This window comes from Talpa europaea, assembly GCF_964194135.1.
Source record: "Talpa europaea genome assembly, chromosome: 2".
NCBI classification, from domain to species: Eukaryota; Metazoa; Chordata; class Mammalia; order Eulipotyphla; family Talpidae; genus Talpa; species Talpa europaea.
In genome coordinates this window covers 94,451,532-94,503,840 of record NC_140068.1, presented here as the reverse complement: position 1 = coordinate 94,503,840, position 52,309 = coordinate 94,451,532, and the positions used below count along the sequence as shown (strand labels likewise).

Genomic DNA, 52,309 nt, shown 5'->3' with positions numbered 1-52,309 from the left:
CTCCTGACGGGCAAGTGGAGCGGCCAATGAGTGCTCGCCTCTTCCCCGCTCGTTCTCTGGCGCTCGCTTTCTCTGTCTGAGGAGCGGACTCCGCGTCAGTCGGTCTCTGGCTCGCTCGCCCCCTCCCCTCTGGGGAGGAGATGTTATTTCCTTCATTTCTCCTTCGAAGGGTCGAGATTCTTCTGGAAGAGGCGCCCCTTTAAAAGGGCAGGAGCCTTGCCTGGGGGCCTCCCTTATCTCCTGAGTATCTGGGGTGCGGTGCAGGGCCGGGTATAGTCAAATTGCAGAAGCCCCTCGTTCTTCGGGGACCTAGGTGGGGTGGCGAGTGGGGGGGCCACGGAGTGCTAGAAGACCTCATGGGGTGTTGGAGATATTTGGAGGTGTGTATGTGGGAAGAGCTGCGTGGGGAGGCAAACTCCCGCCAAAAAACTAGACTGTAAGCTCCTTGTGGGCGAAACTCATTTCATTTTCCACTGAAACAGCCCTTTACCCTCTGGAGATTGCGAGTGGGGTGGGGGGTGGGTGGGAAAGGTGTGGGGGGGCATCTCCACCCCCATCTCTGCTGCGGCTTCTGGAGGGTAGGCCTGAAGGAGTGCTTAGTTGGAGAGCTACCTGAGCAGGTGGCAGGTGGGAGAAAATACTGTGGTGCTTCTAACCAGAGGAGGAGGCACACTCAAAACGGTTTCAAGTCAGTTTCCAGGTAAATGTTCACACGTGGCTAGGGGGTCTCCATGCCCTTGAGGAGGCAGGGATAATAAAGCAGGTTGGTTGGCCTGCGCTGCCCCCAGGGAGTTGGCAATTGTGAGCCCTTGTGGGGTTCAGGAGCCTCTGCTTCCTGGACTTTTTGGCGGGAGGAGTCTGTTTTCTTCAGCCTCCGATGGGTTGTGTGCGCCTCTTTTGTTGCTTTCAGTCACACTTTGGGAAACTTAGGTTGTTAATAACACCTTGTTAACAGATAGCAACACTTAAAAAGTAGACTCACTTCACCTTACCGGTGGAATATGGAGGTACAGAGATGAAATGACTTCTTCCAGGTCACTAGGAATCAAGATAAGAACCTAGATTGCCCCAGAGCCTGTTTTTTTGTACCAGACCACGGAATCTCTGCTGTTCGTACCTCTTAGTGAAATGAGTTGAGCGATTTAGAAGCTCTGGGTTTGAATTGTAGCTTTATCACTCACTAACTTTGCATTGAGGGATACCTTTCTGAATTGTTTCTTTGTCTGAAAAATGGAGCTGGTAATATCTGTTCTTCCCAACAAGTTGTGAGAAGTATTAAAAGTAAAAGAGATTGGGCCTCCCCGGTGGCGCAGCGGTTGAGCGCTGGGTTATGAAGCTACCCGCGGCCTCTGCGGCGCCAGTTCGATCCCCGGCTGCTCCCCGGCCACCTGAGGCGGGTCCCACATGGCGCGCAGACCTCTCCTGCCGCCCGCTGCTCCCCTCAGCAGTGTACTTCGGTCCTTCTGCCTGCTCTGCTCCCCGCTCTGGCTCTGGTGAATTCTCTCACCCTCCCATGCTTCTGACTGTACCCAGTGCATGTATAAACAAAACAAACAAACAAACAAATAAATAAACATGCCTCTATTAAAAAAAAAAAAGTAAAAGAGATTTGTAGTTTGTAAAAAATATATTACATTGTTGCCCTCTGCACTTTATAAGGACGGTAGATCCTGTAACCAGAATGTCAAACTCTGTTTTTCTGGTTGAGATCTTCCCTCTGCTCATAACCTTCCAAGTCCCTGCCCACAACTGAGGACACCATATGCCCAAAAGTTTTTCCTGGCCATGGTGACCCCAGTGACTGTTTCCATTATTCCTTATGAGCTTGTCATTGTTCCCTCCATCCAGAGAATGGTGTAAGAAATTTTAGAATTTTCTCTTTGCTATGCAAGATTAGACTGGATGTAAGTATTTGTGGAGTGAGGGACTCAAGGTAACAGTGAACTGAGAGTTTATCAGGCATATTGCCCCAGTCACTTTGGCCTTGCATCCTCTGAGAATCTCAGCTAGTCTACCTGGCCCACTCCCAGAGTTTCCAGGGTTTCTGCTCGAAATGAGCTAGCTAGTGTGTCTTGAATGCTGCCTTTTGCAGAGAAAACCCTGCTGTACTGTAGATTGAAGTCCTTAGACTGCTTATCATAGACATTTCTAGGTATGGTTAGGGCGTGGGGGCTGGGGATTCAGATCCTGGTGATATGGGTGGGGAAAAGGTGCTAGACCTGTGAATTTTTGATCCTCTGATAGGGGCCGCTGTTCATGAACAGAGCTTAAGAGTGGATGCTGTTCTTGTTTCCTTTTCTGAAGCCTTAGTCACCTCCTTTTCCATAGTTAGCTGCCCCCCAGCTTTATGTACATCATTAGAATATTAACTCTCCCCATGTCAAGTTATAATCATCTTTTTCCCTTCAGTCAGCTCCTTGAGGGCAGGGCTCATGCGAGTCTGATTTCTCTTCTCATTCAACTGATACTACTGAGCGCTTACTGAGGAGCCAAGCACCAGGTGCTGGGGATACATCAGTGAATCGAACTGGCAGAAATTCCTGTCCTCATGGAACTTACATTCTAGTGAAAGGAAGCAAACAACACACAGTCTTGTACCACATACTGATACTCCTGTCAGCAAAGAGCTGTGTGTACATACACTGTTGTCCCAAAGTTCTAATTGTCTAGTGACACTGTAGTTACCCGGAGTCATAGTTTTTTATGCTGGTAGCAGCTTCATACATGTTTACTGTGTCTCTTGAATAACATCATTTGTCACATTTCTCAGAATGTGTCCCCATGGCTAAGCCATGCATGACTGTACATGATAATGAGATAAATTATATAGCACAGTAAAAGATGGTGAGTGTATAGTGAAAAACAAAGCAAAATGAAAGATTACTGGTGGGGGGAAGGGATTTGCAATTTTAGGTAGAGTGGTCAAGAATCTCGAGAAGATTTGTGGGAAGACTTGAAAGAAGATGAAGGAGCAAGGCACGTGGTATCTGAGGGGCAAATGTTCAGGCAGGGGGAGCAGCCAGTGCTCTCAGTCAGGGAAGGGTGAATGAATGCATGCATGCCTGAACATGTAGCTCATGGTCTCTTGGCCTTCTCTCCTTAGGCCTGTCCCCTTGGTTCCCAGGTGCCATGAGGAAGCCGCGCCAGAAGTCGCGGCAGAATGCCGAGAGCCGGCGTTCCCCGTCCCCGTACAGTCTGAAGTGCTCACCTACCCGGGAGACCCTGACATACGCCCAGGCCCAGCGGATTGTGGAGGTAGACATTGATGGACGTCTGCATCGTATCAGCATCTATGACCCACTGAAGATCATCACAGAGGATGAGCTCATGGCACAGGATATCACCGAATGCAATAGTAACAAGGAAAACAGTGAGCAGCCTCAGTTCCCTGGCAAGTCCAAAAAGTCTTCCTCCAAGGGCAAGAAGAAGGACTCCTGCTCCAAGCATGCATCCGGCACTTCCTTCCACCTCCCACAGCCCAGCTTCCGCATGGTGGACTCAGGCAGCCAGCCAGAAGCACCTCCACTGCCTGCTGCCTACTACCGCTACATTGAGAAGCCACCTGAAGACCTGGATGCAGAGGTAGAGTATGACATGGATGAGGAGGACTTAGCCTGGCTGGATATGGTTAATGAGAAGCGGCGAGTGGATGGGCACAGTTTGGTGTCGGCAGACACCTTTGAGCTGCTGGTGGACAGACTTGAGAAGGAGTCATACTTGGAGAGCCGTAGCAGTGGGGCCCAGCAGTCACTCATTGATGAAGATGCCTTCTGTTGTGTGTGTCTGGACGATGAATGCCACAATAGCAATGTCATTCTTTTCTGTGACATCTGCAACCTGGCTGTACACCAGGAGTGCTACGGTGTCCCCTACATCCCCGAGGGCCAGTGGCTGTGCCGCTGCTGCCTGCAGTCTCCCTCCCGGCCTGTGGATTGCGTCCTTTGTCCCAACAAGGGTGGTGCATTCAAACAGACCAGCGATGGACACTGGGCCCATGTGGTGTGTGCCATCTGGATCCCTGAAGTTTGCTTCGCTAACACCGTGTTCCTGGAGCCCATTGAGGGCATTGACAACATCCCACCTGCCCGCTGGAAACTAACCTGCTATATCTGCAAGCAGAAGGGACTGGGCGCTGCCATCCAGTGCCATAAGGTGAACTGCTACACCGCTTTCCATGTAACATGTGCACAGCGGGCCGGCCTCTTCATGAAAATTGAGCCCATGCGTGAGACCAGCCTCAATGGCACTATCTTCACAGTGCGCAAGACTGCCTATTGCGAGGCCCACTCGCCACCAGGTGCTGCCACTGCTAGGAGGAAGGGTGACTCCCCCAGAAGCCTGAGTGAGGCTGGAGATGAGGAAGGACTGAAGGAAGGTTGTGGGGAGGAGGAAGAGAAGGAAGAGGTGCAAGAGGAGGAAGAAGATGAAGGCCAAGGTGGGCCCCTTAAGGGAGTACCCAAGAAGAGCAAGATGACTTTGAAGCAAAAGATCAAGAAGGAACCAGAGGAACTGGGCCGAGATACACCCTCCACTGTCCCTATGGTCACTGTCCCACAGATACCTTCTTACAGGTGAGCCTGACGAGAAGGGCTCCCCAGGGACGCATAGTTTCTTGGGCTGGTGTTGGCCCAGAGCCAGGCCTCCTTCCCCAATCATGGTTAGTCAATGTCTGTTGTCTTCTGTGCCCTCAAATTTAGACTTCTCCTTTGGACTCTGGGCGTGCCTGGCCTGGTTTATGGTTTTGATTGTGCCCTCAGTGCAATGTATTTCATTTGGTTCAAGGTGAGACAAATACTTAAGTGGCTTAGAAATGTTTAGCATCCCTGGTCTTTGTAAGAGCCAGTTGTATATCCTTTCCCTTACTGACTGGTCTTTGCGACAACCTCGTATGGTCCCACACATCTCCTTACTACTTCAATTGAGAATCACAGTATCAAAGAGTTGGTGTCCCCTGTCCAAACCCCTGTCCAAAAAGCACTGTTCTGGGAATAATGGGAATTTCATGTGAAGGTTTTGTGGTATGGGAAAGACATGCTATTCCTCCTCTTGAGAAGCTTTTAGACTTGGGAAAGAGGCTCACTCAGTCAGCTGTATAATTAGTCAGCCACTCTGACTCCCACTGAGACAAAGAGGAATCATTGTACCTGTTTTAAGCCATCCGAGAGGTAGCTGGATCTGTTGGAGGGATGGAAGTTGGCAGAGAAGCAGGAGACAGGGAAAATTGTTCAGCAGAGGTTTATCTCAAGGGTTATGTTCATTAAAAAGCACACAGTGTTAGAGCAAGAAGGAATCTTGGCGATTATTCATCTAATGTAGTCCTTGCACCTTCTCCCACACCCCCAGATGAAGAAACCGCGACCACGGGAGGTAAAGTTTTTCACTCCTTTACTTATTAAACAAAATGTTTATTGAGCACTTACTATATGCCACGTCCTGTTCTAAGGGCTAGGACCAGGTCAAAAGTGACAGACCTTGGACCACATCTGGGGCTTGTAATGCCTCTAGGTCCTGTTCCTGCTGTCTGTTTCCCTTTATGAGAAGGATAGAGGGAAAAGAGTACTGGAAACTAGTGGGCAGTGAGTTTTGTGAGGGGAGTAGGTAACTAGATGTCTCAGGTTGCGAAGAAGACACTGAGCAGAGAAGATCAGGAGGGAGAGGTTCTTATTGTGAGCCATGGTCCTGAGTTATAATTCAGCCTACTGGAAATATGTCTTCTAGTCACAGAGTTGTTCTAGGCTACCTTCTTCCCTGAGGTGAGTGCATTGATGCTGTGTAGGCTGTTTATTCCCCATCTGTAGGCCATTTATTCCCCAAGGGGAGACTTTTTGGTGGTTACATCTGCCCTTGTAGATGCCTTTTGCAGGGGCTGGCTTAACATGCTCTTAGAGAGCCAGACAGATCTGTCACTGGATCCTGCTTCTGTCTTTACTACCTGTGTGACCTTTGGCAAGTCACTTCACTTCTTTAAGCTTTACCTTATTGTGGATGAACCTACCAGACAGTGCTGTTGTGGGAAATAAATGAGATAACGTAAGTAAAGCACTTAGCACAGCGCCTGGTAAATAGTAAGCGCTCAATAAATGGTGGCTACTGCTGCTGCTGCTATTTTATTATTATTCTTTTCCCTACCTGCATAAATGCTGTTGGGCCCTCCGTGGTCACACAGTTCTAGAGGGAGGGGGCTGCCTGCGTCTGGGCAGGAATGCTTGGCATGGGCATTGGTGGGGGATCTGTCCTTTGGGGAAAGGCCTAGGCTTTGATTTTGTAAGCTTGGCTTTGGGGCAGGAATGTCTGACTATGGGAAGGAGCAGGGCCTAGGTGAGCAATGTCGAGCTCAACATGCCCATTCTTCTTAGGTTCCACTTTCTTGTTCAGCTATGTTTATCTTGCTCTCATTGGAGTGAGGTGAAGAGAAAAAATGGAGGAAACACCGCAGGAGCACTGGGGCCTTGCTTACCTGGTGGATAACCAATTTGAGGACACAGCATGGTATAGCTGAGAGATCATGGATTCAAATCCCACCCAGCTCCACCATCTTCTTAGCTGTGACTTTGACAGTTTATTCAACCTCTATTCCTAAACTGCCTTTCCATCTTTTGTAACTTGGGAATAATGTTTGTTACTTACAGTGTGGGCATTAGGATAGAGATTGTAGACTTTTATTAATTCTCTTCTTATCCCTTTCTTTCCCCTGCCCCCCATGTTATTGGCTTAACCCCTGAGATTAATAAGACTACTTATCAGCTGATTTTCCATTCTCCTACATCTTTAGAGATTTTTTTTTTTGTCAAATATAGACATTGTAGGCTGTTGAGATTTCTAATGAAAAATAAGCAAAGTGATTCCAAGGGGTTGCATTTGAACTCAAAGTAGTAACCTGTGGTATTCCTGCTGGCTTTCCTTCCAGTTTGGCTGTGGACTACTCCCTGCTCTTGCAGTACCTTCATCCTTAGGGGGGCAGGAAGTTAGGCCATATTGCCTATAGCTTACTCAAGTTCCTGTTCCTTTTTTTTTTTTTTTGCTGTCTTTATCAAGATAAGGGTAGGGTGTTGGAGCGCAGGCCTATTTCTCAGGAGTCCAAAATCACAGGATACGGGGTTTCTGGGAGAGGATTCTTTCGGAGGATCAGGAATACAAGGCAGGAGATGGAAAATCAAATAAAATATCTCATGCTGAATCTGAGTCTGAGCTGCTTAACTTTGCTATCCTTTCCCAGCCTTTCTCTGAGGTGAGGCATTTAGCCACTTTGTTCTTTGCTCTTCTATTAGGTTCAGAAATGAACCAGGGTCTGGATAGGATGCACAGGCTATAATCTGTGCTGCCCACTGACCCTGTCTTTCAATCCCCTGTGCCTCTACTCAAGGTTGAACAAGATCTGTAGTGGTCTCTCCTTTCAGAGGAAAAACCAGTTCATGCAACGGCTTCACAACTACTGGCTGTTGAAGCGGCAGGCACGGAATGGTGTCCCCCTCATCCGGCGCCTGCACTCCCACCTGCAGTCCCAAAGAAATGCCGAGCAGGTAGGTGAAGTGGTGATTTGAAGGCATGCTGGCTAAGAACCAGGCAGACCAGTGGAGGGAGGTGGAGAGTGATGGTTGGGGTACCCTCCCTGAGCCCTCCTTGGAGTCTTTGCCTACAGACAGTCACCATCTTTTTACCAGACCATCTTTATACCAGACCATCTCTGGTGGGAGAGACTTGGCTTCGGAGCAGATTTGAGGGGAGTGTGGAGAGCTAGCCCAACTCCATATATGTGGGAAAAACCCTTTAGACATGGGAGAGAGGAAGAAGTGAGCTGAATAAGAGCCAGGGCAGCCACGTTGTATGAATTAGGAAAAAACGTACTTTCCTCAACACACTACACTATCCTCTGCCAAAAATTGTTTCATAGTAAATGTACATATTTGCCATCTAAGTTGTAGCATGCGGCCTGCCCAGTTGGGGTGATCTTTAGCCATTAGCAACTGGAGTTGCTTCACACTTAGTGTTTTCTGAAATGGTAGAGACCTCCTGAGAGACCTTCTTGCAAACATTTTCAATTCTCTCTCCCTCTTTACTTGTTCTGTTACTTCCCTCTTTAAATAGTCCCACATCACTACTCCAGAGATGAAGCAAGCCGTTATATCACTCTGGTGCCTCTGTGTTCTGTCTGATTTCAGTTTTGCATTCTGTAACACAAGTCTCTGAAGTGCAAATCAATATCTAGTCCTCCTCAAAATGAGCCACCTGCTCCCCCAAAGACTCCCCTAAAACATTCGTGACCTTTGCATAGCCCAGCAAATCTTTCCTCAGATTCTCACCATACTGACTTGGGCTGCATTTGACATCACAAATCACCTTGTCTGAGAGAGCCTCTCTTTGACATAATTTCCAATTCTTTCACCCTGTTTGTATCCCATACACATCCTGCTTCTTATTCCTTAATTTTAACATTCCCAGGGTCTTGACTGCCTGATGCTTGGCTTGGAGAGCTTGTCTACTTGTAGTTGCAAGTAACTGTGGCAGTAGCTCCAGGTTTCTCTTCTTGTCCTTGTCTGGGGCAGAGGAAATGTAGACAGCCACGTAGGTGTTCTCTTTCTTCCCCTCAGTAAACTTACTTGCCCATTATTTGCATGGAACCTTTTCCCTCCTGACCTCAGATGGGCCCCACCTTGATTTTTCCCTCTATAATGAACCACAGTTAATAGTAAGCTGTTTGGGGTTTCATCGGTATACTGCCCCCCATTTCCATTCTGCAGCTACCCTGCTCATCCATGCCCCCTTAACTTCAATAATAGCTTTCTAGATGGTCTCTGGATTCTTGTTTTGTCTTTGCTCTACAACAGGCAGTGTCTTATTCATACACCATTTTCTATCCTGTCACTTCTTTCCCAGAATTTGTTCCCCATTGGGAAGGCCATTTCCAGGCTCTTTTGCCTGATGTTTGAGGCCTCTTAGCAACTGAATCCTGGGTCTTGGCTTCTCTGCTTTGGTGAGCCCATTTTTCTCATCAACATCATTAACTTCTACACTTCTGCTTTGTGGGCCTTTTGGTTCTAAAAGAGGCCTTACTGCCTGTTCATCCATGCCCACCACTACATGTGAAACCCTAGTAAGATTGCTTCCCCCAGGACACCTTTCTTGGTCTAACTCTGACCCATTCAGATCCTCTCTATTTTATACTCTCAGCATTTTATATTCAGTTTATACAATCAGCTTTTGTTGTCTTTATACTCCTATGCCTTTGCATATCAAACCCTAGGCCTTTTCCCTCCCTTAACTATACTGTAGCCTGCTCTAGACATAGAGATCACATTTTTGATGATGGTAGCGGTGTTTTACCAAAGTTTTTTCAAGTCAGTTAGTACAAGCTTGTAAAAACTCCATTTTGTCTTCTGGCCAAGTTGAAATTCGAGGGTGAAATTCTTTCCACCCCTGAGGTGTCTATTAGTTTCCTTCTGAAATTCTTTCCAGCCCTGAGGGGCACAGCTGCTCTCTGGTGTCCCCAGGGGCAGGAGAAGCAGTTCCAGATCTCACTACAGCAGTGGTTACTATGCTGCAGTGAAGAAACATTATCATAAAGCTGGGGGAGCCTGGGAGGGAGACAAAGGGTGGTGAGCGGTGGAAGGGCCCCTGGGGACTTGGGTCAAGAAAGGGGACAGGCCCTTACCTGCCAAGGTCCTGTTAGGCTTGAACAGGGAGACAACAGGGAGAGAAGCAGGAGACTCCCTGCTTCTCTTTCCTTTCCTTTCCCTTCTGCAGCGAGAACAGGATGAAAAGACAAGTGCAGTGAAGGAAGAGCTGAAATACTGGCAGAAGCTCCGACATGACCTGGAGCGGGCACGGCTGCTGATTGAGCTGATTCGGAAGAGAGAGAAACTCAAGAGGGAACAGGTAAGATGGGCCCCAGCCCCAGGGCTCTTATTTAAGATCTTTTTCTCCCACTATCAGTGTGATATCATGAGACCTGGGCGCCCCTACCTGGGTGTCAGCTTTCTTTCTCGCATTCCTGCCCATGCTGTGGTCTCAAGGTCTGCCTGCTCTACATGAGTGTCATGTAGAGAACCCTTTGGGGCTCTAGTGTCCTCAACATAAGTTTAATGTCATCTGAGCGGATCCATCTCTGGAGTTTCTGATTGAGGAAATCTCAGGGGGAGTGTCTGACCTTGAATATTTCACAAAACTCACGCCATTTTGAAAACCTGTCTTGGGAGCGTTTGAGGATTCTCACTTGGCTTTTAAATACTTTGGGTCTTGAATCATTTAAATTTTCTAATCTCTGTTCAAGAAGATTTTAAACTTCCAAACATAGGGAATGTTGAGTTAGTTTAGCATAGGGGTTAGAAATACGAGCTCTGATACTAGATTGCCTGGGTTTAAATTCTCACTCTGTCACTTACTGTTTATGTGACCTTGAATAAGTTGCTTAATTGCTCTATACCACAGGTTCCGCAATTGTGAAAGGGGGTAATTAGAACCTACCTCATGTTGTGAAGAGTAGATGAGTTAGTACATAGAAAGAACTTAGAACAATGCCTGACACATAGTAGGGCTTATAGAAGTATCAGTTATTATTATCATTATTATTTTATTTTTGTTGATAATTACCTAGAATATTTGCTGTAGCACTCTGCACATGGCAGAGAGCAAATGCTATTAATTGAATGGATGATAAGCCAAAACTGTTCTCTCTAGTCGAGGAATGGCAGCTATTACTCGCATCCTTCAGAGGCCTGGTTAAAGATTTTCCTTTCTTTTTCCGAACTCCACATGACTGTTCACCTCCAGCACAGACTCTTCTTAGCTAGCAGGCCTCAAGCATGAGTTTCCACTTTTGAGCCTGGCAACTCTTCCTATACTTAGCTTGGGTGACCATGGAGGACATCTCAGGATCTCCATGCGTATAAATTGTGTGTCATCCCAGGCCTGGTCCCACAGTTGGACCTTTCTGCCTGCCTTTGATTCAGAGAAATGAAAGGGAAAAGAAAGCAGGCACATCTGTTTTGATGTAACCAAGGGACAGAAACTTTCCATAGTCTAATCCATGTCTTCTTAGCCTTTTCACATTAGGGTACACATAGAAAATAACATTTGTGTAGCAAACTACTGTAAATATATGAGCCTACCTCCTGGTTACATCACAGTAGGCCTGCCTGCTTCTTTTGAGAGGGTGAGCCTGGAGCCCTTGGCCATGCCAGGCTGACCCAGGCACCCCATGTGCCAATATCTCACCCCATGCGTCAATATCTCAGCACACTAGTAGGAATTCTAGCCAAGGCACATTGTATCATCATTGTGTTCCTTGGGCTAACCCTTGACGTGGCTTTGAATCCTGTCTCTCTTCTTTTCTAATCAGGTGACCTTGGGCTAGTGATTTCAAGATTTCTCTTGAAATATCAGATTCCATATTTCTCAAATGGGGATAATAACATTTTCTCTTTCTGGGTTATTGTAATGATTGAGGTAATATAGAGAATCAGTGTGGCAAGGTAGTCAGGAGCACATACTATATAACCAGAATCTCTGGGATTGAATCCCAGCTCTGCCCTTTATTAGCTGTATTATCTTGGGTCAGTTATTTAGTTTCTCTTTGCCTCAGTTTCCACTTTATAAAATCTCTTGTCTGTATCAAACTCACATACTCATCCCTATTAGATAAAATGCTTGGTATTTAGTAAGGGCTAAAAAGCTTTAACTCTTTGTGGGGAATGTTCTGATCTCTCCTGGGTCCTCCACAGGTCAAGGTCCAGCAGGCTGCCATGGAGCTGGAACTGATGCCATTCAATGTTCTGCTGAGGACAACATTGGACTTGCTGCAGGAAAAGGACCCCGCACACATCTTTGCTGAACCTGTCAACCTGAGTGAGGCAAGTCCCCCCACCCCCCACTTCCTGATCAGTGAGCCCTTCCCAGACTGAAAACAGGGCTGAGTGGGCCAGGATGGGGTTGAGCCACAGGATATACAAACCAGGGAATGTCTGATAAGACGGGCCCATCTGAGGAGTCTGCAGGCCAGGGTGGGCTAAGGCCCTGGGATTCTTGAGTGAACCCACTGTGGCCAAACCAGACACTGGGGAGGCAAGAGTACCAGTGAAGGGTGTACCTGTTTGGCTAGTAAATGGTTATTGTAATTGTACAGGTTTTATATGTTTAGGTTCCAGATTACCTGGAATTCATATCCAAGCCAATGGATTTTTCTACTATGAGGCGGAAGCTGGAATCCCACCTGTACCGCACCCTGGAGGAGTTTGAGGAGGACTTTAACCTTATAGTTACCAACTGCATGAAGTATAATGCTAAAGACACAATTTTCCACCGAGCAGCTGTCCGCCTGCGGGACCTCGGGGGCGCCATTCTTCGGCACGCCCGGCGGCAGGCAGAGAACATCGGCTATGACACTGAGAGGGGCACCCACCTGCCCGAGTCTCCCAAATTGGAGGACTTTTACCGTTTCTCCTGGGAAGACGGTGAGAAGCTTGGATGGGTGGGGAGGAGAGGGACCAGGCCGAGGTACAGGAACAGAGCCCAGAGAACCAGGGATCAGGGTGGGTCTTGGGGCAATAGAGTAGACTTAGGAGCAAAGCTGGGTGTGGGCACAGGCTGGGACATACCTGCTTGTGGCTGGAATAGTTCCAAGAGTTGAAGTTTAACTATTTTATTGAGTACTTCTTAAATGGTAGGAATTGGTAATCAGGCATTCGGTGTTTGTTTTAAAAGCCAGAGTCTTACCAAGGGTCTTCCTCTCTTGGATTCCCTGTTCTGTGACATTTGAGCACAGGGTCAGGGGAGTGTTAAGCTAGTATATGACCGGCTCATTCAGAAGAGTGCAGATAGAGTACCAGAAAAAAACAGAATTGCCTCTGAGCCCTGTATTCTGACTGCCTCTGCTTTCTGCTTCTCGATGGCAGCAGCCAAACAGTCACTGAGGCCAGGGGATTGCCAAGCTGCCTCGTGCCTTCTCCACAGAGCCAGTAATCATGACTGTGAACTGCTTCCTGCAGATGTTTCCCAGGTTCTGACCATGTCCCTGTGGCTGCCCTCCAGGCAGTGGTGTTGCCAGGGTCAAGGCCCCACAGTGATGCTGCTGGAAGCCACTGGCCCAGGCATTCCAGGAAAATATTTTGCATCCGAAGGATTTGGCCCCTTTCCCTTGTCCTGGGCTGGAAAGTTCCTTCAGCCCCTTCTGTCCTCCCTTCTCCCTGGCAGTGGACAACATCCTCATCCCAGAGAACCGGGCCCATTTGTCCCCAGAGGTGCAGCTGAAGGAGCTGCTGGAGAAACTGGACCTGGTGAGTGCCATGCGGTCTAGCGGGGCCCGGACCCGCCGTGTCCGCCTGCTGCGCCGGGAGATCAATGCCCTGCGACAGAAGCTGGCACAGCCACCACCACCACAGCTTCCATCACTGAACAAGACTGTGTACAACGGGGACCTGCCAGCAGGGCCCCAGGGGGACGTGGCTGTGCTGGAGCAGGCCCCACAGGAGGAGCCAGAAGACGAAGGGGACAGAGGTGAGATTCCCTGGCGGGCAGGGGCGGGGTGGGTGGGAGTAGGGTAAGGGTGTCAGGTTAAGCTGAGCTCCCATAATGGGAGCATCCTTCCCTGAGTTTCTGTCTGACCCCTGTAGATAAGTAAAGTCTTCAAGCACGTAACACTTCCATGTATATCTAGAGATGATTTTCAAAATATTTGACAGTCTGTAGAGACCAGAATTTATCAGAGTAGATGTTCACTATAGCAGGGGCCCTTTCAGAGGCACATGTAGACTGTCTGGTCATCCCAGGTGTGGGCTGGCGCCTAGCAGCTAGCGATTTCTTAACCAGTGTGAAAGTATTTAAATATTTTTACCTCATGTAACCGTTTTGCACATACCAGTTACACATTAGCTTGCTTTACTCCATCATGTAGAGAGAGTTGTGGTATGGGGGGATAGAAGAGAAAGACTAAAGATGGTCTTGGCTCCTGAGCTGGCCAAGTCCGCAGATCCATTCTAAACAGAAAAGCAGATTGCCTTCTCTGAGAAAGTGATTCTCGACACCCGGGAGCCTCATAACATGAGCTGCTTCCCATCTCCCCTCCTTCATTGAGGATAGAATTCTCTCTCATACCTGCCCTTGTGTCTGAGTTATGGCTTGCAAGGACCTGTCACTTACATAGTTCAGAAGCTTGGAAGTATTTCTGTAGGTTAGGGGGCCAAACTGCAGGGAATGGCCCATTTTCTTTTAGGACAGCAGGGAATGGGGATGGGGTAAGAAGTCACATTTGGCATTTGGAGACTTTGTGTGTGGCAGTATCTCACTCTGGAGTGGTGGCAGTGCACTGTCTGTAGCAGTTTCACTTGGAGGGTTTCAAACCAAATTCCCAGGCCTGACCCCTCAGAGATTCAGGTTAGGCAAATTTTGGATGGTGGCTTGGAAGTCTCAGTATTTAAATTCAAGACCATAGTGAACATTTTTGAGAACCAATGATTTAATTTACTTGGTTCCTCCCCTTTCGCCCCTCCCCACCCCCCCATTTCCACATTTGTAAACTTGCTCTTTGTTTGTCCTGCTTGCTTTACTTGGGTGATAAGAAACAAAATACACTGATAGATGGGAAAACACTTGCATCCATTGAGAGTTGTAGACCTAATCTGCAGAACTGAGACTTAACCTAATTATTGATTAAGCAGGTGGTTTTGACTTTTTTGAGTGTAGGGTAATGGTTTGAAACCCTTACTTTATCAGACTTATCTGGTAAATTTTTTTTTTTTTTTAATATCTTTAGAGATTTGATTTTACTTGGCCTGGGATGGGACCTTGGCATTCGAATTTTTAAGAAACTTCCTAAGTGATACTGATACATAGCTAAGGGTGAGAAAATCAGCGTTGATAAAACTAAGCACTATGTTCTCTTTGCCTCAGACCTAATACCTAGGGTGCATCTGAACTTCTCCTCTTTAGTTCTTGGTATTAGGGTCAATATCTGACTGACAGGGGAAGACTTTTTCTAAAATGTTGAAGCAGGTTCTCTTTTTCTTTAACAGATGACTCCAAACTGCCTGCCCCACCCACCCTTGAGCCCACTGGACCTGCACCTTCCTTGTCTGAGCAAGAATCCCCTCCAGAGCCCCCCACTCTGAAACCCATCGATGACAGCAAACCTCCAAGCCGATTCCTAAAGCCCAGAAAGGTGGAAGAAGATGACCTTTTGGAAAAATCACCAATGCAGCTAGGGAGCGAGCCCTTGCAACGCCTGCTGAGTGATAATGGCATCAACAGACTGTCCCTCATGGCCTCCGATTCCCCTCCTGGTGCCCCGCTCAGTGGTGTGGGCCGCCGCACATCAGTCCTCTTCAAGAAGGCCAAGAATGGGGTTAAGCTACAGAGGAGCCCAGATGGGGCCCTGGAGAACGGCGAGGACCATGGTGCAGTGGGCTCTCCTGCCTCACCCGCCAGCATTGAGGATGAGCAGCATTCCAGGAAGCGGCCGAGGAGCAGGAGCTGTAGTGAGAGTGAAGGGGAGAGGTCCCCCGAGCAAGAGGAAGAGACAGGTGACCCTGCCTGTGACTTCTCTCACTACATCTCATCTGCTTTCTTGCTTTGCTGTACCAGCTGGCATCTCCCCCAGTTGGCCACCTCCCCAATGGACCCTGTGGTTACCAATAGTAGCATTAAGAGCTCCATAGCTCATAGTTGGGTCTGGCACACTGAGTGGTGTGGCCTGGGGAAAATAGGCTTTGAACAAGTGCTTTGAGATGACGAGTTGTATCTAGGGCTCTCTTTGGTCCTGAGGGGAATATAAAGCGGTATATGAGAAAATGGTCCCTGCCTTCATTTTAGTTCATTTATTCATCTCATATATATATAATGTGTGTATATATATATATATAAAATGTATATATATACACGTGTGTGTGTGTGTGTGTGTGTGTGGCATTTATTTTAGGCACCGGGGGAGCAAAATCAATGAACAAAACAGACACAAGCCTCCTTCTCCCTTATAGGGGAGATATACTAAAAGCAAATGAGTATGAGTAAAATGTTTCTTGTATTAGAGGCTGTGGAAAAAAATCCAGCAGAGAAGGGGTGAGGGTATACTGAAGTGTTAATGAAGAAGGATGGCCAGGAAAGGCCTCTGAGGAGGTGATATTTTGAGTAAAGATCTGAAGGAGTTGGAGATAGGAACTATTTGTGTGTTTGGAGGAGGAACTTTTCCTAAAGGATAGACAAAGACTTGCAAGTGCACAGGCCTTGGAGGCGGGAGCGTGCTAGCATGTCTGAGGGACAGTGAGGGATGCCGTGTAATTGCAGCAGTGTGAACCAGGAGGTGATAAATAACTGAGCTAGGTAGTTGGGGCTTGATCACTAAGGAATCCTTACTATTATCCAGCACCAGCTAGTCACTGTTAGGTGATAAAATAAATCCGATTCAGTTCCAACTAGGGAAGAGCTCACAGTGCAGTGGAAGACTAGGTGGTCTCCCAAGGTGCAGAGATGTCACAGTGCTACACAGCATGTGGCTCTGTCTCAGGTGACAGCACTACTGGAGGTGTTCAGGGACTGTGAGCTGGAGTTGGGAAGGCCCTTTGGAGGAGACTATGCCTAAGCTGGCTTTAGGGAATGAAGGCAGACTAGAAAGGAGCAGATGGAGTGAAGAGCTCAGGGCCAGGTATGGGAACAAGGAGGACAGAGTTCCTGTAAGGGACAGTGTGACCGGGCACTTCCTGGAGTGTCAGGAGCCAAGGCTGGATGGAGAAGATGGGCTTGGCTGTGTAGGGCCTTCATTGGCAGACATAATAGTTTAATCTTGGTGAGATAAGGAAGGCCAGCTTGCTTGGCAGGGAGGGGGCCTCCTGGCTTTTGCTCCTCATTTTCCTCTCATGTCCTTTCATATGGGGACTTTGGGCGCTGTGTCCAGCACATGCTCTTCTGTCTTTCTTCCTGACACTTTGTTTACAGCAATACCTTCCCTTCCCATCTGTCCAAGCTTCACTGTATTTGGGCAGTAGGTTGGTATATAGAATCAAAAGACCTAGTCAGGCAAACCTGAGTTCAGATCCTATCTTCTACCAGCTATGTATCCTGAGCAAATTAATTAATCTTTCTGACTCTGTTACCTATTTCTAATATGGGCCTAGTGATACCTACCTGGTCGGGCTCCAAGTATTGGAAACAACCCATATAAAGCATTTGGCACATAGCAGTAGATGGCAGTGGTTCTTGTCATCCTTGCATCTGTATCAGGCACAGCCAAGCAGTACTGAGAATACTGCACTAAAACTGAAAAATCCTGATATCAGGAAATAGATCTGGAATCAGCCTCATCCAACCTGAGAGGGCCTACTGCTTGAAAATACTGCTGGAATCTGTTTCTCCCCCCAGTGTCCCAGCTGCTTGGCACCCAGGAACACTTAATGAGGCTCACAAAAACAGCTGTTGATACTTTACAGATGAGGCACCTGAGGCACAGCTGGCTCTGGCAATTAAAATTGAGGTCATGTTAGAGGCACAGCCAGGTCAGAGTCAGGTATCTTGTCTTGGATCAGTGTTCTTACACGTGTGACTTGCCTCATCGTTTTCCGGCTAAGGTGTCTATGACTTAAAGCTTTTGAGCTCTTGGCTTAATTCTCAGGCTTCTATGACTCTGGATTGTAGTAAAGGATTGGATTGATGGAAAGGAGAGTTGAAGCCTTCACAGCAGTTGAGAATCATGTTCCTGGGGTGACCTGACGGTCTTCATTTGCCGCTGAAAGGCTCCCTGCTGTAAATAGACCTTCTCTCATTCATACTTAATAGTGTCTTTTACAAGTGAGAAGGTATTATCTTCACTTCACAAAATGAGAAGCCAAGGTTTATAGAGGAAAAGGGGCTTGTATATCAGAGCCCAGTCTAGAATCCTGGGAATTTTGACTCCCATCCCAGGAAGGTCTTGAGGGCTTCAGTTCTATTGAATCCTCCCTCACCCCCCATTCTCAACTCTGACTAGCCCTGCTGGATATCTCAGGGTGTGGTTGAGATGGCCCTTATCCTGCCCCAACCTCCCCTGACACCATCCTAAAAGAATGAAGCTAGCTGTTGCCAGTTGTGTGATAGATTGGTGTGTGTTTATCTGAAGAGGCAAGATGGGTGGGCTCCCCAAGAAGAGACTCCCTGATAATTGAGACTTGAAATTAGAAGCAGATTCAGGGACTTGAGAGCTAGTGGGAGTCTTAGTATTTCCTTTCATAGCTAAGTCTACTCTGTACTGTGTTTTCACTGAAGTAAAACCGGAAGGATGGGAGGGAAATGCAGTATCTGTTCACTGCCCTAGCCAATAATATTCCCCCCAAACCATTACCAAGTTTTCTCTCTACTACCCAAGACCCACCTCCCACAAGGGAAAGAATAGCCATCCCCTTCCCCCAACCCCCTCACTGAGGTGAGGTGACTGCCTCATTGCAGCATATGTCCAGAGGAAGGTTTCTACATCAGACTCACTCTGTATGTCCTTGGCAGGTGTGACCAATGGCTTTGGAAAACATACTGAAAGCGGGTCTGACTCGGAATGTAGTTTGGGTCTCAGTGGTGGACTGGCATTTGAAGCTTGCAGGTAAGAACACTTGTCCCCAAAGTATTGTTGGCAGCTCTGCCTGTATTTTCAGTTCAGCTATAGATTGAAGCTCTTCTGCTTATCTTGGTTTTTGTTTTCTTCCCCGACCCTTACTTTCTGAGGCCTCCGGCCTGTAACTCTGGGGGCTCCTAAGAAACTGTGTGACCCTTGACTCTCAGGTCTGCTTTGACTAGAAAGGGAGGAGTGGCACTGATGCTTCACAGGGTTTGTGGAGCTGAATTTGTTCCCAGAGGTGGGGACAGCCAAATCTCTTGCCTGGTGAAGTTAATATGTGAGCCACATTCCCCACCACCAGACCCCACCCCCACCCCCAGCAGATAACCCAGCTTATTACAGACTTGGTTTCACCCTTTGCCTTTTGGAGTATCTTAGCAATGGCCTTTTTGCAGGTGTGGAATGGGAATGAGAAATGAAGAAGTAGTAAAAGACAAAATAGTCTTTTATTCAGACAAAAAGGCCCCATCTCTCCATCCTTGAGCTGCGGAGGGATGTATTTCTTTTCCCATTCTTTTACTTGAAGGCAAGATCTTGCAATCAGAACCTTATAAGTCCAAGAGTCTGTTGAATCCCTGCTCTGATCTCTGCGCTCTGTGACACTCCAGGGAGCATGGGGACTTTTGGAAATGAGAGGCCCATTTTCACATAGGAAAAAAAAAATTATTCTTAAGACGTCCTCATGGTTCTTCCACATGACTGCTGGATGACTCCAGGGTTCAGAGTAGGGTGGGAAGGTGTAAGGTGCCACCAAAAGACTAAGTTTGAAGCACTCCTAAGGTACTTGGGCTGCACCCTCTGTTAGATACTCACTCTGCCCTGGCTGTGGGGTTTCTGCAGGGGCTCCAGGAGGTCACCATTACCCTTTAGTTCCCTACTGTGGCAGAGACCAGCTTTCAGTGATGCTTTGAGACCTTCTTCCCTACTCCTCCCCGGAACTACCTAGCTTTTTCCCTTCATGCTGCTACCTCTAGAGATAAAGGGAGACTAGATGGGGAAAAAAAAAACAGCAGGTATGGAAAAGAAGCCTTTAGACTCTTAGAAGGTGCTTCCAGCCTGGTCCTGGATCAGGGTTCCTGACTTTCTTCAAAGATAGAGTGCTTGGAAACCCAGGTTTTTTGCGAGTGGGATTGCCAACTCTCCCTTTCTGGCTCCTGAATAAAGGAGGAAGGTGTGTTGGGGTTTTCCTCCATGAAGAGTGCCCTTAGCTATGAGCCACAGGAAGTAAGACAGACCAGTTTCTGGTTAACCTCCAATTCAGGCGATGTGTTTACCTTCCTGCAGAATTCCAGGCCAATGCCATTGATTTCTCTGGGACCCTGCTGGATGTTGGAACAATACATTTCCTCTTCAACTTGGCGGTTCTTAGCAGAAATCCAGAGTTTAAAATAGGGTGGTTCAAGGGCTCTCACTACAGGTTTTGTTTTGTTTTTTTCCTGTAGCATTTTTTCCTCCTACACTGTGGTGATTTAAGTACATAAAGGAAGTTATTTATTATATTGAAATCATAATCCCAGAGTTAAAAAGAACCTTGAAAGAATGTCTGATCAAGAGTGCTGACTCCCCACCTGCCCCTTCGTTTATCTCTTCAGATGATTTATTTTTTAATTTTTTTTTGAGATTTATTTATTTATTTATACAAGCACTGGGGTGCAGTCAGAAGCAGAGGAAGGTGAGAGAATTCACCAGAGCCGGAGCGGGGAGCAGAGCAGGCAGAAGGAATGAAGTACACTGCTGAGGGGAGCAGCGGGCACGGCAGGAGAGGTCTGTCGCGCCATGTGGGACCCTCGCCAACGGCCAGGGATTGAACGGGCGCTACAGAGGCTGCAGGCAGCTTCGCAGCCCAGGGCTCAACTGCTGCGCCACCGGGGAGGCCCTCTCTTCAGATGATTTTCTGAGCAGTTTAGGACTGTGGCTCACTCAGCCAAATATTAATCATTGAGCACCTACTGTGAGCCAGGCACTGTTTAGGTGTCTGTTCTTATGGACCTTATCTTCTAGAGGCTAGAGATGAAATAAAAATAATTGTAGATTGGCCTGGGTAACTTAGAAGAGGACTGAAATGCAGGCCATGAGCAAGTCACTCACACTTCTTTCTATGAAATAGGGACACACCGACAGAGTTTGATGTTCTGTTCAGCTCATCTCAGAGTTCTTCATTTGATAATACAACAGTAGTTTGTAATATTTAAAGTGAAACATTAAAATTGACTGCCCTTCATATAATAATAGTGATAAGTAACTGTTGTTTATTGAGTACTTGGTACATGCAGTACTGACTGTTTTCTGCGTCTGAATCCATTAAGTCCTCACAGCAACACATGGGAGGATACATACTTCAAGAAGTAAAGTGACTTGCTCAGTGTCACAGAATGAACTAATGAGTAGAAGAGCCAGGTTATGAACCCTGGTAGTTTGGCTTCAGAGATTATCTATTAGCCACTTAGCTGTGTCCTTTTCTATTATATTTGAAGCTGTCCCTCCTGATCCATGGTATAAACTGAGAGGTTTTCCTTGTAAAGCTATTAGCACCTTTTGTAAACAGCCTAAGAGTCTTTAGGCCAAGTAACAGATTTTAATGGTGTGAGTGGGAATTGAATCTTAAATATAAAGCTATGGGTGGGTGTTATTTATTTTTTTCCCCAAATAAATCCTAATTTTGACTATACGACTACTGGATACGGAAGGGCTATGATTCATTTTCATTGGGTTCTGGTTGTGCAAGATTATCTGTATAGCAACATGATAAAGTCAGTTAGGATTCAGTAAAACAGTTCCCTACTCTCCAACCAGTCCTAACATGGCCTCTTCTTACCCCACCAACAGTTTTTTAAGCATTTTTGCTTTGCTGCAGATTGTTGACCTGTCTTTTAAGCTGAAAAAATTACATAGCAGTAATACTTTCAAAGTTTGGATGAAAAGAGCACCATTCTTGCTTAGAGGCTCCCAGCTATGACTATACATTAGAATTGCATTAAGAGCTATTTAAAAATACCGATGCCTGGATAGGTCCCAATTACACCATTACTCTGGTGTTACTAGTCTCGTTTATTTTGCTTATTACTATCTAGCTTTTGTCTAATATATATTTGTTTTACTTCCTTGCAATAGCCTTATAAAAAATTGTTCTATTTGTTACTTAAAAAAATCCATCTCTATCTAAGAAAAACTTCACACACGAAGTGGAAGTGAGAAGTGAATTTTTTCCGAGCCTAAAAATGTCTTTTCTAATTAAGGAAGTAAGACAAATCCTTTAGAGAAAAATTGGGAAAGAGGCAAATTTTTGTACTGCAAAAATAAATTGGTTTCTGAAGAAGCAGCAGTGTGAACCAAGGGTAGAAATCTGGGCAGATGTCAGATAGCCACACCACCTCATAGCTATACTGCTTAGACTCTGGAAGGATTGACGAGTACCGGGCATGACCTTTCTTTCCTCTGGATGAATTCCAAGGTCCCCAGGCAAGAGAGAAGGCTGCTGCTTCCAGATTCAGTCCTGCCATGTAGATGAAATGGTTGTTCTCAAAGCCTCATAGCAACTTTGTGGTCAGAGTGGGTCATGGGTTAGTATGAATTTTTAAGGGAAGATGAGAAACCATTGTTCTTGAAGGACTTCAGCAACTCTACTACTATCAGCTATGGGAGAGCAGGCATTGGCATCTTAGTCATTGAAGTCGCTCATTTTGCCCCTCTCTTCCTTCCCTATTGTGTACGCAGTGGTCTGACACCCCCTAAACGTAGCCGTGGGAAGCCAGCCTTGTCTCGAGTGCCCTTCCTGGAAGGTGTGAATGGAGACTCTGACTACAGTAGCTCAGGTGAGGAGTGGTGTACAGGTGGATCTGGGGAGGCAGGAAAGTGGGGGTGTGGCTAAGGCCTTCCAAAGCCAGCTCCTGAGCTCCTCCAACTCTTGGGCAGGGAAAAGGGTATCACTCCCATGCCATTCATCCTTTTTTAAAATTCATCGTACATTTGAATAGATAATACATAACTATGGTAACAAACAAAAAAGTACAATAATGAAAAGCCAGCACTTGCCTCCCTGGAGCAACCATTGTTAGCAGGTTTTTTTTGTGTCTTTCTCGGTGTAATCCATACATACACAAGCTAAAATTTGTGTGTATATTTAAGAGAACAAGTTGGGAAGTCTAATATACACCCTCCTCTAAACCATGCCATTTTTTTCAGTTATTAATAAATCGTGAAGAGCTGCTGTGCTCTTGGTCAGTTGCCTAATGCCCCATTCATTACATAGGAGTATCATCATTTACTTAGCCAGCCCTCCACAGATGGGTGTTTAGATTGTTTTCATTTATTTGTTATAATCAAGATGCACTGAGCAACCTTATACAGAGATCATTTTGTGTCCATGGGGATTATGGAAGTGGGGTTGTTGTATTGAAGGAAGTGTGTTTTGTAATTTCGATAGATACTAACTGCCGGCCTGCCCTCACTGGAATAACCCGTGATAGCCTGTAGCACTGAATCTCACACATAACCCGGTCATTTCATGCAATCCAGTGCTTTCAGCCTTCTCCTCAAGAAATGTTCTACTATATCTGATCCAAGTGGTAGAATGACATGGGTCTTGTCTCCTTGGACCAAGGGAGAGACAGGGTGGTGTTAGGTGGAGATGGTGCAGAGCGGGCTGTTCTCTGAGTGCATCTGTGTCTAGCCCTCCCTTGATGGGTGTGCACTCTGGATACCCTGTCTTTGGCACTTCCAGCTAACACACAAATTTCATAGACTTCAGGGTATCTCTTCTCCCCTTTCCTTTGTTCAATTGTTTTATTTTCCCTTAGCACCAGTTTCTTTCTCGTATGTGTGTTGACGAATGTGTGTTTCATTACTATCTGACTATCGGTGCCCAGAATGTGGGCTTCATGTCTAGGTGAGTTTGTACAACTTGCACAAAACTGAAAGCAGACTAGCACATATACTTTGTGCCAATACATTTTATCCTTATTTTTAAAACCATGCACTTGCTAAAATAATGCTAAAGGAAATTGACTTCCCACTGTCCCATCACCTCAACATAGTTGTCTTCATTTCTCTGTATATTGACTTTTGTTTATTTCAGGCACATTTTAACAATACACTAATCCAAAACACTTGCTCTTTCATATTCTCCTTTTTTTCAATGTTATCATACTCTTTTCGTGTTGACATACAACCTTCATATATCTTGTTACTAGAACAATATATCTTCTAATCAATGTATTAAAATTTACTTAATCATTCTATTATTAGACATTGAAGTTACTTTTCTTAGAATAAATTCCCAGGGAAGGAATTTACTGGAGCAGATGGTTCATACAATTTTTTATGGCTCTTGAGACATACTTCCAAATTATATTCTGAAAGGCTAGGACTGATCTGTAATTTCCTCAGCACCAGTCCCCCACTACCACTACCACTAATGACTTAATAGGCGTAAGACAATACCTCATTATTATTTTAGTACATTTTCTTTAAAATTATAAATGAGAGTAGTTATGTTTCCTTAGAAACATGACTTCTACTCTGGGATTTGGGCCATTTTCCTTGATTGAGTGTGATCACCTCCCCATTCCCAGTTTATAGGCACAGGGAAGGGAAGGCAGGTGTTGCTAGTGCATTGGGTACACAATAGAGTAAGCTGAAAAGTGGAATCCCTGCCCCAGGTGGGGCATTTAGTGTAAGGTTCTGACAAGAAGCAGGCTTGTGAAGAACCTGCGACCTGCTTGGCTCTGCTGAATGCTATGCATCCGGTAACCTGACGACTAGGTGTGGTCCTGTCAAAAAATACTTTATTTAGCAAGTGGGTATACTGGGATGTCCTTCCCAGCCATCTTTTCCCATGAAGCCTCCATCATGAGGTTTCCCTGCTCAGGGAGGCCCAGAGAGTAGTCTGTGGCTTTGCCAGGCTGGGTTTTGGTCCTTCTCCATGGGGCCCTGATGATAATGCAGTTTCAGTTTTCCAAGGAGCACCATTTTAGGGTTCTAGTCCAGAGGTCGGCAAACTGTAGCCTGTTGACTATTTTTGTAGGGCCCATAAACCAAGAATGGTGTTTAAATTTTCAAATGATAAAAATAAAGCCAAAAGAACTATATTTTCTGTGAAATTTCTCACATGAAAATTATGTAAGATTCAAATTTCAGGGTCCAAAAATAAAGTTTTATTGGGACACAGCATGATTATTCCTTTATGGGTTATCTATGGCTGCTTTCATGCTGCAACAGCAGACTTGAGTACAGTCAGCCCTCTGTATTATTGGGCTGTGTATTTGTAGATTCAACCAATCTCATCAACAATGTAAACTATGTTGATAGGTCTATGATAGTTTTATCTGTCCTGAACATGAGCAAACCTTTCTTCTTGTCATTATTCCCTAAACAATACAGTATGTAAAAAGTTATGTAGCATTTGTGTTATTCTAGGTATTATATACAGATATCGATTATATAGAGGTGATTCAAATCGTACAGGAGAATGTACAGATAGTTATATGCACATTCTGTGCCATCTGGTATAAGGTACTTAATCATGTGCAAATTTTGGTATCTGGTAGATTCCTAGAACCAACTCTCTCCAGATACCAATGTGCAGCATTAGTTGCAACAGAGACCATGTGGCCTATAAAACCTAAAGTATTTGCTATTTGGCCCTTTATAGAACAAGTTTGCCAACTTCTGATCTAGTCTAAGAACTTCTAAGGAAAGGGCAGGGAAGATGAAGGGTGGAGGGGATGTCGCTGACTCATTCCTGGGCTGCCCCAGTTAAATGGAGGCTACAGGCAGGCCTCCTGGGCACCATTCCAAGTCCCCTTTGGGCACTGTCTTCCCCCCTCCCCCACCCCCAGGCAGAAGCCTCCTGATGCCCTTTGAAGACCGCGGAGACCTGGAGCCCCTGGAGCTGGTGTGGGCCAAGTGCCGAGGCTATCCTTCCTACCCTGCCTTGGTGAGTCTGCCCCAGACGCCACCCTCCTCCCTCCTCTGGGCGGTTTTGGCCCCTGCCTTGCCTCGGGGGCTTATCTGATTGGATCAAGCCGGCAGACTGTGGTGGGGTCCAGGTGCTTTTGACTACCAAAGGGAGGGAGGTTTTACCCCAGCCTGGGTGGGTCAGACTAGCAAGGCTCCCAGCTTCGGATACCTCTAATAGGCGAAAGTCTGCAGACAGAGACTACAGCTCTTAGGGATTTAATAGCATTTATTTATTTGCTTATGCATGAAAGTACTATGTACTCTTCGCAGAGAATTCTAAAAACTGCAAAAAATGCTTAGATGTTTTATTAAACATCTGTCACCTTAAGTTCTTTAAATACTGAGGAAGGTATGGTTATTCTCATTTTGTAGGGAAGAAAGTAAGACTGTTACCCATGGCCATCTAGCTGTTAAGTTACAGGGCTGGAATTTGAGTCCAGGGCTTTTCAAAAAGTGTGATGTCAAAGCCTGTGTTCTGAGCCACGGAGTTCAAAATCATCCACAGTCCTATCTAGTCTATTCGGAGATAAGCTCTTGGTGTATATCCACTCAGCTGCCTTTTTTGTTTAATGCATAGATGTGCATATACATGAGACTGCCCTCTAACCTCCCTTTCATTTAAGCATACCATGAACATGCATGTCATATGCCATTAAACATTCTTCAGTGTTACCTTAATGACTGCGTTGTGTCCACTTGCTTGTATGTACCTTATTTTTACCATTCTCCAGTTGGTTGTCTTACATTATTTTGAATTTTTCATTATAATAAACAGCCAGCAATGAAACATCATGGTAGCTTTGCTGTTGTGTACATCCGTGATTATTTCTTTACAGTGAATTCTTAGGAGTCCATTCTTGGGGCAAAGTACTTGCAAAATTCTGACACAAATCACTAAGTTGCCCTTTAGAAACTTGGTTCCAGCTTCTACTTCCACCAGCAGTAACTAAAATTTCCATTTTTCCGTAGTAGTAGTAGTAGTAGTAGTAGTAGCTAAAAATTCTATTTTTATCATTTTGAGGGTCTTTTCTTAGAGCTCTTTCTGTATTGGGGAGGTAATATACAACTGGTCCTGGAAGATGCTGATCCAAACCTTTGGGACAATTCGAGCCATCTGGGGAAATTTCTAGAACAATGTAGAAACTAAGTCCCCATCTTAGAACCACCCAGTTAGACTTTCTGCGACCAGAGCGAGGCATGAATAGTTTCTCAAAGCTTCTGGGTGATAAGTAACCACAGTTGAGCACTGCCCCACTAACCTTATGTATGCACACACAGCGCTGGCTTCTCCCATTTCCTTCATATCTGGTTCTTTCAAGTCTAACAGCAGCCTGTTCAGGTCAGGAGGGCAGGAACTCTTAATTCTTTTTGGACTGATGAGGAAACCACAACTCCAAGAGTTCTGTGACTTGCTAGAGCTCTTTTTGCCCAGCCGGCCTCAATTCTTCATCCATATCCGGTGGGGAAATCTTACTGTGATTGCTTGGGCCTGTGGCAGCCTTTATCAGGCTACATGCGCTGCTGTAGTGAGACATCCCGCCTAGGCTGGCACCGAAGAAGGGACTGAGGCTGTGCAGGTCTTGGTTTTGGTTTTTAAAACTCTTACAGAGCAAGAGAGCGAGTCTAAAACTGATCTTTTTTTTTTTCTTTAATGATGATGTTAAGTATACATTTTCTTTTGTGATTAAAGAAATTTAATTACTACCAGAATGCAAGCTGTTTTATTTGGTTTATGCTGTCCTAATTGTTTTCCTATGCATACTTATATATGTTCTTGCATTCATACTGAATACACAGTTTTTAATCATTTTGTTTCTTTAAAAAAAAAAAAACTTTTCTATAAAAGTCAATTATTTGCATTATAGAAGTTTTGGAAAAATAGAGAAAAGCAACACAAACCTTACCTTTCTAACATGTCAATTGTAAGCATTGTGTATCATTCCTTCTATTTATTGTTTATATACTTCGCTGTGATAATAATGTAAGCATTTATTATATGTTAAATTTTATTGCAAACTTTATTTCCATGTTTTACATCTGCATAACATTCATTGAGTGAATGGACCATTGTGTATTATTTTAGGACACATTTGCCTCTGTCTTCTTTAAAAGGGAGTAGAGCTCCTGGTACTGCTGATCTTACCAGTACAGCTCTGGTTCCGTAGCACTCACCTTGTTTCTGCTTTTGGTGGGGGAGGCAATGGAAGGAGAGTGAGCGCATTTTTCATAATCTACCTCTCTTTCTGAGACAGGAAACTAGCATTGTTTAGCCAAGAGGAAACATAACAGCGTCACTTCACTGTCTTGTTCAGTAATTGAAATGCAGGAGAGCTTCTATGGTGATTCTCATTAGGACTCAGTTTCAGTCACAAGAGGAACAGAGGCTGGAAGAGAAGAGTTTTGACCAAACTCACAGCTGGGAGCAGGGTAGGGATGGTTGTTCCTTAAATTCTTAACCAGAACACCTGCTTTTGGCTGCTATCTTGAGAGGAATGTAGGGAAGCTGGCACACACCCAAAGTTAAATAATGAGAGCAGTTTATTATGCGAAGAGGCCCCCTGGGACAGGGTATAGGAATTAAGATTGCACCGTCTCTGGAGAAAATGCTTCCTCAGTAAGTTTCCAAGTCTCTCTGGCCTTAGTGCATAGAGATTATTATCAGCCAGAGGCTGTGTAGGAGGCAGCAGGCAGCAGAGGCCTACGCCTTGTCCAGGCGTTCCAACCTTGGGCTCAGCCAACTGCTTCCTTCTGTGCTAGGCATTTTCTTCTATCAGGAAATGCCTGTTGCAGACTTCTCAGCATCAGCAAGAGAATGAAATAAGAGGATGATGTGTGAATAATTAAGAACTTTGGTAACTTTGTCAGTGCTCTATAGGTTTAGAGAATTATTGTTGTGTTGGTACCACCAAGGTTGCTGAGCTCCCCTGCCTTGTGGCATGTGCAGCCTTGAGGATTAATTCCTCCACCCGCAGTTGTTTCCAGCCACATCATTCTCTTTCCAGCGATCCTCCAAGCTCGGTCTTCTAACTTCTCACTGATCTTACCATGTGGAGTCACAGATATATCTGGTCCATGTTTCCAGGAAAGATTATAGTCAGACAGAATGGTCAGAGGCTTTGATAGGTAAAGCCAAAAGAGATGGGCGCTCTTGCTGATGCAGAACCTTCTTCATAGCTGCGCTGTAAAGGAAGGACCCTGAGCATTTGAAGTGAATTGCAGAGATTCTAAGGGGAAGTTGATAGGGGAAAAAATGGCCTTCATTCTTCTCCCAAAAGGGACATTGGGAAGGAATTTACTAATCAGGCCTGGATATCACAAGCACCCCACTCAGTTTGGACACCCTCATTGCTGGCTTCTCATTACTTCTGCTTCAGCTCCAGGGCCTGACAATTCATGGAACAAGCTTCCTAATCAGGAAAACATGGTTGGGCAGAGCCAGAGGATTAGGACAGTGAACTAGGAAACAGTCAAGCTTTCCATTTTGGGATACTGAGGTCATGGAAGAGGTCAGCTCATCCATCACTTGGTTGTAAACAGGGCCTGGCCCCTGCATAGCTTTGGTGTGGGGTAGTTCAGCTGTTGGTTCTGGGGTAGACCACCTACTCACCCGTCCACTCCCAGCTGAATGCCATCTCCCTTCTGCCTCCAGATCATCGATCCCAAGATGCCGCGGGAGGGCCTCCTGCACAATGGCGTCCCCATCCCTGTCCCCCCACTGGATGTGCTGAAGCTGGGAGAGCAGAGACAGGCCGAGGTTGGAGAGAAGCTCTTCCTTGTCCTCTTCTTTGACAACAAGCGCACCTGGTGAGTGGCACTGCTGCTGGGGAGTGCAGCATGCAGGCTGAGAGGCCAACCAGGAGGCTGTGCAAATGATGATGTTCTTGAGAGGTACCCAGAAGCTTCGGGCTCAGTCACCTACCTTCACCCTGGTGAAGTGAGGCATTACCTGCCAGCATCTGGCCTGCACTTGCCATGTTAGTGGTAACTTAGTGTTGCTAATAACACTGATTAATAGAAACTGAGGGGTGTCACAGATCAGATTTCTTGGGAAACTTTCTGAGATAGAGAGTTGTATCAGAAGACTTAATGAGAAGTGTGGGGGTGAGGGATGCAACTTGGAAGTTAAGTTGTAGCACTTGGTACAGAGGCCTCAGCTGATCCTCTATGGAGAGCTCTGGAACTGGGTGCTTATTAGATGTCTCAGGAATAGCAGATGTGCCTTTGTATCCCCATGTGAGCCTCTCAGCTGCCAACACTCCCAGTTATTATGGGAGTGCACGTCTCAATCTTGGGGTGGTTTGTGAACACCTTAAATTTTCTCTTAGAACCATCAGGTAAGTTCTGTTACCTGTGTGTATGGAATATGAGAAGGTAGGACTAGCTCATAAAGGTAGTAATAGGAATAATAGTTACCACTTACTGTTTACTAGTGTCCTTATGCAAATTGCCTTATATAGGTGATCACATTTAATCCTCATTTAAGTCTTCATTAATCCCCACCCAGTTCTGCAGATGAGGAAGCTGAGGCTCAGAAAACCAAGACCCTGTAGCCAAAAATGGGATAAAACCTAGCTCTAGCTCCAAAGGCTGGCTCTTAGCCACATTCTAGATTTACCAGGGGATCTTAAAAAAAAAAACCAAAAAAAACCACATGAGCTGCACGCCTCACTAGAGATCAATTTATCAGCTCTTGGCATTAGCATTACTTCCGAACTATGGCTCCCTATTCCCCAAAGGAGGGCCCAGAGCTCTCCAGACAGCTTAGCTGGTCCCAGAGAGTGGCACGTGGCCCTCTAGGTTCCTGACAACCCACTAAGCACAGTGAGCTACCAAGACATCCAGGAAATGGCCTGGCTGCAAAACAGGTCCCTCAAAGGCCTCCTGCCTGCGCTAAGTCTGCTTCTCTCTAACCTGTCCCTTCCCCCCCCCCCCCACCTGACTTCGCTGGTCCTAGACAAGTGTGCCAAGAAGAACCCTCTTGTGAGACTCACCATAGCCCAGACCTGTTACTATGCTTGTATTTTAGGCAGTGGCTCCCAAGAGACAAAGTCCTGCCCCTGGGTGTGGAAGACACGGTGGACAAGCTCAAGATGCTAGAAGGCCGCAAGACAAGCATCCGCAAGTCTGTGCAGGTGGCCTACGACCGAGCAATGATCCACCTGAGCCGCGTCCGGGGACCCCACTCCTTTGTCACCTCTAGCTACCTGTAAGAGGGAGCCTGGCCTGCATCTGCCTGCCCTGCCTCTGTCCACGGGGCATGGAGAAGCCTCTTCCTGCCAGATGCATGGACAGCAGCTTCCCCCTTTCCCCGAAGGCCAGGCTCTGCTGGGCTGTGTCCTCACTAAGGGCAAGCCCCAGTTTTGACCCACTGCATGGCTTTCCTGGCGGGCCTGCTGTGTGCCAAAAACTCCCACCTGAGCTCCCTTAGGGACTAATTCACTGAAGAACCAGTTAGAAGTAGAAACAGTGGTACGGCTTGGGCCCACCCAAGAGGTGTACCTGGCCTCAGAAGGCAGGAGGTCCAGGGCTCTATCTCAAGGGTGTGCCTGGCCCGCTCCACCCCACTCCCAACTAACTACACCTCAGGGCGAGCGAGCGAGCGAGCGAGGCTCTGACACTGATCCCAGAGGTGCTGTGGATATACTCAGTCCTGCGGGAAATCTCACTGAGCTCACCCTCTCCCCTCCATCACCCATTCCCACACCTCTTCCCTGTCCCATCCTCTGCACCTCTCCTGGTCTCTCTCCCATGTTCCTTTCCTTACTTTCTCTTGTGCCAAACTGACAGAAACCATCACCAAATTAGTCCTTGTTTCTTTTTATGTCTCATTCCCTTTGAGGCCAGCTGCTATGCTAGGTGGGTGCCTCCGCCCGGCTTCTCAGGGCCAGAGGCCAGCCTACCACTCTGGTGACCCCTCCACCAGCAAACCCTCCCCACTGCCCCCTGCCCCACTTACCCAACTGCTGCAGACACACGGCTGCAGCTCGGCTGCGAGAGCTTACCGCTTTGGTTGAGGCTGAGCCCTCCTGCCCTCCCCCTGTCTTGCTGAGAGACGGACTAAAGCTGGGCCGGCTCCTGTCAGGCGATGAGGCTGGTTGTGCCTGTGTCCACCTGTCCACTCGGATGTTGAGGGTTGTTGGATTGGAGCACGACCTTTAATCCGGTCTGTCCCCTCCTCCTCTTGTCTTCAGTAAGTGCATATTCAGTCTCGCTGTCCTCCACCGCGGATGGTGTGGAGCCTACGGCCCAGCATCTTCCCGTCCATCTTCCCGCCCTGCCCGCCTCTACTGTGCCTGCTTCCAAATGCCGGGAATGCAGCGCTTTATTTCTCATCCTCTGCCCCTTCCCTCTTTTCCTTCAACTCCTTCCCCGCCTTCACCTTCTCAGAAAATGGAAGGAAAAAAAACTGTGAAACAGGGAATGCTGACTGACAAACCGACACAACTTACAGAGGCTTCCATGTCTGTTCTCTGGATGTTTCTTTTCACCTCTTATGCACCAAAGTCACAGGGCCAGGTTGCAGGCCACTGATTGCCATGTTGATTTTTAACCTGATGTTCTTTTTAATTATTTTAAATTTTCATAGGGGAGTTTTGGACAAAACAAAGTCACGGGGGAGATCACTGCCATTTTTACACTCTCGACTTTTTAAAAATACAGCCAACCGCCACAACTTCTTATACATTTGGGACATGAGCCAGAGTTTAAAAGGGAACCAACAAAACTCTTAGCATAAAGGAATGGGGTTTTGGATTTTGTACAATAATAAAAATACAATAGAGCATATGGCTAGGGAAGGACATGGTGTATATAATTGTAAAATACTGTTCTAAATTATTCAGGCCTATAGTTTCCATTACTGGAGTCCTCCATTGTGTGACCGAGTATTTTAAATGCGCACAGTGTGGCTTATTTAAAGGAGCCGGTGCGCCCCCCTCTCCCCAGGTAGTTGGTCGGCTGTGGACTCTGTGACCTTCGTCTCAACCTGTGTTGTAAGATCTCGGGACTCTATTTCTGTGTCAATCTCTTCCCTCCACCCCCCAAATACTTTCTTAGTCTCTTTTTTTTTTTTTTTTTCCAGTCTCTTTGAATCTCTCTGAGTCTCATTTTTCAAACTGCTCTTTTAGAACGGGAAACGACTCAGATCCTGCTGTGGCATGGGGCCTACGTGTCTCAGTCGCGTCTGCTGTGAAGCACACGATGCTCTATTTATTGTAGAAAGTGACTTTATTTGCTTTCTAGAATTGTTTATAACAGATGGTATAAGAGAGGTAATAAACAGAGAAAAATCTATGCTTGTAAAGAATACAAAAGTTAATTTTACCTACTATAATATGACTGTCTGAAACTTATTTTCTCTCTGAGAAATAAATGTCGTAATGGGCAGAGGTTGCTGTGCTGTGTTTGGTATCATCCATGGGGGCCTGTCCTGTCCCTCTCTTCCTAAAGTCTCCAGCCCAACCCCTCCTCCAAAGACCAGAGCCCATTAAGAATGGTGTTGTCTAGCTGTTGCAGGCTGCCAGCCGGGAGGGTTGCTTCTGTCTGTGGGACCCCTGTGGTGGGTGTGAAGCTCTCAGACATGTCCCTCCAAACAGCACTGCCTTCTGGGAGCTATGGAAGGTCCAGCCTTCCTTCCCAGGCCTGTTTCTCTGTGGCTCTGATCCTTCCGGAGCCTCTGCTGCTCCTTCAATGGGTGACATGGCCCTTGGGCTTCCCCGGCACGTGTTTACCAAGTTTGGAGAACTGGATTCTAGGATGCTCGTGCCTCATTATGATGTCGTCGTTGCTGGCCCTGTTCTATAGAGAGGTGTAACATGAGCCCAGCTCCTTTTAGAGCTGGGAGCAATCCTTGAGCCTATCTGGTCTGCATTTTGCAGTCAAGGAAACAGACTAGCAAGATGAAAAGATTTGTCCATGGCTGGCCAGCCAAGACTCCTGGGACAAAGATCTGGCCAAAGCTTGCCTCGCGGGCTCCACAGCACTTCAAGACTCTGCTGGCCTGTTCTGTCCCAGGCTTCCTTCTCAGTGCCTGTGATGTGAGCATTTCGGAAAGGAACATCTTGAGCAGAAGCAGAGCGGAAGAGGGATTCCCAGGGATAGACTGCTGGGTGGCTGGGCCTAAGCTAGCTTTGCCCCATCTACTTCCCTACTTCCTGATCTTGTTCTCTCTGTTCCTGCCTGGCTCCTGTGCTTGGCTGGGGCAGGGAGGGAAGCAGTTCTACCTTTCTCAGTTGGAGGATACGGAGGTCTCCCAATCACCTCCACAGGGTCTTTGAAGTTCTTGTCGTTGAAGTTGCTCGAGGTAAGATTTCTCAATTTGGTATATAACATTGACACAGCACCTAGAAAATACTGATAAATCTGTATTATGTTATGGGGGTGCAAAGATACACACCCTTGGTCCCAATATACAAACATTTATACAACATCACAGACAACTCTGAAAAGCAGGTATAAGGCTACCAAGGCAGGGGGCCCAGAAGGGGTTGTGGGTGGAGATGTCACGTTTGGTGAGAACGAAGCAATTCAAGACTTGGAAAATGGGGTTAAAGTCCCCATTTATGAATTCCTATTTTGAAATATACCCTCTAGAACATTTGAAAGTAAAGGGAAAGGATTCACCAGAGACAGAGTGGGGAGCAGAACAGGCAGACTCACTGAAATACACTGCTGAGGGGAGCAGCGGGCGAGACAGGAGAGGTCTGCTGTGCCATGTGGGTAGCTCCCAGCCGGGCGGGGATCGAACTTGTGCTGCAGAGGCTGCAGACTGAATGTTCTAGCACCCATCTCTATATGATGGTGCCCCCCCGGCTCCCTGTGGTGGTTCTTTGGGGAGTAAGGGGTTACAGAATGCATCCCTGCAAAAGGGGGAGGAGCATCACAGGGCAGAGGGGTGTGGGTCCTGGGAATGGCTCCATTTTCCCCACCCACACTTCCACTTAGCTGCCTTGGGTTACAATTCCCAGCATGCCATGAAATGGACTTCCTGAATGGGAGGTTGGGGTGGGGAAACTGGGAAGGAGCAAGGTGGCTATATTCATGGAGGCAGAAGGAAGGACGAGGGAGAAACACTTGGAGAAAAGACAGTGAGGAGGCTGCTGCTGGTCCTAGGCAGAAGCAATGGCAGTTATCTTGACCTCAGGCTGGATTATATGGTACATTTTGAATTTCAGGTCTCTCTCAGTTCTCTGGGTCCTGCCGAACCCCTTTCTTATGGCTCCCCCTCAGAAAGTGCCTTAGATTTGTGGGAAATTTTTCAGGCCTCAGTCACCCCACTTTGGCTGAGCCTGTTGGCTGAGCATTTTGTCCACCAGAGAATGGGAAATTTTTGGAGTTTGATCGGAAGTTGGTTATTTGAAATCCTTTCTCCTCCCTCTCTCGCCCCCCTTTGAATTTTTACACCAATTAAAGCTGTCTTTGAAAGCTGCTTTCTTTGCCTGTGTGTACACAGATGACCAGACCCCTAGAACATGTAAAATGGGCTTCCCCCCTTAACAGTTTGGGGTCTCTGGGTACTCCGTGGTCACATGGTTATAAAGATATTTCCTCGTTTGGAGTGACACATCCTCCCTGGCCACTGCAATCTAGGGGCCTGAGCCCCGCCTCAGGGGTGTCCCCTCTCTCGCACAGACCCAAGCCACCTCCACTTCAGTAATCCGGGTACAGCAGGGCAGAAGGCACCCCCTGTGTGGATCCATCCTTGCCCGCTAGCTGATGCCTGGCTTTTCCATGTGCTTCATTCCTTTACCACACCTCCTTGGGGACCTGCCAGTGACCTTAGTTTCCTTTGAGTTATTGGGATTCCAGGGTGCGCTAAGAATGTGCTCACCAGTTTTGACGACGCAGTATATAGCAAAGGACACTGAGCCCTTGAGGGGAGGATTTTAAAGGGGACAAAAAGGGCCCACTTGCTATTGACTGACCTTGGTGACACACACACAGTCATGGAGGGTGGAGGCTAAGAAGACACTGAAGCAACTTCAAAGGAATGACTCCGATTACTGGTTGGGTGAAGGTCTGAGATAAGAAGGCAGGGTCAGGAAAGAGACCGGAGAGAGACTTGTTTGGAAACAAAACTCTGGAAACAGAAGATTGCAGAGCCAGAGTCTGCGTGCACAGCTATTTGAAGTGGGCTCTGTCCTGAGGCACAAGGTCTGGTCTAGGATCTAGCTGAGGAAAAGGACGCAGCTGCTCTGGACTGCTGGCTGTACTGGTGATGCCGGGGGTACCCTGGGGGTCTTAGTGTCTAGAACCTGACCACCTCTCCCCCTCCTGGCCTCTTCCTCCCTTGTCCCTTCCTCACCGGCTCCCCTCAATTTTAATTCAAACATTTTGTAATTCAAACTTCTAAATATTCAAGAAAGTCTCCATCTACAGAGTTCCAGTTTTCCTTCCAGAGACAACCAGTTTTACCAGTTTATCTGTGACTTTCCAGGGATACATTGACATGAGAGAGAAGAGAGACCACACATCCCTTTTTTATACAAAAGGTAGTGGAGTTGAATTCTCTTAATTTTGCAACAACAAAAAAGTCTCCTAGACTAAAGATTCAGGAATAAACTGAATTAAACTCTAACCACTGAGCTGCATTCCCTCTCTAGGACTAACTGTTGACTCACTAAATAGCAGCCCCTCTTCCCTCCTCTGCTAACTGGCTCCACCTGAATCCTGGGAACTTGCAAAATTGATTGTTACATCCCTAATAAAATTCCCTGGGTCCCCCTGGGTTGACAGTGGCCTCAGAAACATCTTCGACTGCTAAGAACACACCCTGGGAAGGTCACACACCTGACACTTGTCACCTAGGCTGCCAGCACCTCCTCGGACCTGCCCATGTGAAGCTGACTTCCCTTCACCCCTTCTAAAATCCCAGACTCCTGCCACTCGGTTATTTTGGGGTGCCTATCCTGCCAACTCCCTCGGTGGCCCTCTCCAACAGAACTCCTCTGTGTGTATACAATCTTCATGGTAGTATCTGGCTTTCTAGGCAGGAGCCAAAGACCCAGCTTGGTTGTTCCGGCAGCACACTGTTCGCACTGGTCTAGGCCTCATTTTTTAAAGTTTTTATGAAAGAGTAGATATAAAAGCAGTGATACAATAAATATTCGTTTTTTGAAAACCCTGCTATAACATGCCATTCGGTCCCCACCCTCTGTCCTGGACAAATAAGCAGGAATTGTGAATCCCCCGTGTGACTTTCCCCAGCCACTGCCGTCCCCTAAATACTGTCCTGAACGTTCTTTCCATGCCTGCTTGCTTTATGCTCCTGCCTCTAGTGCATACCAGCACATGACCCCTTTGGATTTTGAAGAGAAGGAGGCGGCTCCACCCGGTCTTCTACGACCTGCTTTCCTCCCATCCACGGTGACAGTCCTCAGCTTCGGTCTCGCAGAAATTCCAGGCCGTGGTGAGTTCATGTTCACTCCGGCATGGAATTCCATTGAACGAAGGTTCCAAGTGATTCATCTTTGTGCTATTTAAGGACATTGGGCGGCTTCCAATTTTTGGCTTCTAGGAAGAGTACGGGTGTGAATGTTTCTAATCTTTGTCCTGGGGGGTAGGGGGTGGGGGCAGGGTTGGGGGCTTGCAGGGATAAGAATTTCCCTGTGGTGTTTTCAGGGGCCAGGGAAACCACATTATCATCTTCAGTAGAAAATGCCAAACTGATTTCCAGAGTAACGGTGTCCGTTCATACACCTGCCCGGGGCTTGAGGTGCCCTTTGGTCTTCTTCTGCACCACCCCTTGGAATGAATTCTCCTTTCTTAAAATTTTCCAGACTGATCCAGGTGAACTCATATCTTGTCATGGTTTCATTTTTCATTTCCCTGATTGTGCACATTGTATTTTTTACTTAAAAATCTATTTTGGTGGTTGTTCCACAGCAGAGCAGCGAGGACTTCCTCCACCTTTCATGGCTGGGAGAGCGTTGTGTTCCCACAGGGAATCCCACTGATTAAACCAGTTCCTTATGGATCGACACTGAGTTAGCACCGTTGCCTTACAGTCACTTCCACGATGAATAGCTTTGTATACAGATGTCGATGTGCATCTGCACATATGTGTGTGTGGGGGCATATGTGCAGGTTTCGTACAGGGGACCCCCTGGGGCATATAAATGAAGATGGAAGATGGTTTATGTTACTCTCTGGCCCTGCTCCTACCCAATTCCAGCTAATCCCCTTAATGCCCTGAGTTTCCCAGAGCAGGAACTGTAGCTGCCCTGTTGTGTGTCACCACATCACTCATCTCCCAGAAGATGTTTATCTTCCCTGATTTCATTCCAAACCAGCCCGTTGGCCCCTATGCCACCACCCTACCCCTCCACCATCCTACCCTTCCCTGCCAACCCCTGTTCCACACAGGGGAAGAATATTCTGGTGAATATTCCCCTGTGAATAAGCGGGGAGCAGAACAGGCAGATTGACTGAAATACACTGCTGACAGGAGCAGCGGGCAAGACAGGAGAGGTCTGCTGTGCCATGTGGGTAGCTCCCAGCCCAGGGATGGAACTCGTGCTGCAGAGGCTGTGGACAGCTTCATAGGTTGCGTCTTAACCCCTTGTGCCACCCCTATGCTGACATTTCCTTTTTAGGAGCATCCTCATCTCAAGAATTAGCATCCCTGAGGGGCTGGACTTCGCCTGGTCCTGAAGGAAAGAAAAGGAGTCTGACCAGGACCTCCATTGTGCTGTCTCGAAGGAGGCAGGACATGCCCACAAAAGCCACAGGGAAGATGCAAGGCAAATCCCAGCTCAGCAAGTCCCTGGGCCTCCTTCTTTATAAAACGGGGACAGTGACACTTTTCTAGGGCTTGGGGCAGCGCATCAGAGTGGAGCAATGTTTACACCTCACATTCTTGCACTTGCAAGTCACAGCTTCACTGTTACGGAGGATGATTCTAAGACAGGGAAGCCATGACACTTGCTATGCTGGAGGCAAATGCAGCGTCCAGGAGTGTGCAGAGGAGGGGGAGGGAAGCCAGAACCAAAGGGGCTTCCAAGAGAGGAGGTATTTGACTGAGTCTGTCAAAGAAGGACATCACGTAGGCAAGTGGGGAAATCTCTCTCAGAGGAGAGATCATCAAAATCAGAAGTGCGGAGGTGAAGATGGAAAGGTCTAGACTTGCTTGAGGATTGGTGAGTCATCTGGGGAAAGACACGTTAAGACGTGGGACTGAGCTCCAGGGCTGTGATGAGAGATACACCTTGGAGGCCTAAGTGGAGGCCTCCGGGGCAGTGGACCCCAGAGTCTGATTTGCACCAGCAATTCCCGTGCCCGCTCCTCTTCAAGAATTGCCGTTTTCAACTGATGAGGGAGGAGTGACCCAGGGTGAAGGGATGTGGAATTCAGTGGAGCTGGACCCAGTGACCAGAGAGCCCAGCAGCTGCTCTGGAAGGAAGCACGGGGAAAGCATTGTACTGCATTCCACTCAGGACACACACACACTGCTCTGACCTGGTATCCTGAAGGCACCAGGACTTCCATGCCAGGCGCCTGGGGCATTGCACATGGAAGGAAAAGAGGGACAGCAGGTGCTGTTCCAGAAGTTTAGAAGCTGACCTGGGGGAAGTAAGCCCAGGCTGGTCAAACAGCTGAAGCAACCATTCTCTAGTGATCTCATCGCCTGGTCGCAATGCCCCATAGCCAGGTGTTGTTGGAGAAACTATCATCACCACACCTTTTCATGCAGAAACTGAGCCTCAGAGGAGTTGAGTAACTTGTGCAAGGTCACACAGCTGGGAGCGGTGGAGCTAGGATTCAGGCCTGTTTATCTGATTTTAGAGCCTACACAACATTCCTCTCTCTCTGTCCCTCTTTCTGATAGATATTGCATTTACATGGTCTCAAAACCACAAGGTGCAAACATATACACAGTGATATTCCTCTTCCTGTCCCCGCGTCCCCATTTCCCCTCCTAGGGACAACTAGTTGGACCAGTTTCTTATAACCAGTCTTAGAGTATTCTATATAAACGTAAACATGTTTATTCCCTAGATAGTCTTCCCTGCTTTTTTTTTTAAAGGATTTGTTTATTTATGCATACAAGAACTGGGGTACAGGCAGTGAGAGGATTCACCAGAGACAGAGTGGGGAACAGAACAGGCAGACTGACTGAAATACACTGCTAGGGGAGCAGCGGGCGAGACAGGAGAGGTCTGCTGCACCATGTGGGTAGCTCTCTGGCTGGGGATGGAACTCGTGCTGCAGAGGCTGTGGACAGCTTCATAGGTTGCGCCTTAACCCCTTGTACCACCAGGCAGGTCCTTCCCTGTTGTGTTTGATACTAAAAAATGGTGGCATCTGATAAGACTGTTTTGTACCTATTTTCTTCACTTAGTATTTCTTTCCACATCAGTCACGGAGCTTTTCCTTATTTACTTTGTAGCCCATATAGTCAACCCGCCCTCTCTTTAATGGGTGTTTTAGCAGGCTTCCGCTCATATGTAGTCTAGACCATTCTGCAGTGAATAGCCTTGACCTTGGGTCATTGTGCATGAGCTGGAACATATTTTGGATGAAGCTGTAAAAGGGGGAAACACCAGGGGTGCTTGGCACCATTTATTATGTTCTCCCCAAATCTGCACATGGATTGGACCACAAAAATCCTGCTTCCTATTGTAATCTGCTACCCCCTCTCCCCACCACTGCTTTCTCCCACATAGCCTGGCTATCTGGGTACATGCCCTGTCTCTGGGTATGTCTCTACCCAGCACCTGGTAGGTGGGCACTCAGCACAAGTGAGCTACACACACGTTTCCTGCAAGTTGCCATTTATCTTCGTGGACCATGTCCTCGGCTGATCCTTAAAGCCATCAAGTGTGAGCCTGGCAGGAGTGATCATCCCCACTTTACAGGTTGGCAAACTGAGGCTCAGAGGCACCCTGCCTTGCCCTTGGCCACACTGCCCCCCAGTGGCTGCTACAGAGAGGCAATTAGCTGAGGAAGGCCTGATTTCCAGCTTTACTCTCTGGCTGTTATTCCACACATGCAAAAACTAATGACGCAAGGCCTTCCAAACCTGATTTTATTTGCTTGTTTATTTACCAACAAAGATAAGAGAGATGACAATGTCTAGTCAACATTTTTTGAGTCCTCCCACACCCCAGGCAACCCTCTCTGTGCCTGCTAGCTCATTTGCCTCTCAGAAATGGAAGGGGTAGGTGCTATAGTTACTCTGTGAACGAGGAGGTTATCACATGCCACATAACAAGCTTTCGGTCAGGACAGAGCACACACAGGACAGTGGTCCCAATGGCTGTGCCAGGGAGCCTGGGTGGGCAACAGGCTGCACCATCTATGACATTAGCACAAGGACAAAGTCGCCTGCGAAGCATTTCTCAGAACGTCTCTCTATGGTTAGGTGACACGTGAATGCAGTCAAGGACAGAACTGAGACTTCAGCTCACTCAGAGGCACGCTCTGAATGCCTCTCCACCGCTCCCAGCTAAGTGCCCACCTACCAGGCCTCTCAGTCAATGACTTCCAACATACTAAGTTATTGTTGCAACATAATTTCAAGTTTCTTTTAAGATGGTGGTGTCCCTGCATATTTCAGGGAGCACAGAAATGTCCTCCACTATAAAAACGACATGCCTCCCCTCCAGCTTAGGCTGGCGCACGTACCGCCAGATCCCCTGGCCTGGCAGCTCTGAACCTCAACGAAACAAGATCCTCCCGGGTCTTCCTCAGCCCTTTAATGCTCAGGCAAGTTGTTCATGCTTTTGATAGTTCTTATAGGAGAAAAAGAGGTTTTCCCCAAATGTAGCAGTAAGTTACACTATTAAATATATGTCTACACCCCCCCACCCCCCACCCTCGCCCCAACTCTCACCATTGTCAACTCATTCCTGAGGGCTTTAGCTCCCGCTTCCCTGTCCTCTCTCCTCACCCCTGCGCAGAGCCACATCCAAAGGTCAGGCTGCCCAGGCTCCGCCTTCCAGCTTCTTCCGGCCCCTGCCCCTCACGCTCTTGTCTTCCCTGCTCCAGCTCCTCCGTCCTCAGTCAGCTCTGGGCCTTCCCAAGACTCCACCTTCAAGCCTCCCTTTAGCACATTCCTTCAAGTGCTCATCCCAAGAGGCCCCTCAGGTCACAGCCCTCACAGCCTTTTCACTGGCCCCTGGGAGTTCCCCCTCCCGCCTCTCCCAGCCTCAACGCCAAGGTTAGTTATCACAATTTCTTTCTTGGTTATATCTTCCCCTCTCTGACCTTCAGCTCGCTAGAACTTGGCAAAACCCCACCCTGGTTAAGTCCAATCCCCGCCTACTCCATCTGCCTGCTGTATATTCTTCTTATTTATTTTGCTTGCCTCTCTCTGGCCCCACTAGAATGCCACGGCAGGGGCTGTGTCTTCTGTCCACTACTCTGTTTCACCCCCAGGAGTGGGCCTGGTGGTGCATGATGGGTACACATTTGAGGAGTGCACATGTTTGTTGAATGAATTTCTTTCAGAGTATGGAGATGTAGTCTATGGTAGTCTCTGGGGGAGAAGTCGGGGGTGAAGTCACATTGTGTCCAAGGGGGCCTAGAGGAGGGTGGGGAGAACAAGCTGGGGGCTCCTCACATTTGTCTAAGGAGAAAGTTCTATTCCTTTCTAATTGGCTCTTCTTGTCTGCAAGGAGATCTTCAAAGAGTTCTTCATTCTTGAACCCATATTACTGGATTCCAAATCGTCACTAAACTGTTGCTTCCTGCCAGTCTTGGCTACTCAAGGCTTCTGAGATGATTCGGACAATCGTGATTAGCATAGATATGGTCCACCCTGTGAATTTTCCAAGCAGGGATCGGAAATCCAGAGACCAGAAAGGCACATAGTTCTGGTGGTGGAGCTTGAACTTGAACCTGGGTCTCCAGCCCTGCCATCCTGGGTTTGCTGCTACTGTGAGCTATGCTGCTGATTCACCCTGCTGTCGCATGCAGTTATTTGCCCAATTGGCCACACGCTTTGAAAAATTAGAAAATTTAACTGAACACTCAGCTGCAAAATGCCATGGAGGAAGTTTAAGGGTCCCACAGTTAATGGGATCCCCAGGAAGCACTGACAGCACAGCGGTCAGTCCTCTACACACAGCCCCTCAGTTGGTCTCCTCCACAGCCCTGCGGTAGGTGCTACTATTACCCTCACTGTACTGGGAAGGAAACTGAGGCACAAGGAGGTTACACAAGCACATTTAGCCTAAATGCAAACCATGTTTGATTCAAGAGCCCTTGTACTCTCTAGTGGTCTTAAGTATCACACCAAAATGACTTCGATTTAAGCAAACTTTCCTCCAAAAGATTTGAGTCCTGTCAATGAGAAGAACTTGACCCTTCAGGATCAGGATGAAGGGTAGACAAGGTGGGCACTGCTTGTTAAATTGGGTGCTGTGTCTGCATTTCAAGAAGTAGCAGAGGATAGAGAAGGGGTCTCATTTTGTGCTGGAGGCTTTCTGTACATTAGCCCCATTTAGTTCCTAAGGGACTCAGGACTTGGGTCCCCGCAGCTAGTCAGTTGGTAGGAATGGGCTTCGCGCCACACACTCTACATGCTCTAGTTATCAAGAAGCTTCCCGAGGCTGTGTTATCCAGGACGCAATTAAACACCACAAATAAGGCACTTCTGGCTCACGAACTTGGAGCTTGACTTATTCTCAGTAAGTCCCTGCTGAGGGTCTGTTACATTCTTTCCTTCCTTTATCACTTGAGAACTGAAAAATATTGTACAGACTGGAGTTTCCACTGAGATGGGCAAAAGAATTTGAAGCAACTTACTACTCCCTGGGATCCTAAGTTTGGACTTTCAAAAAGGAAAACGGCTTGTTCTAACTTGCCAAATCTTAAGTCTAATTTTTTAAAACTGAATTGCCTTTGGGATCCTGAGTTTGGCATTTTGCCATTTTTAAAAATCAGAGAATTAGTGTGAGGTTTCTAAACAGGGACAGCCCAGTATGACAGACAGAACTGTAGCCCGGGAATCAGAATCAGGTCTGGCTCTGACTTGGGCACTTGAGCAGACGGCCTCCCATCTTGGGGCCTCAGTTCATGAAAATAAAGGGCCCGGGTCTGATGAATTCTCTGTTCCTTCTAGTTCTAAGTTTCTCAACTAGGAACATGGCTCTGGATTCAAAGACTGGCATTCAAAGCCCTGTTTCATCATTTACTAGCTATGAATGAACAAGTTGGGCAAGTTACTTAACTACTCTGGGGTTCTATTTCTTCATATGTAAAACAGAGATTGCTAATACCTCCGTCCTTAGATTGCAAAGAATGAATGGGAAAATTCATACAACTTGCTTGGCATAATTCCTGGCATAAACAAGAGAGGCACTCAATATTGGCTAGTCACAACAACGATGAGGGTTCTTTATATGTTATTAAAAATCAAATAGCTATATCATAAAAATCAGAACTTCCACCAACAAATATTTACTGAGTAGTTAATCTTAATTTGTGGTAAACTCTTTCAAAGGGCTACCCAGACTATTGCTAGCCCCTTCTTTGCCATTTCCAATCAGAGACTGGAAATTCACATATTCTTTCCTAGTCTTGCTTGAAGTTTGGGGTGGCCACATGTTCCATGTTTTGTCAATGAGACATAAGCAATTGGGTGGAAAAACTTTTGTTTCCTATTATAAGGAACAGACACTAGAGGAGATCCCACTGCCAATTCTATTTCTTCCTTTCTTCTAGGTGAATATGAATACATTATTTGGAGCAGTGGCAGTTGTTTTGTGACCATGAGGCACAATCAGGGTGAAAAACCAATAAGCCAGGCGTATTTTAATGCAAGATTGAAAAAAGCTTGGGTCCTGAGTGATATTGTAGAGCAGAGAAACCAACTACTGGCTACTGGCCATTAGACATCTTTCTTTGCGAAAATACAATCTTGGTTGTTTAAGCCACTGTCAATTTATTCCTTATAGCTTCCTATTTCTTGTAGCTGAGTCCATCCTATCTCATACATAATTCAGCAAACATTTAATAAGTTTCTTCCAGTGCTAGGCACCATTCTAGGTTTTAGGTTTACAAGACGGGGAAGGGATAAGACATCTTTAAATTTTTATAACTTATTCAGGCAATCAGCCAAGTTTTTAAAAAATGCAATAAAAATGTAAGAGATAGTACAATTGAAGTCTTTATAAGTTAGCAGGAAGGCATAAAGGAATGGGTAGAGATGATTCCTTCTAGATTGTAAATGCTTTCAGAACAGATAGTTTTTTTTACCAATCCATCTCTAATACCTCTCCCAGCACGTTGTCCATGCTCAATAAATAGTTGTCAAACATGGAATTGTCAGTCCTGCTCACCCTCTGCAAATGACGTTCTCACTATGCCTTTTAGAAATTAGGTGTGACTATGTGACTTGCTATAGCCAATAACATGTAAGTAGAAGTATCAATTTCAGGCAGAAGCATGTAAGAGCTGTCCTGCCCTGGGCCATGAAAGTTAATCTAGAATATAACTTTGCTGAACCTGATGAATACAATGGATGAATTCTGACTGATTGATTAAATGAATGAATGAACGGTGGCAGTGCTGGAAATAGATTAAAGAGGTGGGGACACCCAAGGAAGGGAGTTTGAAACAGACACGGTTGGTTCCCTACCCTTCTCACCTTTCTACTGGCAGAGCCTGCATCCCACTACAGAGGTTGAAAATTCCACATGGTAGGTTTCCAGGCCGCCTGGCAGCCAAGGCTTGGATGGGTGACCCAATGTGGCCACTGGACCCCAATGGAGGTATTCAGGAGGGCTTTCCATTTTTCTCCCAAGTGAAAAGAATAGATTTTCCTCATTGTTTAAGCCGCTTGGCATTGAGTCTTCTGTTACTTGCAGCCCAAAGCACCATCCCTGAGAGCTATAATGCCCAAGACTCCACATCAGAGTTGGAAGCTCTGAATGCATGCCTTCATTGAAAGCATGAAGGGGCCTCCCTGGTGGCACAAGGGGTTAAGCACCACAGTATGAAGCAATCCGCAGCCTCTGCAGTACAAGTTTGATCCCTGGCCAGCCAGGGAGGTGACACACATGGCCCAGCAGACCTCCCCTGACTCGCCTGCTGCTCCCCTCAGCAGCGTATTTCAGTCAGTCAGCCTGTTCTGCTGCCGGCTCTGTCTCTGGTGAATCCTCTCACCACCCAGCATCTCTGGCCTGGACCCCAGCTCTTGTATGAATAAATAAATCAGAAAGAAAGAAGGAAGGAAGGAAGGAAGGAAGGAAGGAAGGAAGGAAGGAAGGAAGGAAGGAAGGAAGGAAGGAAGGGGAAGAAAGAAAGAAAGAAAGAAAGAAAGAAAGAAAGAAAGAAAGAAAGAAAGAAAGAAAGAAAGAAAGAAAGAAAGAAAGAAAGAAAGAAAGAAAGAAAGAAAGAAAGAAAGAAAGAGAAAGAAAGAAGGAAGGAAGGAAGGAAGGAAGGAAGGAAGGAAGGAAGGAAGGAAGGAAGGAAGGAAGGAAGGAAGGAAGGAAGGAAGGAAGGAAGGAAGGAAGGAAGGAAGGAAGGAAAGAAAGAGAAAGAGAAAGAGAAAGAGAAAGAAAGAGGACAGGATAGTGCTGAAGAAAACAAGGATGTAGAAGTCACAGGGTTTGGAGACTGACTGGGGCCAGGGTTGAGCTGCATGCTGTGCAGAATGAAAGAAGCCTGAAAACCCAGTCACTGATGTCAAGAGACCCAGTGGGAGAGATACTTTCAGAACGAAAACACCGTACAAGGCGGTCAAGGGCCCACGAGCCTGAGGGAGCTGTGTGTGAGGAGTCCTGACTGCACCCAAGGCAGGACTGGAGGGATGGATGGGCTTTGGGCGTAGAGGGATAGAGGAGAAGATGATAAGGTTCTGGGTTCCACTTTCGCTGTTCCTTCTCCTCACCTTGTTTTTTTTCTTTACTTCTTATCTTTTTCTCTCTTCACTTTCTAATCATGTGGTCACCAAAACTCTAATAGAGTTGAGCCCACATTTTATAGTCAGTATTTTACAAATAATCTTTGCTTTACAAATTTCACCTTTAACTTTGTTTCAACCATTATTTTCTATCGGCTGGAAAGGCAATAGAGGAACAATTTGTTTCAATACCAACTCTCTTTCAGTGTAAGCAATATGTAAAATATGGCTACTTAATGTACCAGAAGGTGGATATACTTTAGATCTTTTAGTCCCTTACTCTCAGATCCTATCGACTTCCAATGCTTGAGTTGCTGTGGGGAGATCTTTGTGTTAATGTTTTTCCTATGTTTTGTTTATTTCCTTAGGATAAATTTCCAGAAATGAAATGACAAATTCATAGAAATATCAAAAGTGGCAAGCTTCACCAAGACACAACTGGTATAATTTTTGGTAAATAGCCAAATTATTTACCAAATGTTTCTATCATTGCATGTGAGAATTTTGTTTAACATTAAAAATACAAGGTGTGTGGGTGGGGGGCGGTCTCCTTACCCAGGAAGAACTTAATTTGTATGGGGCCATTGCCACCTTGTAGCTTAATCCCCAGGACTGTTGTTTCCATTTTAGGTTCCTTATAGTCAGATTGTGCTGCTCCTAAACTCATATAGTCAGAATATAATGCTTAAGTTATAGATATGGTTAACTGACCTAAAAAGCAATGCTTTCTAAAAATCAAAGTTATCAAAATTACAACCCTTTATCAAACAAATAAATGAAATGACCATTAAGTATGTAAGCTAATGATTTTTTTTAAATAATAAACTCTTAAGTTTAAATAATACTTAAGTTTCTTGAGAAATAAAGGCTCCTATTTTCTCCCTAATCCTGAAATATCTTCAATCATAACTAAATTTCACCCTGGTCTTGGTCCTCTAACTAATTAGAATGGGTCATTCTAACTGGAGTAGAATTAGAAAGCCCTTGCAGGGCTAGTGTAAGGACCTGTCTGGCTGGCTTCCCAGACCAGGAATCTATTATTCTGTTTATTGTGTCTACTTAACCCTCAGCCTTAGGCTCAAACTGCCCTCCCATTCCCAACAGGCTGAGACCTCTCTGGATAAGCAGACAGGAGGGACTGGACTGACATTTCTCTCCTCCTGTGAGACAGCAGAGCCTGGGCATTGAGAGGGGAGCACAATCCTAGCAGAGACTGGAAAGGATGTTCAAAGAGATGGCAGGGGTTTACCTCCCAGTTCGGCTAGACAGCGAATATCTGCATCATCAACAACCATGACAGCATCTAAACAATGAATCGGCAACATTTTCCCCACCTATAGGACTAATCAAAACAATATAGTGTCACTTTACTTTTCTGAATCATGTTTCCTGTTCTATAAATGGAGATTTAAAAACTCTAACTCTCAGCATTGTTATAAAGACTAAATGAGGGCCTCCCTGGTGGCGCAGCGGTTGAGCTGGGTTGCAAAGCTGCCCACAGCCTCTGCGCACCGGTTCGATCCCCGGCCACCGGGTGAAGGTCCCACATTGCAGGCAGACCTCTCCTGCCGCCCACTGCTCCCCTCAGCAGTGTACTTCGTCAGTCTGCCTGCTCTGCTCTCCGCTCTGTCTCTGGTGAATTCTCTCACCCTCCTGCGCTTCTGACTATACCCAGTGCTTGTATAAATAAATAAATAAATCTTAAAAAAAAAAAAAAAGACTAAATGAGATGATTAAGGTCTTCGAAAGCAGATTAAGAAACTATTATTAGTTTTTCTTTTTTCATTAATAATATTGCAGCTAACATTATTGTGGCTATCTACAGTGCAGCTATAATTTATAGTAGTTCTCAAAATTCTAATGTGCATATGAATGACCTGAGAACTTTGTTAAAATGCAGAACTTTGATTCAGTAAGTCTGAGGTGTAAGAGGCTGACGCTGCTGGTTCACCCTCCACAATTGAATAACAAGGGTTTTTAGCAATTTGCAAACATGAAATTTTCTAAGAGTAGACTCCTGACAGACTTTAGGTCACCAGTTTGGATTGTCATTTGTGTAGCCCACATATTATATGATCAAATGAGCCTATGACCTTATATATTCCACAGACGAATGTAGTTGAAAGGTACAGATTTAAAAGGTAGAAACTCAGGCCTACACAGAACTTTCCTAAGTATGTTTGACATTTCAATAGATGATAATTAAAGATGTGGTCACATAAATTTGGTGAAGCTTGGGTTAAACAAAATTAAGCCAAATTCCTTCTTGCATACTTACAACATTTTCTTTTTCATGTAAATAACATCAAATCCAAATGGAAATTGCTTAAATGGGCATATTTTGTTTTTCTTTCAATACAGGAAGTCTGGCAGCATGCAAAGTCCTAAACCCAGTGGCCAAATGACATCATTAGTGACTCAAGTTCTTTCCACTTTCTTATTCTGCCATATATGGTACCTGGACCTCATTCTAAGCTAGTTAGCCTCACAATCAGAAAATGATGGTGGCAAAATAAGCATCACAAATCTTAGGATGGCCAAAGGCAAAAAAAAATGGGCTATTTCTTCTTTGTAATTTTTTTCTTTCAGATGTTATGCTTTTTAGTTCTAGAATTTCCATTATGGTCTTTTTATTGTTTCTGTTTCTCTGCTGAGATTTCCTATCTTTTCGTGCATTGTAAGTATATTTTCCTTTATGTTTTTGAGCTCAGTTATAACTTTTTAAATTCTTGTCTGCTAATTCTAACATCTGGGTCCTCTTAAGGTTATATTTTCTCTTTTATTTGGGCTGTATTTTCCTGTTTCTTCTAATGTCAAGTACCTTTGGATTTTATTCTGACTATTGCAAATGATACAGTTCCTTTTGTTCTGGAGACTTTCCCTTTTTTGTGTTTACTTTTTTTAGTAGGCAGTTAACGTCACTGAACTCCCAAGCTACAAATGCTATCTCCCTTCTGATGGGTGGGATCTGAAATTTCAGTTTATCTTTTCACCTTACCTGTGCTACTTAGAGTCTGACATGCTCAAGCAGGGGGTCAGTGATTTCATCAGTCTACACGGAATTTGGGGCTCCACCCTTGTGCTTCCTTCTCTTCACTTTCCAATCATGTGGTCACCAAAACTCTATCCTCTACTATTCACAACAGTACAACTATGGAATTATATCCTGGTTTTAATCACCCCACATGACCCTAACTAGGACCTTCCTTCAGGGGAAAAAAAAAAAAAAAAAAACTCAAAAAAAAAAAAAAAAAAAAGCTAGCCAGCACTATTCCATTCTTTCAAATGTTGACACCTTCCTACTATTTACATGTGTCCATCACTCTTCAGTGTCTTCATAGTGACTTTTTATAATTTTGCCATATGGGAGGTTTGGTCTAATAGGAGCTGCTCAGCCATTACTAGATGCCGAATGTTTGTTATTCTCTTTGGAAAGAACAAAGACGTTTTCTCAGAATCTCCCAGAAGATTTCTTTTCTGTTTTATTGAGTGCATTGTGTTCGCCTGCTCATTCTTAACCCCTCTTGTTCTGGAATTTGCTTGCTCTGAAGAACATGGTTGCCCTGAGAAAGGTATACTGAATTTGAGTTTGACGATCCAGGAAAAAGGTAGGGATGACTACTGAGCTAGAAATCAGAGGAAATTTCCACACAGGACTTTCAGTGTCTTTATTTTTTTTAAAGATTTATTTATTTATGCATACAGAGCTGGGGTACAGGCCAGAGATGCAGGGGGTGAGAGGATTCACCAGAGACAGAGTGGGGAGCAGAACAGGCAGACTGACAAAATACACTGCTGAGGGGAGCAGCGGGCAAGACAGGAGAGGTCTGCTTCGCCATGTGGGTAGCTCCCTGGCTGGCCGGGGATCGAACTCATGCTGCAGAGGCTAAGGATTGCTTCATAGTGTGGTGCTTAACCCCTTGCGCCACCAGAGAGGCCCACTTTCAGTGTCTTTAATATGAAGGTCTACATGCAGGAGCTCCCAGTTCTCATCCCAGTCTTACCTGCAATATTTTATAAAAGGATTCATTTGATTAAGAAATTCTCCATCCACAGAGCATGTGTTAGGGCTGGATCCTATGGGGCACACTCAGCACGCTGGCCAGAATTGAAAGCAGCAAGGTCCTGGAGGCACATTTTGGTTACTATACTCAGTGTGCTTCATTACTGCGGCAGCCTGGCCACCAGCCTGGGTTTTACTGGTGTGTCCAAATCAACAATGTTCTGTGAACCACAGCAATGATTTGGACCAAAACTCAAGGTCTGAACTGATTGCTGGACTAGATGCCGGTAGTGGGCAAATATTGTTGGCTCAGTTTTTGATGAACGTTCCCAGAATGTGGACCGCTCAAGAAAAATGAGTTTTTCCTTGCAACCACAGCTAAACTTAGGATGCAGAGTTTTGTTTTGATAGTTATTTAAGCTAAACTAAGCTGAGGATATAGTGATTTTCATCAATTTATTGCTTTGTAGGTTATTGATCCCTGGTGCTGGGGAATGTCCCCCACTGAAACCACTAAATATCTCCTGCAGCCAGCTCAAAATATGCTTTTTAAACTACTGAAAAAGATGTAAAAAAACCAGTAAGGACCATTTTGAAGACAAAAGATCCCCGCAACTCACCACAAAATGATTTCATTGGGGCCTCCCCGGTGGCGCAGCGGTTGAGCGCTGGGTTGCGAAGCTGCCCGCAGCCTCTGCAGCGCTGGTTCGATCCCCTGCTGCTCCCCGGCCACCGGAGGAGGGTCCCACATGGCGCGTGGACCTCTCCTGCCGCCCGCTGCTCCCCTCAGCAGTGTACTTCGGTCCTTCTGCCTGCTCTGCTCCCCGCTCTGGCTCTGGTGAATTCTCTCACCCTCCCGCGCTTCTGACTGTACCCAGTGCATGTATAAACAAAACAAACAAACAAATAAATAAACAAACAAATAAAAAAAAAAAATGATTTCATTGTACCCTCCTCCCGCACATGCACAAATTTTTATGTACTGTGTTTCCTTGGTTCTAAGATAGTTTTTAAGACTTAGCATTGATTTAGTAAATAGCTTCTTAGGAACAAAAAAAAAACAACAACACCATTGATGGCTATTGATGATGTGAGGGTGATTGGTTTGTGACATCTGTTACCCATTGATCACCAGGATTGATCCAGATCATCTGGCTGGCTGGTAATTGTCCCCCTCCTCCCTCCCTGGCCATGTGTGTCCCTCCCAAAGCTGTGTGCTCGGTGGAGGAGGCTGGCCTTCCCCAAATAGAGACAGGCCATTTTGTGACAGGTATATATATAGCTGCACCCCCCTGCTAGAACTTTCAAACCAGCTCTCCCAAATGCCCACTGTGAGAAATACCCTGATATCAGAAACTTTAAAGTGTGTGTGTGTATGTGTGTGTGAGATTAGTTAATGTTTGAATCAAAACACGCTAAAATGGTTCAAGTCTCAGAAGGTAGGAGTGCTGTCATTGACTTTCCACCGCTCAGTTCCCCCTCTAGAGGCCCAGGTGTTTTCAGCCTCTTGTGTGTCATTTGAGGTATTTTATGCTTATAACTGCTTGTGAATGCTCGTATTCTTTGCTTATCTCCCCATCACACAAATAGTAGTGTATTATATACCCTCTTCTGAGCCTTGCTTTTCCACTTAACAAAATGTTGTCAAGATGAATCCACATCCTGTCCAGAGCATTTTTATTTCTTTTGTTTTTCTAAGATTACATCACAAGCACTTCACTATCTTTCCATAAAAACACTATAATTACCTTTTCAGCAACTATTCAGTTTTGTGACTGGACCACAATTTAATCACTCCCTGCTGTTGAACATTTAGATTGTTCCCTGTCTTTCACTATGACGGGGAACACACATCGACCATTTACTCATTCAGCAAGTATTTATTTTGACAACCATGACTTGTGATCTTCCTATGTACCAAAGTGTCTTTCTCTTAGAG

General features: G+C 46.1%; 1 protein-coding gene across 1 annotated transcript; it reads left to right on the top strand.

Annotated features, from left to right (window-relative positions):
• Nucleotides 1-3,129: 3,129 nt before the first annotated feature.
• Nucleotides 3,130-30,729, top strand: BRPF3 (bromodomain and PHD finger containing 3; the record flags this gene model as incomplete). Its single annotated transcript, XM_084257602.1, has 12 exons — nt 3,130-4,571; nt 7,364-7,520; nt 9,742-9,873; nt 11,718-11,846; nt 12,134-12,446; nt 13,186-13,488; nt 15,003-15,509; nt 18,454-18,547; nt 22,277-22,374; nt 25,399-25,496; nt 29,169-29,323; nt 30,546-30,729. The coding sequence occupies 12 exons, from the start codon at nt 3,130-3,132 to the stop codon at nt 30,727-30,729; spliced, it is 3,612 nt and encodes a 1,203-aa protein (XP_084113728.1).
• Between the last annotated feature and the right edge of the window lie 21,580 nt (nt 30,730-52,309).